Raw genomic sequence first — 72,089 nt, forward strand, 5'->3', positions numbered from 1 at the left:
TGATGTATTTTTAATTCACTTTTCTAATATTTAGTTGAGTATTTTTACATCTACGTTCATCAGGGATATTGCTCTGTAGTTTTCTTTTTTGGTGGGGTCTTTGCTGGTTTTGGTATTAGGGTGATGTTAGCTTCATAGAATGAGTTTAGTAGTATCCCCTACTCTTCTATTTTTTGGAGAACTTTAAGGAGAATGGGTATTATGTCTTCTCCATATGTCTGATAAAATTCCGAGGTGAATCCATCTGGCCCGGGGGTTTTGTTCTTTGGTAGTTTTTTGATTACCGCTTCAATTTCGTTGCTGGTAATTGGTCTGTTTAGATTTTCTGATTCTGGGTCAGTCTTGGAAGGTTGTATTTTTCTAGGAAGTTGTCCATTTCTCCTAGGTTTCCCACCTTGTTAGCATATAGGTTTTCAAAGTACTCTCTAATAATTCTTTGTATTTCTGTGGGGTCCGCCATGATTTTTCCTTCCTCTTTTCTGATTCTGTTGATTTGTGTTGACTCTCTTTTCCTCTTAACAAGTCTGGCTAGTGGCTTATCTATTTTGTTTATTTTCTCTAAGAACCAGCTCTTGGTTTCATTGAGTTTTGCTGCTGTTTTATTCTTCTCGATTTTATTTATTTCTTCTCTCATCTTTATTATGTCCTTCCTTCTGCTGACCTAATGCCTCATTTGTTCTTCTTTTTCCAATTTTGATAATTGTGATGTTAGAACATTCATTTGGGGTTGTTCTTCCTTTTTTAAATATGCCTGGATTGCTACATACTTTCCTCTTAAGACTGCTTTTGCTGTGTCCCACAGTAGTTGGGGCTTTCTGTTGTTGTTGTCATTTGTTTCCATATATTGCTGGATCTCCATTTTGATTTGGTCACTGATCCACTGATTTTTTCGGAACGTGTTGTTAAGCCTCCATGTGTTTGTGAGCCTTTTTGCTTTCTTTGTACAGTTTATTTCTAGTTTTCTGCCTTTCTGGTCTGAAAAGTTGGTTGGTAGGACTTCAATCTTTTGGAACTTACTGAGGCTCTTTTTGTGGCCTAGTATGTGGTCTATTCTGGAGAATGTTCCATGTGCACGTTACAAGAATGTGTATCCTGTTGCTTTTGGATGTAGAGTTCTGTAGATGTCTCTTAGGTCCATCTGTTCTAGTGTGTTGTTCAGTGCCTCTGTGTCTTTACTTATTTTCTGTCTGGTGGATCTGTCCTTTGGAGTGTGTGGTGTGTTGAAGTCTCCTAGAATGAATGCATTGAATTGTATTTCCTCCTTTAATTCTATTAGTATTTGTTTCAGATATGTTGGTGCTCCTGTATTCTGTGCATATATATTTATAATGGTTATATCCTCTTGTTGGACTGAGCCCTTTATCATTATGTAATGTCCTTCTTTATCTTTTGTTACTTTCTTTATTTTGAAGTCTGTCTTGTCTGATACCAGAATTGCAACACCTGCTTTCTTCTCTCTGTTGTTTGCATGAAATATCTTTTTCCATCCCTTGACTTTAAGTCTGTGCATGTCTTTGGGTTTGTGGTGAGTGTCTTGTAAGCAGCATATGGATGGATCTTGCTTTTTTATCCATTGTATTACTCTGTGTCTTTTGAATGGTGCATTCAGTCCATTTACATTTAGGGTGATTATTGAGAGGTATGTATGTATTTGCCATTGCAGGCTTTACATTTGTGGTTACCAAAGGTTCAAGGTTAGCTTCTTTAGTATCTTAATGCCTAACTTAGCTTGCTTATTGAGCTGTTACATACACTGTCTGGAGATTATTTCTTCTCTCCTTTCTTATTCCTCCTCGTCCATTCTTCATATGTTGTGTGTTTTGTTCTGTGCTCTTTTTAGGAGTGCTCCCATCTAGAGCAGTCCCTGTAAGATGCCCTGTAGAGGTGGTTTGTGGGAGGCAAATCCCCTCAACTTTTGCTTGCCTGGGAATTGTTTAATCCCTCCTTCATATTTAAATGATAATCATGCTGGATACAGTAGTCTTGGTTCGAGGCCCTTCTGTTTCATTTCAATAAGTATATCATGCCATTCTCTTCTGGCCTGGAGGGTCTCTGTTGAGAAGTCTGATGATAGCCTGGTAGGTTTTCCTTTGTATTTGACATTTTTTTTCTCTCTGTCTGCCTTTAATACATTGTCCTTGTCTATGATCTTTGCCATTTTAATTATTATGTGTCTTGTTGTTGCCCTCATTGGACCCCTTGTCATGGGCATTCTGTGTACCTCTGTGGTCTGAGAGGCCATTTCCTCCCCTAGTTTGGGGAATTTTTGGCAATTCCTTCTTCAAAGACACTTTCTATCCCTTTTTCTCTTTCTTCTTCATTTGGTATCCCTATAATGCGGTTATTGTTCCATTTCAATTGGTCACTCAGATCTCTTAGAATTCTTTCATTCCTGCAGATCCTTTTATCTCTCTCTGCATCAGCTTCTCTGCATTCCTGTTCTCTGTTTTCTAGTCCATTAATGGTCTCTTGCATCTCGGCCATTCTGTTTTGAAGTCCTTGCAGAGCTTGTTTTATTTCTGTATTCTCCTTCCTTAGTTCTTGCATATTTCTCTGCAAGTCCAGCAGCATGGTTATGACTTTTGTTTTGAATTCTTTTTCAGGAAGACTGGTTAAATCTATTTCCCCAGGTTCCCTCTCAGGGGAAGATATAACAGATGCCGCAGCTGTCTGGGTTAGTCTTGTCTGGATCATATTTTTTTTGCCTTTTCATGTTGATAGGTGCTATTGACTGTCACCTGGGAAGGCCAAACTTTTCACTTGCTACTGGCCTTTCTTTACTGGGGCGACTGCGACTCCTAGTGGCTTGTGTTGGCCAATTGTGTAGACTAGGTCTTTATTTCTTTCCTGGCCAGTATGGAGGAAGTGCCCCAGAGGGGTAATGGACAGGGAGGGGTGCTGTTTGGCTGTTTACCTCCATGAGGGGTCTCAGAGCTGTTGCCCAGAGGGTTAGCGCACCCGGTTTTCCCTGTAATTTCCAGCCACTTGGCTGTGACCTATGTTGTTTCTACCCAGCTGTAATGTCCCTGTCCCTTTAAGACTTTCAAAAAGCTCTCACTTTTCTTTGTTACAGGGGCATCGGCTTCAGAACCCGCTCAGAGGTCTTGCTGCCCTGTTTCCCTAATTCCAGCCCTCTACACATGCACTGTGTCTGCGCTCTGGTGCAGGTGGTTGGGCCTGGGTGTTTAGCAGTCCTGGGATCCCTCTCCCTCCCTGAGCTCCAATACCTCTCCTCCTGCCGGGAGCTGGTGGGAGGCATGATCTAGTCCCGCTGGGCAGGGGCTTGTATCTTACCCCTTTCACCAGGCACTGGGCTCTCTCATGTGTGGATGTAGTCTGGCTGTTATTCTGTGTCTTCTGGTCTCTCTTTTAGGATTAGTTGTATTTGTTGTATTTTCAAAAATATATATATTTTTGGGAGGAGATTCCCACTGTCTTACTCACGCCACTATGCTGGCTCCTCCACCCTCTTTTAAAAATATTTTATTAAATCATTTTTATTGAAGTATAAATGACATACTATATTTTATTCATTTCAAGTACCCAATATAGTGATTCAACAGCTCGACATAGTATTAAATGCTCACCCAACTAGTGAATTTATTATGTCATCATAAGATGTTAGAGCTACTGACTACATTACATATGATGCACTTTCATTTCCATGACTTAAGTTATAATTGAGATTTTGTGCCTCTTTACCCACTTCACCTATTTCACTGACCCACCCTGACCCCTCTCCCACAATAACCACCAGTCACCTCTGTGTCTATGAGACTGTTCTGCTCATTTATTTTTTAGATTCCACATATTAGTGAAATCCTGTGTAATTTGTCTTTCTCTGCCTTACTAATTTCACTTAGAATAATACCCTCAAGGTCTTTCCATGTCCTAAATATAGCAGGCATTCTTTCTGTTTTTATGGCTGAGTAATATTCCACTGTGTTTATGGGCTGCATCATCATTATCCATTCATGTATTGATGGACACTGATTGTTTCCATATCTTGGCTACTGCAGTTAATCTGGAAATAAACATAGGAGTGCATATATTTTTGATGCAGAGGCTTGTTTTCTTCAGATAAATTCCCAAAAGTAGAAATAAGGGCTCATAGAGTACTTCTATTTTTAGTGTTTTGAGGAACCTCCATACAGCTTTCCACCATATCTGTACCAATTTACACTCCCACCTAAAGTGCAGGAGGGTTTCCATTTATGCACATCCTTGCAAACACTTGTTATTTCTTGTCTTTTGGAGAGTGACTATTCTGACTGGTGTGAGGCAATAACTCATTGCGTATTTGATTTGCATGAACAGACATTTTCAAAGAAGAAATGCAGATGGCTAACAGGCACATGAAAATACACTCCAATTTGATAACCATCAAAATTTTATGCTCTTTGAAAGGCAATGGTAGGAGCATGAAATGAGTAGCTACCAAATGTATAAAACAGTTGCAAAACATGTAGTCAACAGAGTATTTTAGAATAAATATCTAAACTCAATAATAAAGCAAAAATAAAAATTCAATTAAATCATAAGAAAAATAGATGAAGACTTATTTCACTGAAGATGTAGGCATGGCAAGAAGCAATTGATAAAAAAATTTTAATTTTATTACCCAATAAAGAAATGCAAATTAGAATCACAATGTGTTGATTTCAGGGCTTCTCAGCCATAGTGCTATTGATATTTTGGTTGTATAATTCTTCACTGTGGAGGGCATGTCCAGTATATTCTAGGATGTTTAACACCATTCCATCCTATACCTACTAGATTCTAGTGTCCCTCCTCTCCCTTCAGTCACGATAATGAAAAATCTCTTCTGATCTTGTGAAATGTACCCTGGGGATAAAATTATCCCCTAAAGCTATCATGGAGACCCACTGATGTAGATCCTATTACTGTAAATGACCAATGAAATAATCATATATGCCACAAGTAGGTATTAAGAAGAAGAGATATTAAGTCCCCAGACAATTAATAACCCTCCATATGAAGTACCAAAGGAGGCATTTAAAACAACTTTAGTTTTCTGCTCATTAAGTTAAATTTATAGCTTATTGAAGAAGAGCTGCACTTGTAAGTCACAATCTGTGATCACAGCAAAGACCTGAATACATAGAGATCACATGGCAGCCTCATATCCAAGATGGCAGTTTATCGAAGCAGAAACTTTTAAAGGATCAGTTGACCCTTAGTGATAAAAATATATTTTCATGGACTGCTTATTGGCTGTGTTTGTTCAATCAGCGTATTGCACATGCAGTCTGATTTTATAGTGTCCCCAAAGTTACTTGCACTTTTTAAAATTCAAATAGTTTTATATGAATGGCATTACTAAACTGTTTATTGTTTTACCCAATATACAAAAATGTTACAGAATTTCCATCTGTGATCACTTTAATGTCAAAACTGCATATGAACCCCATTCTTATTTTGAATTCAAATAATTATCATTTCTTCTTTATTTTTGCTGTCGACCATTTTATGAATTGCCTATTGTACTAAAATAATTAAATGAAACTACAACATGATATCACTAATCATCTATCAGACTGGTGAAAATAAAAAGAATGTCAACCCCAAATACTGGCAATGCTTCAGAGTTACCAAGTTACTCACATGTTGCTGATGTGAAAATAAATGGGACAGTCAACCTGGAGAGTAGTTTGGCATATCCCTTAAAATAAACAGGCAACTATCACACAATACAGCAATTTCACCTGGGACATTTAGCCCAGAGAAATACATTTGTTCACAGAAAAATCTCTTCAAGAAGACTTACAGGAGCTTTATTCATAACAGCCAAAACCTGGGAAGAGCTCGTTTGCCCTGGTACAGGTAAATAATTAAAATAAAATGCAATGATTTATGAATAATATGAAATACTCCACAATACAAAACAAGAAACTGTCTATACATGCAATAACTTGGTTGATCAGGGGCATTATGCTGAGTAGAGAAAGGCCAGTCTCAAAAGTTTATATATTATATGATCCCATTAATAAAATGTTCTTAAAATGACAAAATTGTAGGTATATAGAAGATGTTAGTGTTGGCCAGGATTTAGGTGGTGGTGTAGCTATTAAATGGTAACATGAAGAATCCTTGTGGCTTGGGAATGTTCTGCATCTTCAATGTCAATATCTTGGGTGTGACACTTCACTACAGTTTTGTTAAATGTTATTTGATGTGGAAAAAGGGTATGTGGTATTACATAAATCTACAAATTCATGTGAATCTACAACCGTAAAATTTTTTTAACAAATTAAATAGAAAAATTATCAGAATAGGTGATTTCATTATCCATCCCTTGTATCTTAGATACTATTTAACTGCCTTTCAAATATGTTATATCAGTTTAGCATTCAAACTGTAGCCATGAGTCTAGCTTTAGACAGATACTTGGGATGGTTATTATCAGTCCTTTAAATTGTTAGGCTGAGTGAAAACCTATTTGTTTGCTTTGAAATTAATTAATTGTAACTAAAAAAATTACTTATGTTTTGTATATGTAAAGTTGATTCAGAAAAGTTAAAAATCCCTCAATTTGATTTCAAGTATTGTTAAAAATCTTCCATTTTCAGCTCTGTCTTTGAGCTCTCGGTTTTACACTTTATGCTCATGGTTCTACCCTCTGGACTCTGGGCTCCACCAAGATTCATCTTATTTTTTCTGAAATGTTGGTAAACAACTGAAAATGAGTATTTCTACCATCCTGCTTATAGAGAGCATAATTTGCATATGTATAAATTTCATGTCCCTGCAGGATACTCTTTCTCTCTTTCAGTTCAAGTTCAGCATGCAGTTTTTCCTGATTCAAAATTGTCAGGAATAAAGTGAAAATTGCATAAATTTCATGGATATTCACTCCAATGCACAAAAGCCAAATTGATATAAAATTGATACACAAAGAATTTCTACAATTCCTTCTCTATTTTTGGCTTTTGTTGAAATGGCTGAGGAACAGACTCTTAAATACCCTACATGGCCTCTAATTTGAAAAGATTTGTGAGTAGTATCCTTCCTCTCTTGTGAATAAATAGTCTATTTCTATCTTCCCAAGTTTCAGAAGAATGTAGTAAAGCCACCCACTAAGTCTTTTTTCTGTGCAATGCTTTCAGCAGACATTTCAGAATTTTTGCTTCTTTTTTTTTTTTTTTTTGTCTAGGTATAGTACAGCATGACCATTTTTCATGTAATCAAATTCTAATTCTTTTATTAAACATTAATTCTCTCATTTTATGACTTTCCCAGTTTATTATAAGCAAAGAGGATCCTAGGTGCAGGTCCGACACATTGCTTGGAAATATCCTCAGCGAATATTCAAGTTCACATGTCTGAGTCCTGCTTCCCACAAAACTGTAGAACACAATTTAACTAAGAGTTTTGTGACCGCATACCATGGAGCCCACTAACTCCAGGACCCAATAACATATTCCACTTCCACCTAAACTCACCTAGAAGCAGTCTCACAGTTGGATTTCTGGTATCAGTCTGCCAACATTACATTTATTAGGTTTTCTGCAAGGTGATTTAGGAGTTTTCTATAATGCTGTCCCTTCTTTCTCTTAAAAACAAGACAACAGGCCCTGCGTGGAGTTGCGTATGCTAAGTCCCACATCACTAACTTGAGATTTAATTACAGTTTTGGTTTCACCAAGAATGAAATCCTAAAGGAGTCACAGAAATCTCCTGATTGTTATTAATTAGGTAATTTGCCTAATAGATATCATCTATCCTGTAAGGAAAGTATCCTTTAAATATCTAATCTGCTCTTTTTCCCACTAGTTTCTTCATTCCTTCCCCCTTATGCATATAAAATATCTTGCAGTCTATAAAACTCTTCAAAGTCCCTTTGAATGTGCTAGATTAAATGCTGACTCATGAATCACTGAATAGAGCCAATAATACCTTTAAAATTTATTCAGTTGACTTTTGTTTAACATTACTCAGCTCTCACCAGTGGCATATTGAATGTCTGTATTTCAACTAACAGCCTGATTCAGGAAAGCTACGTTTGCTCCATCTACACCAGATTATATCCACTCCATCAACTTGTATTATATTGAATAACATTTAATGGCTATTTCTGCTTGATAAAAATAGTCACATAACACCAATTGTATGTTTTGTTCTAATGTTTACACATGATATGATATTGTGAAAGCACAATTCATAGTATTACATTTTGTTAATTCCTTAAAATTCATGACCATCTCATAATTTTATCCCCACCAGCTCATGATAGTAATTTCAGAATATTTTATGACTCCAAGAAAAATCTTGTTTCGTGTTTATTTGGATTTCATTGATTTATTTGGGAAGGAATGAAATCTCCAAAACATTCCATTAGACAAAAGAATATACATCATCCCTTTTGTAAAGTCAAATTATATTCTGTTGCTTAGTTTTGATTCATTTTTTCTTATATATGAGTTACAGATTTTTAAAAACAAAACCATTATTCACTTACTTCATCATTATGAAAACAAGTTAAGGTTGTTGACTTTTATACCTTATCCTATTTGGGGTTTAAATCCATATATTCATTGTGTCCTACAGGGCACATGAGACTCATTGAATACATGAGTTATTACTTATACTTTATTCTAGCTACAAGCACAGTGAGATGTGGAAGATTTTCTATAATAAAGAAGGTCCAAGAATTAAGGAAATACACTGTTAATCATTTTTATCAGAGCACAAATCTCACTCATTTTGTCCACTACAGAAACAAATTTCAAAGTGTTGCCAGAACCCTCTTTTGAGAGAAGCTAATTACATCAGGATTTTTCTAATAGTTTAAGTGTTAAATTTTTTAGTGTAGCCATTTTATTTTTACCAATTTTCTCAAGCATGGCTAACCCTTCATTCCACTCCCATTTTTCTTATACCCTCTCATTTTACTAGAACCTTCGTTAGAAACAATTAAGGCTTCATCCATTCACAAGAGAATACTGACAGACAAAGCCCTTAATGGGCTGTAGTCTTTTGTTATATACAGTCTTGGAGTTTTGCTCTTACAAATACCTATAAAAATAACTCTTCTATAGTGGAGGCTGTCACTGGTGAGGAAATAACTTTTTCTGACCATAATTTTCATTATGATTTTATCTGCTGATTTGACATGTAAAGGAATAAAACCGATCATATTTTTTGTTAAGGTTATACGCAAATAGAAATTTTCATGGCTGTAGAAAACATATTAAGAACAAAAATATCAAAAAGATTTATTGACAACCCACCCGTTACAAATAAATGATACACTGTGAAAAAGAGCTTCGGCGAAGCGCAGCATTTTTCTATGTACGCCACGGTTTTTATGTGTGAGTGAAGATGCAGTGGAAAGCAGCAGCTCTTCCAACAGCAGGACTTTATAGAGATTATGCCCCTGGGATGGCTGACAAGCATTTTTGTTGCTCTGGAAGCTTTCGTTCCTCCATTAAGAACACAGAATGAGCAATAGCCTTCCATTTTCTTCTGGAATTGCCGCCAGCCCACTCAGCTCTTCAGGGAACGTATCACATTCCTAGACTCCCCTCCAAGCACCACCATAAATCTGCTCACATTAAAGACTGAATGCCCCCTACCCGACAGGACTTCTCTGGCATCTGAAATGATGCTACTCGCCTTGTTTGAAGGAGTGACATGATCAGTATCCTCCTCTACACAACAGCAAGGTGCCCTGGACCCCAACGGGCAGGGAGCGCGAGGCGCGGCTCTGCCTCTCGGGAGCCCCCGGCAGGAGAAACGCCGCCGCCTCCCCCACCGACTCGCCAGAGCCTTGTTTCTGGCTGCGCGGTAGGCTCCAATGTACTTCCTCCCCTCTCCATCCTGTTTTGGTCTCCAATCCTGGAAACAGCGATCATGGGATTCAGATTTGGAGGCATCACAGTATAGAAGACAGAAAATACAACACCCACCAGTGATGAGATATCTGACGTGGACACCAAATAGGGAGTAGTGCCAGTTGAGAAAAATAAGATTATGACAAAGAGGTGAGGTAGGCAGGTGGAGAAGGACTTTGATCTGCCCTTTGCTGAAGGGATTCTCAGTACAGTATGAAATATGTAAGTGTAGGATACTATGATGGAAGTAAAGCACCCCAAAGCCAAGAAAAAAATTATGGCAGTTATGACATTCTTTGCAATATTTGTACCAATGCATGAGATCTTCAGTAAGGAAGGAACATCACAGAAAAATTGTTGTATGAGGAAGCTGCAGAAGGTTAATTAGAAGGTGCTAGAAGTGTACAAGGCCCCACCTATGCCCCCACTGAACCAAGAAGCTGTTGCTAGGTACACACAGACCTTCCTGTTCATGATGGCTTCATAGTGTAAGGGACGGCAAATGGCCACATAGCGGTCATAGGCCATCACTGTGAGTAAGACCAGCTCCGAAAATGCCAGGTAGAGGACGAAAAACAGCTGTGTGGCACAGCCTAGGAAAGAGATGGTCCTGGTGTGTGTTAATGAATTGATGATAGATTTGGGTACAGTGACTGAGATGAATAAATAATCTAAGAGGGAGAGGTGCTTCAGGAAAAAGTACATAGGAGTAGAAAGGCGCTGGTCCACCGAGGTGAGGGTGATGATGAGGATATTACCCAGGAGAGCGGTCATGTAGACCAGTAAGAATAGAATAGCATGTAAGGTTTGAATCTCATGAATCTCTGAGAACCCCGTGAGGATGCAGTCTGTCATACGAGTGAGGTTGGCCATTTCCTATGTGTAGGTTCCTCCAGCTGGTGAAAGAAAGGTCAGTGTTAGGAAAGAGAAACATGATTCTAGGAAGGTAAGCCAACATCTCACTTATGGTATCAATTATATATAATCTTAATTACACAGATGTGTTTGCTTTAACAACCAGTAATTTCACATTTATTCTTACATATCTTTCTATTGTTAGATAAACATGTTTTATGTGTTTATTGAGAAAATAAAAGACACCCTTATACAGAATCATCAATGACATATTTAGATAACTCAAAATTTAAATGTGCTTTCATTAGTCCTTGCAAAGAAAGGTCATATATTACACGCAATACCTATCATATCCCCACTTATATATTTTAATCTTTCTGCAATTCTGCTCTTGTGAATGTACATGTAGATGGAAAACCTTTGTATACTGTGCAAAACATCTATTCAGAAATATCTAAATAATCAACTTGGAATGTATACTTTTACATTCTTTTTACTTGGATTCAGCTGTTTGCCTTACATTTCCTTGTACTTAATTACAGTGAGCAAGAATGATAACCAGTTTATTTACAAATATGATCAAAGACAGACAGTCAGGGTGGTATACGGATCTCAGGTAGTAAGCCACTGGTTCTGCTCTGTGAGTTTTGCTGAATTAGGACAGTAAATTCACTAAGATCAAAGTCCTAATAAAACAAAGAGCCCAGAGGAACAGTCCTTTGGAGTCTGATCACCATATTTATTTTACCTATTTAGGCTTAATTTAAGGGTACTGCATTTCTAAATAAGGCTAATTTCTTTTTTGCATAATATATAACTCACATAATGACATGGAAATAGGTACCATGATGACAAATATTTTTTTTCCTGTCTTTTTTGCTCAATAGTTACTTTTAAAAATTTATTTATATACATGTTTTTGAAGGTAAGATGCTGGGACCATTAGAATTCAATATATGTTGAGAATATGACATAAGCAATGAGAATGAACTAAACGCTGTGAATGAACAATGTCATAAAATATGCAACAAGATTATAAAAACAATCTTGGGCCACATTAAAATAATGTCAGTGTTACCATCTGAACTCTAGTTCTGGATCAATTCTCTATATAATGAGTATAAGGTAGAGCAACAGAATAAGTCAAAATGAAGCCATCATTTATAGGCAGCCTGAAATATCAAAGAGGTAACAAGGATGAATATGAGCAAAAAAGTGAGTTTTTTCTAAAGCAAACTTAGTTCAATTTCTATAAAATAACCGAGATATTTCAATATGGGATATATCTACTCTTCTTAGAATATTTAATTAATTTCACGAACATTCAAATTAATATCTAGCAAAACATAGGAAGTCAACTCTTATAGATAGAAAAATGGGAAATGGGAATAATTTGAGAGTATAATAGCATTATGTTTCTGTTATTGCTGCAATAAATCATGCTTTAATCAAGTTCTGTCATTAACGTATTCTGGAATCTTAAAACATTTCCCTTTCCAGGAGTTGCCATGTTCACAATTACCTCTAGAAAGCCTGATAATACAGCTTATCTCTGCCATTAAGTGACTGTTACTTACTACGTCAAGTCTAAATTTCTTCATTTTACTTTTTAGTATGGGGTGTTCTAAACCTTCCACATCCTTATTCATTTCTCAGAAATTCCAACATGAAAATTTTCTTGAACTCTGACACATTTCAAATTCTTTAGAATATCTTACTTTCCATTACGCCTTCACTATATCATTCTCCCTTTCATATAAGCAGATAGACATAAGGCACACTGAGGGTATTTTTCCAAAACTAAACAATCTTACACTTTTTATTGTCAATACTAAAATTAGCATTTATTAATAGTATGTCAAAATAGTAATTTTCTATAAAATGTATCATCACCATGTTTTCCTGTAAATAAGTGGTCTTACTCAATGTCTATGGTACTTTATCCCTGAAATTGTTTCAAGCTTGTTAATTCAGGAATATGAGTATTACCTCAAATGTCAATATAGTAAATTTAACTAACACTCAATGTTATAATAAATTCTCAGAGGACTTAGAGTGAATAACTTGCAACTTGGTAGGCTTGTGATTTGTTCTGGCTATTTTCTTCAAGACTATACTTTTACTTGACAAAAGGATAAACTCACTTGATAAACTTGCCCAGCAATTTTGGTTAAACTACTACATGAATGAAGAAATCCACTGTTGGCTGAAAAGAAATTCAATTCCAAAGACATATATTTTCCTCTTTTCTTCTGGATAGTATGTCCAAAGTAATGTATTAGATCACCTCTTTGTTCCTTCAGCAGCTTTTAAAGGTTTGCCAGCTCCCTCCCTTACCAGAGTAGGCACGGGCCTCACCCAGGAAAGCAGATTATGTCAGATGAAAACAAGTGCTCCAGAGATTTACTCCCAAGAAATTCAAAAAATCAGCAATTATGATTAATTGTCTGGTTTGGAGCATTTATGAATCATGATCCGAAAGGATCACTTTTTCTTGTGAATAACTTTATTGATATTGTCTGAATTACAAAACATACTCATAAACTGAATTTCAAACAGTTACTAGGATGCTTATATTTTATTAGCATTTTGATAAGCATGCTTCATTCCATTCTTCCCTTCCCCTATCCCTCCCACAATTATTAATTTCATTACTGCTATGTTATGCAGTAAAAAGTCTGAGGAATGGTATTCTAAGCAGAGAGAAAAGCAAGCTCGAAATCTTGGATTTTTTGTGATGTCTGGGCACTGCAATTAGGATCCTGTACCTTAAATACTGTGAGTGATAGGACAAGGGAAAAGTGCAAGGTGATTATTCATTGGTAGCCAAAACCCAAATAATCATGTCAAAGTGTTCACTCTCTGTGATTTATTTCCAGACTTGGAGGTTTTGTTAAATATTAGTAGGAATTTGCCATCTTATTGAAATAAGTTTTGGGAAAACCCCTGTAAGTACTGGACTGGTGTGAGGGATCAAAGTGCTAGATTATTGCATTTAGCATCCTTCCACCACTCAAAAGCTCACCATTCTTCTTAAGGTAGTCAGCTTTTTAAAGAAATTGGAATACATTATGTTATTTTTAATTTTCTATTTTCTATTCATTGTAAGGAATGGTAAACTATGAGAAAAATATTCACATTTGGAAATTGAGGTTCTATAATTAAAATAGGGAAGTATCTGTTATATACTAAATCTGTATTATAAATTGATATTGAATACTACATAGTACAGCCTTATATGTATTAGTGTGATCAAATGTAATTTATTCCTATCAAGTATATTTATGCATATTAATTGTATTTCTATTATTACTTAATGTTTTTTATGAGAAGAAAAGCAGCAAAGGTAACTAAATTAGAAAATTCTTAAGAAGTAAAAGGTTCAGATTTGTTGTGGGCAAACAGTGGGCATTGTAAGTGAACTTTAGCGTAAGTACTGTAGCTACATGAATCCAAAAGATGTAGAGCAGTCAAGACAAAAAAAAAGGCAAAGTAATCCATATTGAAGGGAAGGAGAAGAACATCCTCTATTTGAGGACATAGATGATGTTGATTTGAGATCTTTCGTCTTGACGTAGGCATTGACAGCTCTGTATTTCCCACTGAAGACTGCCTTCACTGTGTCCTGTAAGTTTTGAGATGCTCTGTTTTCATTTATTCACCCCCAAATATCTCATAATTTCCCTTGTGTTTCTTTTTTTTACAACACGGTTTTTTAGAATGTGTTGTTAAATTGCCATGGATTTGTGTATTTTCTGGTTTCCTTTTGTTTTTAATTTCCATCTTCATTCCTTTGTGGCTGGAGAAAGTATTAATGTAGTGCCAGAAAATTTTCAATATATCGAGGCTTGTTTTGTGTTTACCACATAGTTTTCCTAGGGAATATTCCATGTGAACTAGAGAAGAATATGAATTATATCACTGTTGCTAGACTGCACTATATATGCTTATAAGGTATCTGTTTTATTGTGCTATACAAGTCCTCTAATTTTTTCTATGGTTAGATGTTCTATATATTATTGAAAATGAAATATTGAATTTACCAAATATACTATAAAACTTTCTCAATTCTGGCAAAAGTTGCATTATACGTTTTGGGGTTCTGTCGTGTAGTGCAAATATTTATATAATTGCTACATCTTCGTGAATTAATACTCTATCAAAACATAGAGATGTTTTGTACTTTTTAAACTTTTTTGTCTTATAAGCTTATTTTTTCCAAGGTTAGTTTAGTAAACCTAACTCCATGTTGGTTACAATTTGCATTAAATATATTTTTCTGTCCTTTCATTTTCAGTCAATTGTATCTAAAACAAGTATCCAATGGACGACCCATAACAGGATCACATTGTTTCACTTATTCTACTAATTTTGACATTTGATTAGTTTACTACTTATACTTTTAGTGATTATTGATAAAGGACTTAGGTCTGACAATTGCTATTCTTTTTGTATGTCTTTTTTACTTTTTATATCCTCCATCACTGATTCCATTTCTATTTGCCTTTGTAATGAATTGTTTTATTTTCCTTTGCTATATCCTTTTTTGTATATTTTAATACATATTTACTGTTACATTGAAGTTTATTTTTCCCATTATGAATTTACAGCAATCAAATTTGAACTTATGAGAACTTAATTTCAATAACATAAAGCTGTTTATATGCTCTGTTTCTGTGTTATTGTTGTTGCAAATTACATCTTTTTAAGTTGTGAGGCCATTGACATTAATTTAGCATTTGTTTTTGAAATTATGTAGAAAATTACAATGCAATTACTCTCTAAAGAAACAATAATTCTGAATTTACATTTTTCCCAAATATTTAACACTATCAAATCTTTAATTTCTTCACAGGGCATTGATTTATTCTCTAGTTTCCTTTCATTTCAGTTGGAATTATTTACTTTAGCATTTCTTATAGGGCAAGCCAACAAGTGACATCTCTCATGTTTTATTTTTCTGTGAATGGCTTATTTTCTCCTCATGTTTAAAGAACAGTGTTACTGGATATAAAATTCTAGTTTGACAGGATTTTTTTTCCTTCAGCATTTTGAAAATATCATCCACCTTCCATCCAGTCTGTCTGCTTTCTGATGAGCAACTGAGTGCAGTCCACAGAGGGTGTCCGGTCTGTGAGGATCTCTGTGGTACTGGCTGCTTCTAGAATCAGCCTTTGTCCTGGGGTCTCTGTTTTAGACACCAGCCCCTTTCTTGTAGTCTCAGTTGTCAATCTCTTTAAGTTTTTCCTATTCAAAGTTATTTGAGCTTCATGAGTAAAGTTGTGTCTTTCATCAAATATAGGGAATTTTGTGCAATATTCATTAAAACATTGTCACATTCTCTTTTCTTCTTAGAACCTTGCACTCTGTGTACTGGCTTCCTTGATGGCAGAGTATCCTTAGGCTCTAGTCATTTTTCTTCATTTTTTTTTCTTTCTTGTCATGAGATTCAGTAATTTCAATGGTTGTATATTCAAGTTTGTTTGCTCTTTTATTTCTCTGCTTATATCTATTGTTAAACTTTCCTACTAAAGTTTTCACTGATTGTGTTTTTCAGCTATAGAATTTTGTTTGGTTCATTTCCATACTTTAAATAATTTCATTAATAATATTTTGTTAACACATCATTTTTCCTGTTTTTCTTTATTTTTGGTCTAGAGCTTCTTTTAGCAAGTTGAGCATATTTTTGCCTCTGTTGTAAATCTCTCTTCAGTCGTTTTAAATACTGAGCTTCATCAGCAATGATATTTGTTATTTATTTTATTCCTTTGGACATAGTTTCCTATTATTTTTGTATAGTTCCTAGGTTTGTGTGTGTGTATGTCTGTGTTTATATGACTATTGGACATTTTCTTGTTATGATGTGGTAACTCTGGAAGTCATATTCTTCCACTTTCCCTCAAAAATGGCTGATTTAAAAAAAATTGTTGAAGTCTCTAATAGTTCATTTTTTTAGGAACCATTCCAATCTATTTTTAAACAATTTTCCCTGTGTGAAGTCACTGAAGTCTGCCCTGTAATATACTTTCTTTTGTGTATATACTGCCCTGAAATATACTTTAGCACATATTTTAACAGACATTCTGTTGAATTCCAGGAAGAAGAGAAAAAGAGAAGAAAAGCACAACACACAGCTGCACACTGCTGGTCTATGCACACTGGCTTTCTATTGGACACATCCTCCACTCCGGGCCAGCATTGCACTGCTCACTGGTACCAGCCTATGTTAACAGCTTTACATCTTCTCCAATCTTTTCTCAACACATGTTGCCATGACCATTCATACGGATTTCTATAGTACCCTGTATGCATGACTATTTGTGAATGTCCAAGATTTCCAGTGAATTTCCAGAGCTTTCTTGCCTGAGCCTTCAGTAGTTAATTCTGTTTTACCAGTAATATTTTCCTGGTTTTCTATGGACTATCAGTGTTCATTGCAATATTTTTGAGTAACATTTACCAGTCTTCCAGTCTGCATTCCATGTTAGACAAAACAGGTAAGCCCCTTATGGTACACTTTCAGATAGTTCCCATGCTGGTTTGAATACACACACACACACAGATAATATGTGAGTTGGAGCTGCTCTGTTCCTTCCCGAACCAGTGATTAGGGAACTATTGGGAATGTGGTCTGTCACCACTTTGGACTGTTGGTGATTTAATAATTCACAACTGTACCATGTAGGAGGCTGGGATAAGGGAATTTTAAAATAACCTCCATAATCCTACTCTGTGCAAGTTGCCTTTTTTTTAATTTCAGCATTTCTTAGGTTACTGGGAAATGCTGGACATTTTTCTGGAGTTATGATCACATTTGATCTGAGAGTTTCTACTCAATTTTCAATATTTCTTAAAGGAAAAAACTCTTGGAGATGCTTAATCTGCCACCTTGCTGACATCACACTTTAGGTTTTTTGTAGCTTTAAATATGTGATTGTAAAATTTTAGTTTTTAACTTCTAATGTTTTCTCTCTTTAGAATTGAATTTTATACTTTATAAACTCCATAAATTTTAGTGTATTTTTGTTTCTTCAACAGTTAATATAATCAATAATGATGGCTTATTTTTAAAAGTTACACCAGTGTTTCATTTTTAGATATTATAACACATACTTTGTCTTTGTTTAATTAATGGCTGGTTTGAGTGTTTTGTCAGTGTTACTGAACATAGTGTCATATAATTTTAATTTTTGTTTTTCTGCTGAACTTGTATGTTAACCCTGTGAAAGTTTTTAAAAGGGGTGCCTCTTGTTTTATAACCAATAAAACGTTACAGGTGATAAAGTTACTTTTTAAATACACTTACTAAGATATTCTGAAGTGATCACCAATTAAAAATAAATTAATGTTAAACTACTTATGCTATGAAACAATCTGAAAAAATAAGAAAAAATAGAAAAATGTATAGTTTAAGTATTGTGACACTGAAATCTCAGTCATAAGTATGGTTAGAAGAAAAAAATTGAAGACTTGAAATAAGGAATCCTCTATATTTACCCAGTTTACATTCATAAACATTATTTTTTCAGTGTTTTTTTTCAGTACGTATAAGCCAAAACAAACATTCAGTAAGTGCAAATGACAAACTGTGCTGCATTTTCTGTGGTATAATTGAATCAAATCAGAGATCATAAGAGAAATGTATGTTGAAAAATCTTCAAATATTTTGAAAAATTTTAAAATGAATAAAGATGAAGAAATGACAGACACATAATAAATATTTTGTACTTTTTGTCAAATGTATTATCAAAAGAGAAACACAGTTTTAAATGCTGACACAGGGAAATGAAATTTATAAGATGAATCTTCTACTTTAGGAACTAGAGAAATAAGGACAGATCAAGGCAGAGTAGGGTAATATAAAGAAATAATTATAAGAACAGAAATCAGTGAAATACAAAGGAGAAACATAGAGAATGTCAATGAAATAAAAAATTGGTACTAAAAATATTAAAATAAAAATATGGTAGTCTCTTTCCTAGCTAATCAAGAAAAAAAAAACACTTTCAGTATCAGGAATTAAGGAATATATATCAGGCAGTAAAAAGATAAAAATATTACAGTATGCTCTGCCAATAATTGCAACAACATAAATGACATTTACAAGTATCTTAACAGACACAAATCATGACAAGTTCCTCTATAAGAAATACCAAACCTGATCAGTCATATTTTGGAAATACACTGAATAATAAAATATCCTTCCAAATCATTTTATTGAGCAGACTGTCATGTGAATTTATCAAAAATAAATAATATAGAACCCTTCATTAATAACTTTTGTGAAGAAATAATACCCTCATGGACACATAAGCATATCAAATACTCCAAAGTATTCAAAGATAACACAACATGACCAGATGAAATATATTCAAGAAATGTGAAGCTGGTTTAACATTTGAAAACAGACAATGCTACTTTCCATATGAAAATAAGTGTTAAAAATGATAAGAATGTCTCAATAGAAAGAAGCATTATAGGATATGAAAATTTCAGCAATGTTTTGATTTTCAATAACAACAGTCACAGCAAAAACACTGTCAGCAAACTATAACAGAAATAGGTTTTGATAATCCTTTAAAGAGCTTCTATTAAAAAAAACACCCTGTACCTAACATCTTAGCTAATAGTGGAAAACTGAAATCCTTCTTTCAAGAGTAGGCACAACGTATGTCCAAACTCAGTATTTCCACTAGAGACCCTCACAATAAGGCAAGATGAATGATGAAGGCACAGGTAAAAGTCAGCATATTGAGTTGAGAGAATGAAGAAAACTTTATTTGTAAATAAAATTATTGTGTATATATGAAATCACACAGACTATGTTTTAAAAATTTACTAGAAGCAGCAAATTAATTTATACAAATCACAGATTACAAGGTCATTATACAAAATCAAATGTATTTTTACATTCAAACAACAAAAAGTAGAAACTGATATTTGGAAAATACTTTTAATAACAATAAAATATTAAATGTAAAGGATAATTTTTAAAAAGCATGAGGAATACCTTACAAAATATTGCTAAAATAAATTAAAGAAGGTCAAATAAATGGTAAAATATGCCATGTTCATATTCAGAAGACTCAAAACTCCAGAAGATTTTTTTTTGTGTGTGTGTGTTTAAATTGATAAGCTTCTTGTGAAATATTTATGGAAATCTATTTGTTTAAATAGGGCAGAACAATTTTTTAAAAGTAAATCAGACTTGGAGAAAAATGGTGGAATTGAGGTCAACTCAATCGCCTGTTATACCTGTACACCATGGAAGAAACCACATTGACTATAACCCTGAAAATGACCTGCAGACGTCATAATAAACCATCTATAACTGGCAAGGAAGGGAAGACCGCACTGAGAAGGGTCAGGGGGCGTAGCCATTATCATTTGCGACCCAAGCCATCCCCTTATAAAAGTCGACAATCAGGAAGGAGAGAAATGGAATAAAGAGGCTTAACCAATCAGGAATGTGACATACATGGCCCTGGAGATAAGCTCCACGAAGAAGGTTACACATTGAATTGGGGCTTGATGATCAGCAGGACCAGATGTCAGGGAGAGCGGGAGCTCTGGGAGGGAGAGCAAGGCTCCTCTCACTTGTGGAGGACCAGTGTGCTCTGTCAGTCCTGCTGGGACCCAAAACAGAGGAGGCAACCTGAAAGATATGCTAGATGTTGGAAGTGTGTTACAGTGGCAGGGTCTGAGGGAGCAATCTCTAGAGAGAGGAATACATTCCCAGCTGCCCTCAGACCAATGGACAGATGTTTTCAGAAACCAGTTCTGATATTCTACACCTGCCCCTCTGGTTCATCTGCAGCTTTCCCCTGGAGACCTGCCCCACCTACAACTCTAGGCCCAGTAGAGGTCTGTCATTAATAACAGGCATTCCCAAAAGAAATCCCTCACTTCAGACAAAGGACAAGAAGAGGCTAGTTGTGGATCCACCATTACTGGCAGAGAAGTTGAAAGGCAAGCCCCATCCACAGACCTTCAATGGCAGACTTTCCTGGCCACAAATCAACCACAGCAGAAAACTGGTCTCTGTCTAGCAGAGCATTTGAGTTTCTGGGCACCACAGGCCACCCACTGCACACAGCCACTATGTCCAACATCAGGCAGCATTGCTGATCTATCTGACACAAAGGAAGAAAAAAAACCTAGACAAAATTAGGGCTCAGTGGAATATGTCTCAAACAAAAGACAAGATAGACACATGTACGTGCAACAAAGATAAACAATCTTCTTGATAAAGAATTAAAAGTAGCAGCCATAGGGATATGCAGCTGAATAGGGACAAGAATTGAGGATCTCAATGAAAATTTCAATGAGATAGAAAATATGAAAAAGACCCATTCAGAGATAAAAAATGCAATAACTGTAATGAAAAATACACTAGAGGGAATGAATAGCAAACAGCAGCAGCTGAGGAAAGCATCCGTGAGGTAGAAATTGGCAAGTGCAGAGTAACCAAGCTGAGGAACAGTGGAAATTACAATATTTAAAAATGAGAAGATGCTAAGAAAGCTCTGCAACAATTTCAAATGAAACTATATTTTCCCCAGGAGGATATTAAATATCCTTCTCCCAGAAGAAGAAGAGAGAGAGACAAAGGGATAGAAAATCTATTGGAATAAATAATAGCTGAAAACTTCCACAGTCTGGGGAATAAAATAGGCATCCTGGTCCTAGAATGCAGAGAGCCCTTAATACAATGAACATCAGGAAGATAACACAAAGAAGAACAGTACCTGAAATGGCAAAGATTGAAGATAAAGAGAGAATCTTAAAAGCCTCAGGAGAAAGGAAGACAGTTACTTACAAGGGGAACTTCATAAAGCTATCAGATTTATTAGCAGAAAGTTTACAAACCAGAAGGGTGTGGTATGAACTATTCAAACTACTGAAAGGGAAAAATCTACAACCAAGTATCCTCTACCCAGCAAGGCTGTCATTTAGAACTGAAGGAGAGATTAAAAGTTTCCCAGATAAACAGAGGTTAAAAGAATTCATGACTATTAAAACAGCCTTAGGGGATATGTTAAAGGAACATTAGATGGAAATATTTTGTCAAAATATTTTTCGTCAATGAAAACAAACTTACAGTAAAAGTAGTATACCAATTACTTACAAAACAAGTATGAAGTTCAAAACACAAAAGTAGGAAAAGCTACTATAATGAAATTAAAAAAATGCAGGATATAACATATACATAAACTGTGGAGGAGGAATAAGAATAAAAAAGTACTATGTTTGGCGTATGTTTGAAATCAAGCGACTACCAACTTATTATAGACTGTTATATATTTAATAAACTGTCTATGAATCATATGGTAACCACAAACCTAAAACCTATAATAGATAAACAAAAAATGAGAAGAAAGGAATCCAAGCAAAACACTAAAAATCATCAAATCACAAGGGAAGCATGTAACAGAGGAAGGATGCAAATATAACACAAAGAAGAAAGGCAGAGACAGGAATTACAAAAACAACCAAAAATAATTAACGAAGTGCCATAAATACATACCTATCAGTAATTATGTTAAATGTGAATGGACTAAATGCACCAATCAAAAACAGATAAAGAAACAAGACCCATTTAAATGCTAGTAAAAGATATTAATATCAACATAAAGACATACATAGACTGAAAGTGAAGGGATGAAGAAAGATATCCCATACAAATAGAAGAGAGAAAAAAAGGAGTAGCATTACTTATATCATGAAAAATGGGTTTCAAAACAACAAAATGAACAGTACGTAAGAAGAGACATAAAATTATAAATAGATCAGTCCAAGAAGAATATATGACAAATATAAGTATCTCTGCACCCCAATAAAGGATCAGCTAAATATCAAAACAAATACTAACAGACCTATAGTGAAAAATAAACAACACAAAAATAACAGGGGATTGTAACACCCCATTTATATCAATGGAAAGAACTTTCAGAAAGAAACTAAATGAACAGTGACACTGAATGCCACATTACTATCGATGGATTTAATGGACATATAAAGAATATTCCATCCCAAAGCAGCACAGTTCACACTCCTCTCAAGTTCATATGGAACATCCTCAAAAACAGATCACATATTGGGACACAAAATAGCACAATAAACTCAAGATTAAAACTGTATTAAGCATCTTTTCATTACAATGCTATGAAAGATTAAACTAATTTCATGAAGAAAAACAAAACTAATTACATGAATATATATATATATATATATATATATGAAGACTAAACAACATGCTTCAAAATAATCAATGAACAAATCAAAGAGAAAATAAAGCAATAAATACCTGGAGACAAATGAAAACAGAAAAAAAAATAGTTTAGTATGGGATATGCAGCAAAAATGGTTCTAAGATGGAAAAACAGTAATACAGGCCTAACTCAAAAAACCAGAATAATCCCAAATAAATAATATGACCTCAAAACTAAAGGAACTGAAAAAAAGAAAACGAACAACAAAGTTAGTAGATGGAGGGACATAATAAATATCATGCCATAAATAAATAAAATGGAAAATAAGAGAACAATAGAAAAATAATCAGTGAAACTAAGAGCTGGTTCTTTGCAAAGATAGGCAAAGTAGACAAACACCCAGCCATACTTTTCAAAAACAACATAAGATAAAAATAAACAAAATCAGAAACACAAAAATATTATTTATCATTTTCCTTTTTATTCCTACTATTGAGAAAAATGTTAAATGTCTGTGTTTTCTAAAAAAGTCCCAGTTCTGCCATATTCATAATTAAATTAATATCCATAATTAAGAGCAATACCTGGCTCATATGTGTTCAGTAAATGTTTATTGAGTGAATTATTTTGAGGTACAGAGAAATACTATTGTAAGAGCCCTTGTCCCACATGGCCTAACACTGTTCCATTTAACAGTCTCGATTTTTGGCCTAGGGCAACTATTGAGTTGTAAATTATGAAAACATTTAACTGAAATACTATATGGGATTGAACCAGCCCATTTTCTGATTGGGAATACCTTGTAGGCAATAAATAATCTTATGCTATCATTTTCTCACTATATGTTGTATGAAAAGATTCTTAAAAACAAAATTATACATTGTAAAATATCTATTTTAGTATAATTCAATGCAAATATGTACAGTTCAGAGGGACATTCATATCAGGTGGTATCAATTACATAATATAATTTTCAATACTTACTATTTCCAAATGTGGTATGAGAATCCATTCTAAATTGCTTCATAGAGTTAGTTCCTCAAGTCTTATGTTATGCTTCTGCCCAAGAAGAACCTCTTTTGTGCTACAACTTAGATGAAAGCTATCTTCACATCTTTGATTGTCAGGGTGTATATGAGAGGATTTACCAATGGCATGACCATGCAGTAGAACACGGAGACCACTTTACCAATGGTGAAGTTGTAATTGGCTGGAGGCAAACATTGGCAAAGATGATGGTGCCATAGTAGATGGTGACCACAGTGAGGTTGGAGGCACAGGTGAAGAAAGCTTTCTTCGAGCCTCCAAGGAAGACAGTCTGGTTATTTTTACCACAATGTGTTCATAGGAGGACATGGTGAGAAGAAAAGAAGTGAGAATCACAACAGACCTACATGTGTAGCCGAAGGCCTCCCCCTAGAATGTGTCTGAGCAAAAGAGTTTAAATATGGGATCTGAGTCACAAAAGAAATGGTTGATCTTCTGTGGACCTCAAAAGTTTAAATGGAAAACGAGTATGGTAGACACGAGAGGTGATGAAGCCGCCAATCCAAGATCTAGCAGAGAACTGCAGGCACACTGGGATCCTCATGAGCACTGAGTATCATAGAGGGTTGCAGATGGCCAGGTACCGGTCATAGGCCATCACTGCCAGGAGGATGCACTCGGTAGCTCCCAAGGAGAAAAAGAAGTAGTACTGGGCTATACAGGCAGACACAGAGATGGTGACACCCAATGACAGGCAGGTGGCCAGCAGTTTGGGTAATGTGGCTGTGGTGTACCAGATCTCCAGGAAGGACAGATTTCCTAAGAAAATGGACATGGGCATCTGGAGTGTGGGCTCCATCACAACAGTGAATATGATGAGGGTGTTTGCCACGAGGGACAGCAGATACACAGTGAGGAACATCACAAACAATGCGAGTTGCAGGTAGAGAAATCAGGAAACCCAAGAAAAAAGAACTTGGTCACTGTCACCTCCGTAGCTCATCCTCTCTGATCTGGAACCAACAAAGCCCAGATGATGGATGAGCAAGAATGGGATATTTTAATATTCATTCACTTCATGATGATAAAGGACCTCTAAACATATTAAAATTAATAGCTTCCAAAAACATAATTGGTGTCTTTATAAACATTTTTACATGGAATAGGTCATTTAATTTAAAAAATTAATTTTGAAGGTTAATAGTAAATACTTGACCAACATGAATATTTTACCAATGAAGATACTAAGGAAAGACATTATTTTCCCTCAGTTACATCACTTTATATGGTGGGGCACATTGTACTCAGGTGGGGCGTTTTAGAATACTACAGTGCAAATTAATTCATAAAATTAGTGGCTGTTGCAAGAACATGACATTGTTCCATCAGCAAGTATGTCTCATTCCAGACATTTAAAATGGTGAAGAAATCAGCACCATGAATATCAAAGGCCAGTGACCATGGCTGGATCTCAGATGGAGCTCCTGGGCCACACCTATTGCCTTAGGAACCCAAGGCATTGCTGCAGTATGGACATTATGGCCCCTATCCCACGTCATCTCTCAGGGCGGGGTGCAAGACAGGAACTGGAGGAAATGCCATCACCAATAAACAATGCAGAAAGTAAGATTCAACATCTAAACAAAAGTGATTTTTTCATAAATATTTTTCTAAATTCTATTCTTGGCTTGTTTTGTTTCAGAATCAGTTCAACCACCAATTTTTCTACACTGGTTGGGAACAGTCAATCAAATAACTTTAAAGTCAAAATTCTATTGTATCTTCAAAAGACATATGTTTTTTTTCTATAGCTTGGCTATTATGAAGGAATATTTAATATGAGATATATCCATTTATGAATTTTTAAATATATGATACAGATTTTATAACTATACTTAAGTGTTCTTTCTAAAATAAAAAAAATACAGAAATCCTTTTTGTAGGGAAACAGTTTTCCAATGAATGTAATGTACACATGTTCTTTAGCTCCAAATAATCCACATGATGCAGGGAGCCAAGATGGTGGCATGAGTAGGACAGTGGGAATCCCCTCCCAAAACATATATATATTTTTGAAAATACAACAAATACAACTATCCCTAAAAGACAGACCAGAAGACACAGGACAACAGCCAGACTACATCCACACCTGCAAGAACCCAGCACCTGGTGAAAGGGGTAAGATACAATCCTCAGCAGGGTGGGACCTGAGTGCCCCTCACCCCCAGCTCCCAGTGGGAGGAGAGGAGTCGGAGCAGGGAGGGAGAGGGAGCCCAGGACTGCTGAACAACCAGCCCCAGCCATCCGCACCAAAGCCCAGACGTACAGTGCATGCGTGGGGTACTGGAAACTAGGGAAGCAGGACAGTAAGAACTGTGAGCAGGTCCTACAGCCGGCGCCCCTGGGACAAAGAAAAGCGAGTGATTTTTGAAAGTCTTAAAGGGACAGGGACCCCACAGCTGGACGGAAGCATCCCGGGTCACAGTACAACAGCTGGAAATTCCAGGGAACTCCAGGCACACTAACCCCCTGGGCAACAGCTCTGAGACCCCTCACAGAGGTAAACAGCCAAACAGCCCCCCTTCCATTACCCCTCTGGGGCCCCGCCATAGCAGTGCAACTGCCTGAGTCTGGCTACACCCACAGCAAGGGAGCTTCCTCCACACTGGCCGGGCAAGATACAGAGACCCAGTCTACATGCAGTTGCCCAACACAAGCCACTAGGGTTGCAGTTGCCCCAGTAAAGAAAGGCCAGTAGCAAGTGGAAAGAGTCTTACCTCTCCCAGCTGACAGACAAGTCAATAGCATACCACTGCTCCTATCAACATGAAAAGGCAAAAAATTTGATCCAGACAAGACTAACCCAGACAGCTTTGAGATCTTCTCCATCTTTCCCTGAGAAGGAACCTGGAGAGATAGATTTAACAAATCTTCCTGAAAAATAATTCAAAACAAAAGTCATAACTATGCTGATGGACTTGCAGAGAAATATGCAAGAACTAAGGAGGGAGAATACAGAAATAAAACAATCTCTGGAAGGAATTCAAAGCAGAATGGATGAGATGCAAGAGACCATTAATGGACTAGAAAACAGAGAACAGGAATGCAGAGAAGCTGATGCAGAGAGAGAGATAAAAGGATCTCCAGGAATGAAAGAATATTAAGAGAACTGTGTGACCAATCAAACCGGAACAATATCCTCATTATAGGGGTACCAGAAGAAAAAGAGAGAGAAAAAAGGGATAGAAAGTCTCTTTGAAGAAATAATTGCTGAAAACTTCCCCAAACTAGGGGAGGAAATGGCCTGTCAGACCAAATAATCCACATGATAAGTGTACAGTAGAAAAAATTATTTGTTTCTATAGTAAGAACTTTGTGGTATATATACAATTTTTACTATTTTTAAAATTCCTTGCCATAAAGGTGCAGACTTGATAGCTCCTATATCACAGTGAAAAGATCAGGAAAATGAAACATGATGGCAATTATGTTCATGTCTACACATTTCTGTGTTAAACACTTAGGAAACTCCCAATCATAAAACTTTATTGAAAGATGTGAAAGGCTTTATGCCACACCATTACTGTTTCCTATTGTGCACTATTGATGTATTATAATATATAAAATTACATATAAAGTGGAACTATAGCTTATAAGGTATAGTCATATAACATAAGCTATAGTTCATATGTAAGTTAGTTATGCATTTTACATGACAAAGGAATGTCTGAGAAAGAACAGTGCCTCAGATTACAGAATATCCAAAATTATAAATGTTCTGTTATGTAAATCCATTACTCTCTTGGAAAGTAAAAAATGGCATTGTTTATGTGTCCCCAGGTATACTCACAAGACTTTATTCCATTTGGTTATTTTCAGAAATGGAATATTATGGGAAAATTTTGTTTAAACTCTCCTTTTCACCAAGCTCTGTAGTAGAGCACACTACTTTCAATTTGTTCATAAGGGAAGAAAGCTAATTAATTATGCCCTGCTGCATCATTGGCTGTGTCACCCCATCTATGGTATAAATGAACACCAAATTCCTCAGTTTTTTTTTCTGAATTGTCCTCTCTCTGGCCAAGATGCCCAGAAAAGCCTGCTCTGAGATCTCCCCCTGTGGGGATGAATGGGGTCACATCAGCTTTGAGCCTCAGAAGTTTGCCCTGCACCTTGAGACATTCGTATAGATTCCCAGAGGACTTTCCTTTGAAGACGGTCAGTGTCCTCTTCCTTAGGGACCAAAGGAAGAAGAAAGTCTGGAAACTATTAAAAATGACTTCGCAGGAACTGAAGGAATAACATCCTACGTGGTTTCTTTAGCTCCCATTACCCATCTTATCCACCCTTCATTTTTGATTGCAGAATTGTATTCCTCAATATTTCAGACACCATAAACACAGCCAGAAAATCATATTATCTAGCTACAAAGCTAATTAAGAGATTAGCCTGGATATCTCATTTTACAGTAATACAGTGCAAAAAACAACCCTGGCTTGCATCTCTACAGCAAATGATTCAATGGAGAAAGCATTAATCAGATGCTTGGGAAAATTATGCTTCCTACTAGAGTAGATACCAAGATTGAGCCACTTCATGAGACATTTATGTATGAGAGCACAGTGCCTATATGCAAATGGTAAAAAAAAAACCTGATGAAATGTGTTAGCAGAAGAGAACACCAACCTAGAAGACTGAACAGAATAAGTCTAGATGATATTCACATATGTATAGTGATAAGGGAATTTACAGTATAACTTTAAGCTTGCTTAAATAGTTCAAGAAAAAGAATATGTTGTTTAGCATGTTTTGTGAGCATTGGTTAGCCCATATATAAAATCAAATAAAAATTCAATTCTTAGTCATAAATGCCAAGTACATCAAACATTTACCCATTAGGGAAAGAAATTGTAAACCAGTGGTTATAAATGAGGCAGTGGAAGTCACCACGAAATACTTGAAAATGTGTGGAACAATCTGTTTGCAGTGATATGGAATGTTGGTGGCATGTATGGGTATGGGCATGAGTAATTATAATTATTTAAGGAGCCAAATTCTACACCCAAGGGTAAATGTTTGAATAGTGCGTATTGTACTGTTGTTGGGTGGGATTTCTATACATACATCTGTTAAGTTTATTTGGTCTAAAGTGTGGCTTCATTTCAATGTTTCCTTTTCTGATTTTCTTTCTGATCGGTCTGTAGCTGAGAGTGTGGTCTCCCCTTACTATTTATTGTTGCCTTATTCTACCCTCAGATGTTAGTACTTGCTTAATATCATTTGGTGCTCCAAAGTTGGGTATGTGTATAATTAAAAAAAATTTTTTGAATATAGTTGACCTACAATATCATATTGGTTTCAAGTACTCAGCAGTTATATATGTTATTAAATCCTCACCCCAATTAACATAGTTCCTGTCAACATATAAAGATGTTACAGAACTGATTATATTCCTTATGCTGTACTTTCAGCCCCATGACTAATTTGTATTTTGTTTTGAGATTTTGTGCCTCTTTATCCCCTTCATCTGATTCACCCACCCACCCCAACCCATCCCCTATGGTAACCAATGGCTACATCTCAATGTCTATGACTCTACTGCTCTTCTGCTCATTTTCTTTTGTTTTATTTTTAGATTCCACAAACAAATGAAATCACCAGTTATTTGTCTTTTTCTGCCTGGCTTATTTCACTCAGCATAATACCCTGTAAGTCCATCCATGTTGTCACAAATGGCAGGATTTCTTTCTGTTTTATGGCTGAACAATATACCATTGCATATATGAGCCAGATCTTCCTTATTTATAGCCAATAGATGTATTGACAGACACTTTGGTTGCCCCCATATCTTGGCTATTGTAAATAATGTGACAAACATATGGGTGTATACATCTTTTTAAATCAGAGATGCTGTTTTCTTTGGGTAAACTCCTAGAAGTGGAAATACTGAGTGGTAAGGTATTTCTCTTTTAAATTTTCGAGGAATCTCCATATTGTAGCTGCACCAATTTACATTCCCACCAACAGTGTAGGAGGGTTCCCATTTCTCCACATCCTCACCAACACTTGTTATTTCTGATCTTTTGGATAGTGGCCATTCTAGACAGTACTTTTTAAAACTCTTTCTAATCATTTAGAATATTGAGCTCTGTCAGGAATATCTGCCAATTAATTTTTTTCCTTTAAGATACCCTTTGCTATTTTTCTGTATGCCTCATTATTTTTTGTGAATTATGGGCATTTTCTTTTTATAACATGTTAATACCAGACGTTGTATTGCCCTTTCCCATATTTTTCTGATTGTTTTAATTGATGATGGTTCTACTTGTCCATTTATTTAGGTACCACTCAAGTTTAAATACTTTTGCTTTATGTTTTACTGCTTCTTTGTGCTTTAGTTCACTTTAGTTTGGGTTTAGCTAACTTTTTTATATATTTTTATTAAAGTGTAGTTGACATACAATATCATATTGGTTTCAAATATAAAACATAGTGCATCAATAGTCACACACATTATCAAATCCTCATCCCAACTAGTGTAGATACAGTCAACATAGAAAGATGTTACAGAACCCTTGACTATATTCCCTATGCTGTACTTTCATCCCCATGAGCAATTTATTTCTTGATCGAGATTTTGTGCCTTTTTATCTATTCCCTTCACCTACCCACTCCAGCCCCTCCCCCATGGTAACCGGCAGTTACGTCTCAGTATCTAATTTCAGCAATATAACGGAAACGTTAAAATCTCTTGAAAGACACAAATTATGGCAATTTCCTCTATAAAAACATGCAAAACCGGATTAGTCATATTTTGTAACTATATTCTGTAATTAAATATCCTCCCAAATAGTATCACTGGGCAGGCATTTATGTGAATAAAAACAAGAGGAATATCTTCATTAATATGCCATCAAATATCCTCATTAAAACACAATAAAATAATATCTAGCAATATATTAAGGATCATAAATCATTGCCAAAAGGAATGTAAGCAAGAAATGTGAAGGGGGTTTAACATAGAAATAACACACATAGAAATAATAAATCTTAAGAATGATATAAATATCTCAATAGAAGCATTTGTTGCATTTGAAAAATTCAAACCTCTTGTGTTTTAACAGCAAAAAGCACACTTATCAAACTATAATAAAAATGGTTTTCATGAATTTAAGAAAGACATCCTATTTGTTAAAAAAGAAACAAAACACCTGTACCTAATACAATAATTAATAGTTGACCACTAAATCCCTTCTTTTCTGATTAAGGACAAGAGAGCAATATCTAATCCCAATATTTTACTATAGGCCCTGGGAAGTATAATATGGCAAGTTAATTTAATATACCCATTCTTATAAGTAGGAATATTGATTGGAAAGAAAGAAGATAGGCTTATTTGTGAATAATATTGCTTACATATAAAATCATAAGTAATGTATTTAAAAGCTACCAGAACTAGAAAATGGATTTAGTTAGATCAAAGATAATAAGGACATTAAACAAAAATCAACTGTATTTTTATAACAAAAATTAGAAAGTGAAATTTGAAAAACACTACTTTAATCGAACTCATTTAGCAAAGTGTATAGAAGGTCTTTAATTTTAAATATATATGGAGGAGCTTTGTGCTTACAGGTATAAAATAGTGCTAAGAGAAATTCAAACAGCCAAATAAATGGTAAGATATACCATATTCATGCATCAGATCACTCAAAATTCTAGTGTGTGTGTGTGTGTGTGTGTGTGTGTGTGTGTGTGTGTGTAATTTATGAGATGTTTCTGAAATGTTTAGACTAGAAAAACTATTTTGAGAACATAAAGTTGTAGGATTTTTACTATCTGATTTCCAGATGAAATATAAAGTGCTGTTAGTAAACACTGCTATTTGCATAAATATAACCAAATGCTTCATATAGAGTCATGAAATAGACCCACTGTTTCATAATTTTCCAAAAAAAAGCAAAAATTCAGTGAATAAAGTATTGTACTTGTTAAAATAGCATAGAAAATCCATTCTGGAAATATAAAATCTGAAATTTCCCTTTATGCCATGCACAAAATTCACTAGAAAAGACTCATTACCTAAATGTAAGATTTGAAATTACAATTTTCTAGAAGAAATATCAAAAACATCATAAACTTGTAGTAGTATAAGTCATATATGACCCACACCACCAAGAATAAATCATAAAAGATAAAAATGGTAATATTGACTTCATGAAAATTAAAACTTTGCTCTTTAGGAAACATTGCCAAGGAAATGAGAAAGCAAAATAAAAACTGAAAGAAAAATATACACAAACACATCACACAAATATACCTATAAATGGAACTAGAACGATTAAATTATGGGGTAAAATAATCAATTATAACTGCCCACATTTGGGCACTTGACAAAATTTCATAATAAATGGCCAGTGAACACCTGAAAAGATGTATCATTAGTCATCAGAAATGAAAAGTGAGAAATGAGATACACTGCACACACACTAGAACAGCTAAAATTTAAATGGGGCAATATCAAGGGTGGGTGAGAATATGGAAATGTAAAATTTTGCAACAATTTTGGAAAAGCCATGGTAATTTCTTAGTAAGAAAAATAGGCACTTACCACACCTCAGCAGTGGCACTCCTAGCTATTTAATCAAATGGAAGGGTGAATGACTGTGACAAGGATTTGCACATGAAAATTCAGTGGCTTTTTTCTTATTAATCCCACATTGGAAGCAGTCTAAATATCTACCAAAAGGTAAACAGATGCTTAAATTATTGTGTGCTTGTTCAAAGGGATGCAACTCAGCAATTGAACAGACTTACAAAACACCTCAGCATGGAAAAATCTCTAAATTATGATGTTGCAGGAAGCGTGACACAAAAGAATACATGATCTATGCTTCTGTATGTGTGAAAATCTGGAGTAAGCAGGGCTCAGCTATAGTAACAAAAATGAGAGCCTTGGTTGGTTGGGCCTAATGGGAAAATTGAATGAGTGCATGAGGCATGAGGAGACTTTCTGGAATGAATAAGAATGTATCTTTCTTGATTGCAGTTGTAATTACATAAATTTGCCAAAAATCATCAAACCTATATGTGTAATAGGTATATTTTATCATATGCCAATTACAGCTCTAAAAGTTCATTTAAAAATTATCCTCTATACCCTTAGCACAGTGATTCTTAGTGGGATCTCTATTAATACCTTCAGAGGGCTTTTGGTATTTTCAGGACAATTTTCTTCATGCCCATGCCAATACATGAAACTGACATTCCATGTTATTGCAAACACACCACCTCAACACATTTTCAAATATCTCCTGGTGACTTACACTTCCTGACAGCCACTAGTTGATACTTTCTTTAATAGACATATAGATATCATCTAGATTTGTTTTATTCAGTCTTATAGGTAGGTGTTTTGTTCTCTTCTAATACCAAGATTTTTCAGACGTTTATACCCTCTGCACATATTCACTAAGGCCCTAGAACATAACTGTTACATGAAATGACGCCATCTGCTAGAGTGGGTGACAGTTTCCACATTCAGTCAGCAAGTGCTTTTTAGTTTAGTTATTTGTTATAAAGAGATGTCAAGCAACGAGAGACGTTTTTGCTTGTCTAGTTTTGATTTTGTTTTGTGGCTTTATTATTGGAAAATAAGACTATTTCTGATGTACGTTGTACTTTGGATGTTGGAGAATGCTATATTCTGGTCATGACTTGTGGTGACTGAAACACTGAGAGATGCCATTCTACAATCATATTTTGAAGGGTTAATACCAGACGCAGTGGCGTCTAATGCCGCCAGTTGGGAAGACATTCTTTTCACTCCCATAAAGGCATTTCTAATGGTTCCCAAAGTTGCTTTATTCTTCCTTTGATCCTAAGGGGAAAGTTCTCTGACCCTCACCAGATGAAAATCTTCAGGGAATCTATGCGAATGTCCCAAAAGAGAGCAGATTTATGAAACTCAAGATTGATGAAATCCTAGTTCTTCTCACAATGGGATCTGAGGCAATGCCTTTCTTTGCAGCTTAACCGCAGAGGAAAAAAAAAGAAAGAAAATAAATTTGGTGTTTATCTAGAGCACAGATGGTGCCCCACAGCCAAAGGCACAGCAGGGAGGAGCTTCCACGGCTCATTCCGCTGAGACCCAGTTGAGCGTGGTGGACTCTGATGTACAGCCATGGTGAAAGGGAGGGTTTAAAAGAAATTTAACTAATAACTTCCCAGTCCTGAAAAATATTTCAAACAGAATATATGCTGTGAGTATATCTGTGAGGGTTGATCTGAGTTATTCCTCATTTGCCTAGAGTAATAGAGTTCTGTAGCAATTCTTTTATAACTTTCATAATGTGTAATCTGAGGCAATATACTTTCTCAGGCATTCATTTAGCATGTAGGATGAGTGACTATAGTTTAAAAATTAAAATACCAAATAAATAAAAATTATATGTAAGATACTTTTTATAAGTAAAAGTTATTTAATTTTTACAAAACTGTTTATTTTTTTTAAATTAAATGTCCCCATCATCCAGTTTCCTCCTAAGGTTCTATATAGATAGAGAGTGTATAACCCTAATTTTTGCTGTAGGCAGAGTTAGATAACCATCACATCTTTTACAAAAGAAAATAGATTTTTGATGATGTCCCCTTGATTCTGTTCTAAATCTCTACTTATATAATTTCCAAATAGTTAATAAGTGATTAAAGGTAGGAGAAGAAGAGTTATGTAATATCCTTTTCATAATAGCAGTAAGAAATACTTTGGAATCTTGATGGTAAATTAATAATATAACTGCTAATAATTTTCAAATGGAACCAGAAACAAAATCAGGGAAAGGTTTTTAAGAAATAAGTCTAAGTTCTTTCCTTGAAATTTTCTTGAATTTAAAATTCTAGGTTGGTTGCCAGTCATAATACTTTGCAAAGATTTTGAATAGTGGTATAGCCTGCAAGAAACAAAATTTTAGTTTTACAAAAAAGTCAGGATTTTTATAGTATTAAGATCTACAGATTGGGTTTCTGAGACAAAATATCCCTTGGCCATACTAGTATAATTTAAATTTTAACCAGATGTATCTAAAATATTTATAATGTATATTTTGAAAACTTCTATGGTGTCAACAGGGCACCCCAGAGACCATTATTATTATTGCATAAAATCTGTACACATTTTTCAATAGTATTTTTAGATTCAAAATCTCCATAAAAGTTTAATCCAGAAATATGTGAATATGAATCCAATAGTCTTCACATTTTTTCAGCCAGTTTTTCATTATGATATGAGATAGTAAGTCTGTATCTTTATTATAGGAATTTAAAAAATGGTAAAAAATATATATTATTGTTACATGGAAGAAACAGATATGAGCTGGTGGAGAGAAAATAGGCCAGTAAAGCCCACTAAAAGGGACTCAAAGAGTTAACAAGATAAAACTAGAGAGCCAGAAAAGATAGAGTTAATCCCTGTAATAAAAAATTATTATATACAAAAATCCCTATGATAAATCTGTCTTCATCTACCTTGACTCTAGTCTGCTCCTCCTTGGGACTGTATTCAAATAAAACTTCTCTGCTTCACTGCTGCGTCTCTGCCCTTCAGTTCTCTGTTGCCGTGGGAACAAGAACCGAGGAGAGCAAACTCAAGCCCCCTAACATTGTTATATTGCATATGAAGTATTTTATATATGAAAGTAATACATATATATATAAAAGTTTTTATTATTGCTACTAATATGTTACCACTATACTTTACAGCTATCATCTGGATGTTTTGGCCCTAAAGCACATGTATCCATTGGAAAAATTGTTTTTATGAAACTGATACTTATCTATTTTTTATTTTGATAAAAATGCAACATAATTATAACTAGTATATTGTATTCTTATATTTGGTATGACTCTATGTCTCATATAAAGTGTTCTTATGCTATGGAAAGAAACTCTATGTCCACTAAAGGATTAATGGACTTTTGAATTTAAAATTATTAGCTTGGAGTTTGTACCTCTTTATCCCCTTCACCTTTATCACCCACTCCTTCATCCTCTTCCACACAAACTTCAAATTATAAAATAAAGTAGTCATAGGAATGGAAGCACAGCGTAGATAATATAACTAATAATACTGAAATATTTTGGTGTCGTAGCAGGGTATAACTATATTTAGCATGGTGAGCATTTGGTAATGTACATTTGTCACTATGTTGTACATGAGAAACAAATATGGTATTGAAGTTTCCAATTTAAAAAAAGAAAATTTTATGGTTGATTGTTTCTAACCAGTGTAGAAAAACTGGTGGATACACTGACTTAAAAAACAAGTATCTAAGAATAGTAAGCTTTTAAAAAAATATTTTTATTTTATTTTCTTACATGCACATAATTATACATATATATATGTATATGTATATATATACATATATTTATATATATATTTTTTTATTTTGGTATCATTAATATACAATTACATGAAAGACATTATGTTTACTAGGCTCACTCCTTCACCAAGTCCCCCCCCACATACCTCTTCACAGTCATTATCCATCAGCATAGTAAGATGCTGTAAAATCACTACTTGTCTTCTCTGTGTTGCACAGCCCTCCCTGTGCCCACCCACACTATACATGCTAATCATAATGCCCCTTTCTTTTTCCCCGCCCTTATCCCTCCCTTCCCATCCATCCTCTCCAGTCCCTTTCCCTTTGGTAACTGTTAGTCCATTCTTGGGTTCTGTGATTCTGCTGCTATTTTGTTCCTTCAGTTTTCCTTTTTTCTTATACTCCACATATGAGTGAAATCATTTGGTACTTGTCTTTCTCCACCTGGCTTATTTCACTGAGCATAATACGCTCTAGCTCCATCCATGTTGTTGCAAATGGTAGGATATGTATTTTTCTTATAGCTGAGTAATATTCCATTGTGTATATTCTCGCGACCCTTCAGGGACCGAAGCAACACGCCCAAGGTCTGGGTTCTTCTCTAGGCTTTATTGTCTAATCTCTCACGGCGGTTACAGCAGTTGTCAGGAAGCTCCTCTCCCTCCCGGCGGGCTCCCTTATATTCAGTCACCCAACCAATCTGGGACAGTATCATGCGTGACCTTTAAGCAGATAGGTGTCACGCGCCACTCTAAGCGGGCAGCACGAGCTGTGCACGGGTACAAAAGTCTGCTGGGCCAATCCCCAACAGGGAAGAGGGGAAAGGGTGGTGAGCAGGAAGCAGGCGCCATCTTTAGGGCGTTGTCCAGCTAGAGTGGGGCTCAGCCTCGGCCGTAGGCCGGGCCCCCACATATATGTACCACATCTTCTTTATCCATTCATCTACTGGCAGACACTTAGGTTGCTTCCATTTCTTGGCTATTGTAAACAGTGCAGCTATAAACATAGGGGTGCATCAGTCTTTTTCAAACTGGAGTGCTGCATTCTTAAGGTATATTCCTAGGAGTGGAATTCCTGGGTCACATGGTAAGTCTATTTTGAGCATTCTGAGGAACCTCCATACTGCTTTCCACAATGGTTGAACTAATTTACATTTCCACCACCAGTGTAGGACGGTTCCCCTTTCTCCACAACCTCTCCAACATTTGTTGTTGTTTGTCTTTTGAATGGTAGCCATCCTTACCGGTGTGAGGTGATATCTAATTGTGGTTTTAATTTGCATTTCTCTGAGGACAAGCGATGTGGAGAATCTTTTCATGTGTCTGTTGGCCATCTGAATTTCTTCGTTAGAGAACTGTCTATTCAGCTCCTCTGCCCATTTTTTAATTGGATTATTTGCTTTTGTTTGCTGAGGTGCGTGAGCTCTTTATATATTTTGGATGTCAACCCTTTATCAGATCTGTCATTTATGAATATATTCTCCCATACTGTAAGATACCTTTTTGTTCTATTCATGGTGTACTTTGCTATACAGAAGTTTTTCAGCTTGATAAAGTCCCACTTGTTCATTTTTGCCTTTGTTTCCCTTGCCTGGGGAGATATGTTCAAGAAGAGGTCACCCATGTTTATGTCTAAGAGATTTTTGGCTATGTTTTTTTCAAGAATTTTATGGTTTCATGACTTACATTCAGGTCTTTGATCTATTTGGAGTTAACTTTTGTGTATGGGGTTAGACAGTGATCCAGTTTCATTCTCTTACATGTAGCTGTCCAGTTTTGCCAGCACAATCTGTTGAAGAGACTGTCATTTCCCCATTGTATGTCCATGGCTCCTTTTTCGAATATTAGTTGACCATATATGTTTGGGTTAATGTTTGGGGTCTCTATTCTGTTCAATTGGTCTGTGGCTCTGTTCTTGTGCCAGTACCAAATTGTCTTGATTACTGTGGCTTTGTAGTAGAGCTTGAAGTTGGGGAGTATGATCCCCCCACTTTATTCTTCTTTCTCAAGATTGCTTTGGCTATTCAGGGTCTTTGGTGTTTCCATATGAATTTTTGAACTATTTGTTTTCCTGATTTCTCTTTCTATTGGTTCATTGTTAGTGTATAGGAAAGCCACAGATTTCTGTGTGTTAATTTTGTATCCTGCAACTTTGCTGAATTTTGATATTTGTTCTAGTAATTTTGGAGTGGAGTCTTCAGGGTTTTTTATGTACAATATCATGTCATCTGCAAATAGTGACAATTTAACTTCTTCTTTACCAATCTGGATTCCTTGTATTTCTTTTTAACAAAATATTTTTCATGTACATGTTGACTACTATTCTGTTTACTAGATATACAGCTTATTCATGTATAAATTTCCCCCTAAGTTCTGAACGATGGCATATAATGAGGGTCACAATGTTAAAACCAAAGCAGCCCTCTGTCTTCATGAGGAAACCGGCATGGCTTAGGAGCTCTATTCTGAAGCCCTCTTTCCCAGATCTACAGGTCTCTGACTAGCATTGCTGTGGATGTATTCAGCATCTAATGTCTAGGGTGTGTGTTCCTCTGGGATGGAGAATGCCATGTTCTTCTAGTAGCCACATTTCTGCAAGGACTAGCTCAGATTGTGAATGTTCATATTCCCCTACGTGGATACAAATTCTACCCCAACACTTAAAGTGATGTAACTGAGGGAAAACTGCTTCCTCCCTTAATATCTTCATTTGCAGAGTAAATTATTAGGTTATTTACCCTGGAGATGTATTATTTAAATTAAATGAGCTAATTCATGCAAACTGTTTATAAAGACAGCAATTATGTTTTTGGAAGCCATTAATTATAATATGTTTGGCGGTCCTTTATCATCATGAAGTAAATGAATATTAAAATATCCCATTCTCGCTCATCTATAATCCAGACTTTGTTCGTTCCAGTTCAGAGAGGATGAGCTATGGAGGTGACAGACCAGACCAAAGTGACCAAGTTCATTTTTCTTGGGTTTCCTGGTATTTTCTATCTGAGATTCACATTGTTTGTGATGTTTCTCACATTGTATCTGCTGTCCCTTCTGGCAAACACTGTCATCATACTCACTTGTGATGGAGCCCACACTCCAGATGCCGATGTACATTTTCTTAGGAAATCTGTCCTTCCTGGAGATCTGGTACACCACATTCACAGTACCCAAACTGCTGGCCACCTGCCTGTCACGAGGTGTCACCATCTCTGTGTCTGGCTGTATAGCCCAGTACTACTTCTTTTTCTCCATGGGAGCTACTGAGTGCATCCTCCTGGTAGTGACGGCCTATGAGCGGTACCCGGCCATTTGCAACCCTCTACGATACTCACTGCTCACGAGGATCCCAGTGTGCCTGCAGTTCTCTGCTTGGTCTTGGATTGGGGGCTTCATTGCCCCTCTTCTATCTACCATACTAATCTCTCATCTGAACTTCTGTGGCCCCCAGAAGGTCAACCATTTCTTTTGTGACTCAGACCCCATCTATAAACTCTCTTGCTCAGACACATGCTAGGTGGAGGCCTTGGGCTACACATGTAGCTCTGTTGTGATTCTCAGTTCTTTTCTTCTCACCATGTCATCCTATGAACACATGGTGGTAACAATACTCAGACTGTCTTCCTTGGAGGCTCAGAAGAAAGCTGTCTCCACCTGTGCCTCCCACCTCACTGTGGTCACCATCTACTATGGCACCATCATCTTTGCCAATGTCTGCCTCCAGCCAAGTACAACTTCACCGTTGGTAAAGTGGTCTCCATGTTCTACTGTGTGGTCACCCTGTTGGTAAATCTTCTCATATACACCCTGAAAAACAAAGATGTGAAGAAAGCTTTCAGCAAAGTTGTAGCACAAAAAAGGTTCCTCTTGGTCAGAAACATACATAAGATGTGAGGGATCAACTCTATGAAGCAATTTAGAATGGATTCTCATGCCACATTTGGAAACAGTAAATATTGAAAATTATGAGATTGATACCACCTGATACGGACATCTCTCTGCACTTTACATTTTGGTTTGAATTATTTTAAAGTAGATTTTCTATAAATATCTTGTTTCAACGTTATCGTAGTGTGATGGCTCAGTGATAAAGATGTAGATACAACAAGCTCACTGCCCTTCAGCAGTCCCCAGTCAGAAATAGACTGGCTTAATCTCATACAATGTTTCCGTTGAATGTTTTAATATTTTAACCTTATCAGTAATCATGGGACAAAAATTATTTCTGCTAAATGGAGCAGAGTCATGGAATCTGGTAGTTGACTATTAACATATATAAAACAGTTTTATATAATTGATTAAATAAACATTTTGTTTTTCAAAGTTTATTCAATAAAAGTATTAAATGTATATGATCAGCCATGTGTTCTATACATGTATGTGTTTAATAGTGAATATTAACATAAATGGAGATTTTCTTACAAAATAGTAGGAAAGTATTAGATAATTAGGATTTTTTTCTGGATAATATAACTGATTTTCAACATATATAGATTTTAAGAACCAGAAGTTAAATTCAAAGTTAAATACTTTGAATATTCATAAAGGGAGACCAAAAGGAAAAACTTAGAACAAACAGTACAAAAATGTTCAAGCACTCTTTTCAATTTACCAATGGAGAATAAATATGAAAGAAAAGGAAATGCTTTTTCCATTGCTATGTTCACTTTCTATGTTAATTAACAACCAATAATTTTCAGGTTTTCAGCACAGTGTGTAACAAAAACAGATGACAAGGGTGCTGGAAGAAAAAACTCCTATCCAAGCTTTTTAGGATGAATGTTCTCCACTCGATTGCCTCTTGAAATCTTGCTATTCAAAGCATAAGCAGTGTTCTAGAAGCATCAGAGTAATGTGGAGCTTGTTAGAAATGCATATCGACACCCAGACATCCTGAAGGATACTAAACATGGCAGCAAGATCCCCAGTTGCCTCGCAGGCAGATTAAGTCACTAAAAGCACCATTTTAGACAACCAAAGCTTTAAATTGCCTACTGTAATTGCAAACGGACATAATGAAATCAGGAGTTTCTTGCACATGCCAATACTTGAAATTTTCTTAGTTTAACTTCATCACATCATTTTCTAGGATAAATTAAATCTAAATTTCTCTCAAATGTCCAATTAGTTTTTTTTAATTGTACACATCATGGAAATTATCATAAAAATACCTGTACATCTGAATGGAAAACATACTGCACCTTAACTTTTTTTCCAATCCTTCCTTTTCCATCAGAATATCAAAAGCCATATGCAAACTCTCACAATAACAGGGAAAAATTCTGTGTCCTCACACAGGAATTTCTGTGTGCCATCCCCGTGTAGGGGAGGCCAAATTGCTTCTACTGTCTTAGGTTGTATGCCTCAGTTAGGTATTGGACAAACATAAGACAGATTAACAGGAGAAAAGCACGCACATTTTATTTTATTTTGTATGTGCCCGTAGGTGGCTTCAAAAGGAAAATGAACATGAAGAAGCTGTTATAACCATAATCTTATATACTTTTAACAAAGAATAATAAGCTGTGCGTGTGTAATAAGTTAAGGGGCTTGAGATCAGGGTGGGAAATTATAGGAAAGTACCTAAGAAATAGAAAAATATAAAGAGAAAATTAAATAAAAAGATAAGATAAGTTGTACTGGCCCATTTTGGCATCAACTCCCAGTTTGCAATGATAAGATTCGCAGGGAGAGCACTTTCCAATAACAAGTGTTATGATCTGCTTTTGGACAGACCTGGGCAGGTCAGGGGGTCCTGACTGCATGCACTTTTTCTCAAGTGCCTTCAGCTCAAAATATTCAGTGTGCCAAAGCAGAATATTTTATGTTCCATGTTCTTAACCACTCACAACTAAGGAGAGACTTATCTCAGTAATGGTGGTGTCATTCAAGTCCAATTCCTTGGCAGAATGTACATATAATTCTTCCTCCTTTAATTATTCCACTTATTCCAAAATTATAAATGGGATTTTTTCTAGGGCAAGTCAGAAACAGTGCATGATGTTGAAATATTCATAAAGGAGAGAGTATGCTGTCTACACCAAGTACAATTTAAAGACATACTAAAGAAGCCTGCTTGATTCATGTATTCATTTTTATATCATTCTTATATTTTTGTCAAGTCTGGTCTTACTTTCAAAAGCTTCAATAATGGTTTCACTGGAAATAAGAGAACTTGGAAGGAAAGTAAGTATGACTTTATAGAAGGATGCATTAAATCAGACTATTATGAAATTTCAGAATCTGTTTTGGTAATGGTCTTCATAAAGCATGGTAACAGCATAAAACAAATTGCGAACATGAATCAATATAAGAAATCCCAATAAAAAATATTTAATTCAAATAGTATTTAATTTTATTTTGATTATAACACTAGAAGGGTAGTTGATGAAATTAGAACATGAAGAATATTTTTTATAGAGAATAATACATACTTGTAAGTTGTTTTCTAAATTTTGACAGTGTATTTATAGACATCATTTTATGAATGGGAATGACAATGTATATAAGGTAATCTGTATAAGTAAGCCACTTCCTGACTTAGAAAATTGTAAACATATTATTTATTTGACTGTACCTTTTCCTATGGCTTAAATTTGCTAAAAAATGTTTATAAAAACCATTTATACTTTGAATATTAAGTTTATACTCATGTGTTCCCTTGAAATGGAGGCGTACTGAATTGCACATAAAATATCTCTGCTTCATATTTCCTTGTTAATAGAGGGTTGAATTATGGATTATCTTTAAACGTAGAACACTGAAGTCAGATCTATGGCACTATCCTCAAGGAAAAAATAAAACAGCTACATTGTGTAGTGGCCCCTCATTATTTTTATCAGAAACCTGGCACCTCAGCATTTTCCCTGCCATCCCCTGTTTCATAACTATTCATAGTTAATCATCACAAATTTGTACTTTTGTTGCCAAGTTATTTTCATATGCACTAACATATTTTGATTTCCTTAGACACTAGCAGAATCTGCACTAGATATGTCTTTGTTTGAACACAGCAGCGTTCTCTTCACGGGTCTGACACTTGCCTTTAAGGATGTCATCCAACATAACCTGCATGTGAACACATTTACTTCCTTATAAGATGGATAAATATCTTTGTCCTGCTCTAACAATATAAACTAAATCATTCACCCTGAACTGAAAGTCCTATATGGCTTTCTTATAAGTCCTATATGGCTTTCTTATTTCTTTCCTCATTTCCTCACTCATCTTGCCAAAGATAAACAGTTAGAAAAACGGTTATCACCTCTGCCTCCATACTGTACCTCTCTTTGTTTCTTTAACCACTGAGCCAGAATAAAAAGCAAATGGAAAGGGCTTCTGGCCCTACTCACTCCTGCAGAACCACATGTAGGCTTGGAATCATCATGCCAGTCAGACTATGCTCAACTGTATTTTCACATAATCCACAGTTATAAGATCATGGGATATAATTCATCTTATTTCATTTCCCTTCTAAGTTGTCATTTGTTTAAAAAAATAAAAGCTATATGAATGATAAATATTCAGAAATCATAATGCTTCATTTTATTTTAACTCTGGAGGAAACCTGTTCCCAACACAGGGCAAATTACCTGTGAAACCAAAAATCAGTGAAAGGGAGAAATAAAGGGGGAGAAACCATTTATTGCCATTTATGGGCAGCAGTCATCCACTTCTGCTCGCCCATGTCTCTCATGACCCAGCTGCCAAAAGAGGCCCCATTCAACCTCTCTGGTCCAGATATGTCCTCATTCCACCAAGTAATCACCTACTCATATGGAGATGAACTACTTCTCTCCCTCTGGAAACACCTATTGATATGGAGATGCAATAAGGCCAAGTGAGAGATTCTGGAAATACTGACATTTTACCTATACTTTTCTATCCTGTTCTTATTTGTTTACATGGACAAAACTTCAAAGTGTTTTCTTTTATATAGGTCATTTTTACCTGACATTCTTCTCAATTTTATCTTGGGTAGGTCAGGGGTACAGTCATATAAAATAAAAATGAATTTACAATACCTCCTACACAAAGATCAAATATAGTATATACATTGTTTTTTGGCTTAATTGTTTTTATTTAATTGTGTTTGATGCCAGGGCAAAGAGATGTTTTTATTTGTCTGTCTATGTTGATGAATTATTGCATATAATTTCAATTCCTCTAGTATTGGACATTGTTTCTAGCCCTTATACATTATGGCATTTCCCTAATCAGCATTACATGAATATTCCATTAAAGGTCAACAATCTGTGTATGAAATTCTTGGAATCCTAGAGTAATTTCCGGTTCCCAAGAATTTTGCCCAGTTTTTATGGAATTAAAAGGGTGTATCACCTATTTATCTGCCCTGCACCATGTACACAATGGTGAAATTTACAAGTGGATAACCTCCAAACTTTATTGGAACTTGTAATCAGTTTTCTTATTTGGGGAGAACAAATAACAGCAAAATATAATATTTATAAATACAAATACCATATTATTGAATACACAAAATACCAAATTCCACCACTCTTCAGAAATATAATCCATATTAAGCAGGAAACATTTAAAATGCAGGTAAAGGAAATTAGATTAACTAAATTAAAATAAATTCTTAAGAAAGAATAAGATGCACCTGAGAGAAAACAGCACACTTTCTAAAAGAGCCATTGTATATAAAATAAAAGGTTAGGGACTATTTAAAATGTTAATAGTAGTCTCTCCAATATGAAGAAGATCACACTCATCAGAGAAAATTAACCACTGGGTTATTTACTTACTGAACATGTTAAATTTTCCAAAATAACACTTAAACTTACATTGTAGTCAGAGAAACAAAACATACATGAAGACAAATGACACAATACAAAATATCAGGCATCAAATTGGCCTCTAAAATCTGACTTTACAAACATCATCAGTAAAGCTGCTGGTAAGACAGAATTGAATCTATTGCCAAGAGCCATAGATCCTAGATTAAACCAATAGGCCAAATATCATCCCTAATCTGAACAGACCATGTGATCAGATATGTTGTTATTAGCCAAATTATCCAAATGTATGTGTTCTTGGACTATGACCTAGATACTTTTGAAAAACTGAAGAGAACTGATATAAGTATAACATTCTTTTCCTAAAATAGCACATATTTCCTCTCCAAGAGCCACTCACATCCAAAGGAGCTATCCCTGGACACAACTACCGAGTTCTATGATACTCTCAGGAAAGAAGGTCTTGGTCTTCATGACATTATCTAAATATACTTCTATTTCATCAACCACACTATGCAGGATTCATCCTATTTTATGGGCTTCTTTTAAAGTATGAAATTAACAGGTCACAGAAGAGAGAATAAATACCAGATTTACACTAGCATAGTTAAAACTTCAGTCCTTGAAACAGGAAACAGTTGTTTTCTAACTTTCAACATTGGATTGATCCTTTGGACAGTAAGGAATCATTAGACTTGAATTATAGTTTAGACCAAACAGACCTAACAGACATCATATAGAACATGCCATTCAACAGCCCCTTAATATACATTCTTCCTAAGCACACACAGAACACGCCCCAGTGTAAAACTATCATACATGTGTAACAAAAGTGAGTCTTAGCATATGTAAGAATATTGAAATAAAACCAAACTTCTTTTGGTAAGTATCTTCCTCAGTATTTCATTTTTTTTTTGCATTGTGAATGGGATTATTTTCTAATTTTTGATAGTTTATTGTTTATTATAGAAACATACCATATTGTGTATGTTGATTTTGTGTTCAGCAACATTAGTGAATTTATTAGTACTCTTTTCTAAATTGAGTTTCTTGGTGTTACATATTTATATATGATACATCATCTGAAAAAACACACAATTTATTTTCTTCTTTTTCCTATTTGGATGTCTATTATTTATTTTTCTTGTCTAACTGCTGTGTTGGACTTTCACTATTATTCAGAAAAGAAGTGGTGAGAGTTGGCAACATTGTCTGCACCAGATCTTATAGGGGAAACTTTCTATTGTCCCTCTTAATTGTGGTTTGAGCTTTAGTATCCTCATAGGTGGCCTTAATTGCACTGAGATAAGATCCTTTTAATTTTTTGAGAATTCTTATGATAAATATATGTTGTCCTTTGTCAAATGCTGTTACTGTGTCTATTGAGATGGCCATATGTTAAATTTTCCAGCTTTATTGGTATATAATTCACAAATATTATATATATTTAAGGTGCACAATTTGGTAATTTGATATCATTATATTCTGTGAAATGACTGCCACAATCAAGATAATTATCACACCCATCATCTTACACAGTTACCACTATTTTGTGCATTCACTTAGCAAATTTCAGTATACACTGTATTGTTAACTAAAATCACAAAGCTGTACATTGGATGCCCCAATTTTTTCACCTTATAAATGAATGTTTTCACCCTTTGTGTATCATCTCCCCATTTTCCTCATCCCATAGGCCCTGGCAGTCACCATTCTAACTGCTTCCATTAGCTAGACATTTTGAGATTCCTCTTATCAGTAAAATCATACAGTATTTATCATACTGTGTCTGAATTAACAGCCATAATGTCCTCCAGATTCATACATGTTGTCCCAATGGCAAAATTTCTTTTAGTCCCTGAATAGTCCCTGTATATGTGTGTGTGTGTGTGTGTGTGTGTGTGTGTGTGTGTGTGTGTGTGTGTGTGTATGTGTGTGTGTGGACATCTATATCCCATTTCCTTTTTCTCCTTATAGAATATTGGACAAGTAGGTTTTTTCATGTCTTGGACATTGTGAATGATGCTACAATAAACAAGGGAGAGTGGATATATTATTTTTAGATATATACTTAGGAGAGGAGTTGATGTATCATATGGTAGTTGTTTTTATTTTTTGAGGAACTTAAATACAATTTTCAATAAATACTGCACCAATTTACATTTCTGACAGCATACAAGAAATCCCTAATCTCCAGATCCTTGACAACTGTTATCTTTTGTTGTTTTGTTAATAATCATCCTATTATTTCATTGCTGTTTGGTTTTTATATCTATGATGATTACTGATATTGACCTTTTTTTCATATACCTGCTGGCCTTTTGTATATCTTCACTGAAAAAATTTCTACTCAGGTTTACTGCCCATTTTTAAATCAAGTTTTGTGAGGTATTTTTGCCCCTGAGTTATAGGACTTCCTTCTATATTCTAGATTTAACACCTTATCAGATATGTGATTTGTATATATAATGTTCCCTTCCTTAATTTTCCACTATAGTTTTTTTTATTCATTCCTTTTATGTGCAGAGTATTTTTAGTTTGCTTTAGTCTCAATGTTTATTTTTGGTTTTTTTCTTCAGCACATTTGCTGTCATATTCAAAAATCCTTGCCCATGTCAATATAAGTTTTCCCAATATTTTACTTGAAGTGTTTTCTATTTTCAGGTCTTGCATTTAAGTCTTTCTTTCACTTTTAGTTACTTCTTATGTAAGAATAGATTATGTCAAATTTCATTCTTTTGCATTTGACTATCCAGCTTTCTCTGTACAATTTATTGAAGAGATTTTCTCTATTGTTTTCTCTTTGAGTCCTTGTCAAAGATTAGTTGTTAACACATGCAACACTTTATTCTTTTCCATCTGTCCATAACTCTTAATTCCATGACCATACCGTTTTGATTACAGTAGGTTTATAATATATATATTGGATTCTTTGGGAGAGGTTGCTCTTTTTTACGTCCAATTTTCAACCAAAATCACAAGTTATGCAAGGAATCAAAATTATGTATTATGATAGGAATAACAGCTGAACCTAGATAGGAATAACAGCTGAACCTGCCCATGAAGGAACACAGGCAGTAGATGTAAGACAATGATTTTTTAAATTGCCTTACATATGTTAAAAACCTAAGGGAAAGACACGGAAAATCAACTGAAGGAAAATAATATGGACAAAGAATATTAACAAAGACATAATAATTGTACAAAAGAGCTAAACAGAATTTTCTCTAATATTAAATATTAACTGTGTTGAAACAAAATCAGTAAAGGTTTCCAACAGCATACATTCATTAATGTTAGGGTCCGGGCTTCTGAGGCCTCTCCAGAGAACAAACTACACAGGCATAGAGATGTAAATTCAAGCAAAGTCTTTATTCAGCCAGCTAGCTGGGGTCCAATGTCAGCCCGACGCAGTGGGTCTCAACAAGGACCCCGAGCACTCAAAGCTAAGGGTTTATATAGCATTTTCAAAACACTTAACTCATAGTAATTTTCCACAGCTGCACATTATTCTTGCAAGACATACATCCTGGGGTTAGGCAGGAGCAAGATAAGACCACTCCTCAATTGTCAGGGAGGTTCTGCACGATAAGCTTGGTATGTAGGATTAGCTGACCAAGGTTAGCTGACTAAAGGCCACAGCTGCCCACCATCTGGTGTTCATGATTAGCTTGTTTTTCAGGCCTTACCCAGTTCCAGTTTTTCTTTCTAAGTCACATACTCAGAAAATGGCTTCTAGGCCTTTAAGATGGCTATGCTTATGCTAACCTATTTCTATTCTTACAATTAACAGGCAGGAAAAATAATTGAACGCATTTGCAGATAAGACATTTGAACTTTTGAGGCTGAGGAAAAAAAACACAAGAACGAGAAAAGTGAACAGAGCCTAAGGAAAATTTTGGAGAACACCCAGCGGAAAAAATGCATGTGGTATGGGAATCCCAGAAATAAAAGAGAAAGAAAAGGCCACAAAGATTATTTGAAGAAATAATAACTGAAATCTTCCCAGAATCGAGGAAATACTTAAATTTGCAAATCCAGCAATGTCAATGAACTTCACATAGGCACCCACTGAGATGCTTTATAATCAAACTGTTGAAAGACAAAAGAAACAGTCCTGCAAGCAGCAAGAGTAGAGTGACATTTGAAGGGAGCCCACACAGAAAAGACTATGAAGGAATCTGTTAGCAGAAAACCTATAGAACAGTAGGCAGCCAAATTACATATTTAAGGTGCCCCAATGAAAAAAAAAAAGCCGCCAACTGAGAGCTATATCTGAAAACTATCCTTCAAACATGAAGGAAAAATTAAAACAGCCCCAGAAAATCAACATTGAGAGACTCATTACTTCAAAACATCCCCTAAAGCAATGTTAAACTGAGTTTTTTGTTGTGAAATGAAAAGACACTAGAAAGTAATTATATGCTTTACAAAGTTATTAAGTTCCAGGAAATGGAAATAAGTGGACAAATGCAAAAATGAGTATTATTACAAATGAGGGTTATTGCCAAAGATTTGCTCAATACAGGTTTGCCTTCACTTTGGAACAAACGCAATTAGCTATGTATTTCAGTAAAGTGAAACACAATAAAATGAATATTTCCATTTAACCTAGTGGGAATTCCCTTGTATGTGAGAAGCCTCTTTTTCGTAGCTGTTTTAAAAACTATTATTCTTTAACTTTTGACTGTTGATTACAAAGTGCCTCCATGAAGTCTTCAATTTGAACTTGTAGGGGGCATTTATCCATCATGTATACAGATGTCTATCTCTCTCCCCAGAGTTTGGAAGTTTTCAGTCATTATATTTTTTAAGTAAGTTTTTCTACCTTTTTTCTGCATGTTTTCCTTCTTGGACACCCATAAAGCATTTATTAACTCCTCTGATGAAGCTCCATAAATGCAGAAGGCTGCTTTCTTCATTTGCTTTTGGGTTGTTAAATTTCTTCTGTCTGGATTTACAAAGATCTTCTCTTTGAGTAAGCAGATTCTTTCTTGAACTTGAATAACTTTATTTTCTTGAAGAAAAAGAAACTTGTTTTCTCAAAGAACTTTCTTTTGAGTTCAAATTTCAAGAACTTCTTAAACTAACCTTATATTATTTTCTGAATATTGTTAAACAGTTTGTATTTACTAAGCTTTTTTCCAAAAATCTCACAAGAGTTTTAAAACTGACTCTGGAATTTAACACATCATAGTAATGTGCATTTGCATTGCACTCAGTCTCAAGGAATTTGTGTACATGACGGCCTATCAATTACTGAACATTCTCTAAATGTGAGCTAATTTATTATGTAGTCAATGCTAAGTATAAGTAAATTAATTGTTGGTTAAATTATCTTTCATATGCCCCACTGCCTGTATAGACTGGATGTTTTTGAGTTTGTGATATTGATTGATATCTGTAGACACCCTAGCAGTTAACCTTGCTGTAATTTGGTTTCTGCTTAAACTTAATCTATAGCCGAAACTAATCTAAGAGAAAGAGCGATATGATTTGTATCCGAAACTAATCTAAGAGAGAAGAACAATAGGTGGTGTGTCTTGGAATCTGGTGCGAGTCATGAGCGGTGTGACGAGGACTGCAAACAGTTCTCGGGATCCTTTCCGAGGCAAACCCAGATGAGGATCACACCGTGAGGCTCACGTGGCCGGATGACTTGATGAGACATAAGAGAAACTTTAATAAATAATTAGCTTGCAATTGTTTAGCTTGATGAAAAAACTCATCCTATAATCATTAATCGATGCCTGTCTTTTCGCTTGCTGTAACAATAAAAGTGCAGGGGAGCGCTGACTTGGTGCTTAGTCTCCAGAAGAAGTCTAAGCCCTCTGCTTAAAACGTCATTCTGACTCGGTTTCTCATATTCGCTGTCCCCTACTGCTACTGATATCAACCTTTGAAATCACTTATTTGTCAGCCCAGATCTCTACAATATGAATGGACACTCCAACATTACAAGTGGAAATATGACTTTGTGATTTCAATATACTAAGTTAATAAAAGTGTAATTGTACTGGGAGTAAGATGACCAGCACCTGGAAAAGTGCCAGGTATGTGGCTCTTCTCCATAAGAGCTCACTGGGTGTCTGGGTAAATATATTTCTTCAGTGCCTTCTTACCAATTATGGAGATTCTTGACTGCATGCCAACATAGGAAGTGACTCATTAATTAAGGAAAGGCCATTGTGCTACTTTATTTTCACAGGTTGCATAGTGCCAAGATTTGTCTCATAACAGTGAGGGACAGATCATGTAAGTCAATTACAATGAAAGTGGCATCATTTCTCTTTGGAATATTCCAGAGTTCAAGCCTTTGGGAGATGGAAAACTGATATCATCGTCATACTCGTTCTGACTGCTCTTTATAAAAACTGTGCTAAAGTTGAGACATCAAGAATCAAAGTGACTTTCAGGAAAGGAGTTTCTCAATTCTTGAAAGTCAGAATTAGTGATGTCCTTCTGGATTAATCATCGGTAATACTTTCACCAGCAACAATACTCAAAGCTTGCTGATGTCTTGAATCTTCTACAGAACAGACACTTTAGTGAGTTTATTTTCTTTTAATCTGGTTGTTGATAATGATTTCAGCCAGAAAAGCATAGACCTGCTAGGAAATTCTTAAATTCTTCAAAAGTAAAAGTTTCTTGGGTTATTACATGTTAATTTTAAGATTTCTAAACTATGGGTTTGCTAACAGGCCACAGGAAAACTATATGTATATACTTACTTATGTTGCAAAACATCAGCTCATATACCAAATGCATATTAGACTTTGAAACAGTTATTTACAGGACTATTTAAAGCATAAAAGGATGCTGAGTTCACTGGAATCAATAAAAATTGGTTAAGATATTAGGTACATTTTATTTCAGTTATAAACAGAAAGTAATGAAGAATGAAGTAAAATAATGATGTGAAATAATTAAAATATAGCTAATTTGGAAATAAATACCACTAAAATATATAGAATATAACTTGGATCATAAGCTAGTGTCTTAATAAACATTGCTTAATTTTGATTCATATGAAATGGGAAGGTGCCTTAAATTATGGGTTAGATAAGAAAAATAATTTTAAAATTCCAAGCATTTGATTATGTGTGACATAGATTCTTGTATAATTCAGTTATAAATCTCTTCTCCACTATTAAATCTGATAATCTGTAGTGAATATAATTTTGAAATTGTTGGTTTTAAGTGGTTTTCTTCTAGTAAAGGATGAGAGCAGATATATTGTGTTTCAAATATCCAATTGCAATCATTATTTATTTATGTATTTATTATTTATGTATATTACTCAAAGTATAAAACAGGATGCACACACACATACAGTGCCTAAAACTTGTGTGTATGTGTGTTTATTTATGTATGTGCAGAGAGAAGTGTAGAGGGAGAGAACACATAACATTAGTGGGATAATAAAATAAGAAGAAGCCTGGACCAAAACTAGTAAATAAAAAGATACATTAATAGTATTATGAGAGTTAAGTGAAGGAGTATTTTAATAAAACTTGTGCACTGAAGAAAATGACAAATACCTGCTTGAAATGATTGCTATTGTTTACTCCTGTTATTTAAAAAAATCAGAGGTCTTTTGGAGGGAGCCAATCTTTCTATCATCTTTCTAGGCATATAGATATCAAAAATGTATAAAATGACCTTAGAGAATGCCCATTGTTTTGTGAAGTTCATATTTAAGATGAAAATGAGAACAATTAATTTTAGTCAAATAATCCATTGACTAAAAGTCAAAAATTGTAAAGCACAAGGATAAAGGACATGGCATGCAATGTTTGCATTTTTCATATCTATCCCTTCACTTCTTTTCACATGTAAATTAAGACTTTTCTCCATGACGGATAGATAGCATGGTGCAGTGAATATGGTAAACAATTTGTACATATGCTTCCATTGCATTATAACACTTAGACACCTAGAGAAACAGAAACTTTGAAAAGAAAGGTACATGTACAATGACTAATTAATTGGATATGTTGTTGGAGAAAATATACTCTTAAAACTGTTTCTCACTTTGTCTTTCAGACAAACACAAATACACATGGACACACACACATTCAAGTGACAAACATTAAATAGGAACACAGTTTTTCTTTAGCTGTACTGAAGTAAACTTAAGTAGGTGTAGGATTTTGACCACTTTAACCATACCTTTTCTTTTTTTAAATGCAGAACGTTTCATCAAGAATGAAGAATATCTCAGTGGTGGCAGAATTTCTTCTTTTGGGTTTTTCTGGCCCATCGAGGCTTCAGTTTTTACAATCTGGGATCTTTGTAGTCATCTACCTGTTGGCCCTAGTGGGGAATGGCCTCATTGTCACCATAGCATCCTTGGATCCCTGCCTGTGCACTCCCATGTACTTCTTAAAGAATCTGTCCCTTTCTGATGTTTGCCTCATGTCTTCCACTGTGCCCAAAACTGTTGCCAACTCCTTGACCCACATCAATTCCATCTCATTCTCTGGCTGTGTCATGCAGGTCTTCCTGGTGCCTTTTGCGGCAGTGGCAGAGCTGTTCCTGCTCACAGCGATGTCCATTGACCGCTATACTGCCATCTGCCATCCTCTGCACTATGAGCTCATCATGAACAGGGGCCAGTGTGTGCATATGGTGACTCTGTCCTGGCTCAGCAGTGGCTTGATATCCATTATACATACAGCAGGAACCTTTTCCCTAACTTACTGTGGGCCCAATGAAATCCAGCAATTCTTTTGTGACATTCCCCAGTTGTTAGCTATTACTTGCTCAGAGAATGTAACTGCAGAAATCGTGCTCATTCTTATTAATGCAGTCTTGGACTTATGTTGCTTTATCTGCATCATAATCTCATACATATACATCTTCTCCACTGTCAGAAAGATTCCATCCACAGAAGGACGGTCAAAAGCCTATTCCACTTGCCTCCCACACCTGGTAGTGGTTGTACTTTTTCTCTCAACTGCTTTTATTGCTTATCTGAAACCTATCTTAGGGTCTACATCGGTCACCGATCATGTTCTATTATCTTTCTATATTTTGTTGCCGCCTTCCCTTAATCCCATCATATACAGCCTAAGAAACAAAGCCATGAGAGCTGGTTTGGAGAAGCTGATCACTAAGAAGCTCTGGGTGAGGGAATATCATTTTTCTCCAAGAATAAAGGCACTTTATTCTTAAGATTTGTGTAAGTAAAGTTTAATTTAGCTGCTCAGTTGCAAATCTGTGCTTATCTCCAGGGTTATGTGGAACCCTGGTGGTGATTCTGCAGCAAATTGGAATAAAGTATACTAATGGAAAAGAATGAAGTTGTCCTCAGGTCTGACAGTTACAGCTTTCAAGCATTGGTAGAAAAAATGTGCACATTCATATTTGTACCCGGTTTCTGTTAGGCTGTCTTGATTTTTGTTTATTGATCATGCATTCTGCTTTTGGGTACTTGAGTAGATAGTCAGAAAAGTCTCATACTTGAAAGGGAATGTGGATTCTCAGGTGTTCTGGTTTGCAATCCGGAGGAAACATGTCCTCTGTGACTAAGAATGGTCCCTGGAAACAGCCTGGGTGTTCTGAATCTCCTTAATATTGCATTAAATGTCTGTGTTCTTCCTGCACTATACTGTTTAACAAATCTTTCCTTAGCATGCACTGGCGGATTACAGTGGTTCTTTTGTATTATCTAAATCTAAAACCTGGAACAGTGGCAAATAAAACATTTGCTTCTATCTCAAAAGCAATTCATAAAGAGAATAAAAGAGGAGGGACACTTCTTCCTGGGAGATTCACTTCTCCATAGACAGGCAGTTCTTCTACCTCTCCACAAACTTTGTATTCACTACACCCATGTGTATACATCATTTCAACAACTTTGGATTGTATAACATATGGAAAAAACTAAGAATGTATTAATAATTTGTGGTCTAATTGCAGAATTAGTTGTTTTATTTATTTAAAAAATTTCACTTTACAATCTACTTCTTATACAACATTTTAAAAATGGTATTAATCTTCCATCATAACTGACCAGGACACAAATATAAATGATATGGGATTCCTTGATGTGTGTTTTATTAGAGTTCATTTTAGGCACTGCCAATTCAACCTCTGTATCAAATAACTACAGGAATTAAAATCTGCTAAAGAACAAACTCAAATTTCTCAGATAATATTGCTGAAATATACATATGTATATATATATACACACATATGTGCATAAGTTTCTATACTTTTCTGGCTCATGATCTCAGCTAATGTGCATCAAATAAATCTTTACATGAAAAGAAGTGTTAGAATTTACTGGGGAAAAGTGAGAGCTAATGATGTGAGCCTTGTCTGTTTATGCTTTTATTACATTCCCAAATCTTCATCTTTTGAAATGATTGACTTAGTTTTTGACATTGAGTATAATATTTTTCAACACTAGTATAATTGGTACATATTTGTGTTTTAGAAGAAAAGTTTAGCATATTACAATCATGTCTTCAAAAATGTACAAGGGTTAATAAATTTATGACTTCAATACTGGTTACTTAATTTGAATTTCACATTATACTTTACACTTACTTATAATTACAAATATACAGATATGTACTCATTTTATTTGAATCTATATTTTAAAGTGAATACAGTATGTTGTTTATACTTATATTTAGCTCTAATATTTTCTCCTTTCAATAGTGAGATGTATGTCAATATTGTATATATGATGGGAAGTAATCGAACTTCGTCATCTTGTTTTCTTCTGTTGATTACCCATTTTGCTCTCTCTCTATCTAGAAGTGCAAGGAAGTGTGATTTAAGCCTCAGCATTCAGCAAATATGCTTCAGTTGGATTCAGCTTTATATCCATCATGTGTATAGCTAATAGCTTCCTGTTTTAATGTCACTGATATTCTGGAGCATTTGCATGATGTATGAGCAATGGATAATTTAACACTTATTTATTTTTATAATTTTAATGGGTTATAATTTATTGTTCATATAATTATGTGTTAAAGAATAATACATGAAAATACATATATGTGTATACATACACACATTGATCTAAAAAAATAAATATTCAAGTGGTCCATTCATTCCAGTAGTTGACTCATAAGATTAATATATGCCATATCTTTTAAAACTAAAAAAATTAAAAAGAATAAAACAAAGTGTGAATAATTTTTGACTGTAAAGATTTGAAAAAACTTACTAGAACTAACATAAATGGAAACAGATTATTATTTAAATTAAAAATTAAATGAAAGCTTAAAGATTAAAACAAGATAATGAACTCAACATGAAGATGAGCCAGAACATTTTACAGAGAAGGAAATAACATTTTACAAGCACCCACCCATACACAGACTTACACATGAGTAAAAATATAAAGTTATATAGAGAATAAAGAAGGACAAAATGAAGAGACACTTTGTTTTAGTGTGGGCAACATAGTTTACTGGACATGCCTCTTCATGAATGTAGGCAGGCATTTCTGCTGGAATCCCACGGGATGGACGAGCTGGCTGAGAGGGCTTCCCAGAGGAAAGCTGATACGCAGTTTCGCCCAGAGTTGAACTGAGTTGACAGAAGTGTCTACCCAGAGCTGAGACCTTCGTCTTTCAGACCACAATACCCCATATGGAAACCTTCAGCTAAGGTTCCAAAGGAATAGTTGGTAGTGTGCACAGGATGACTTTTTCTTGGTTGTTTAATAGATGTGGTTTAGTCTTCATGTGTTTGCACTTCATTCAATTTTCCTTTTTGTAATTGATTTCTTGATGTACACCACTGTGTTCAGAAAGTTGCTTCATATTATGTCAGTCCTCTTAAATTTACTGAGACTTTTTTGGGGCCTAACATTGATCTACTCTGGACAATGTTCCACATCCACTTGGAAAGGATGTGCATTTTGCTGCTTGAATACAATGTTCTCTGTGTGTGTGTGTGTGTGTGTGTGTGTGTGTGTGTGTGTGTGTGTGTACGTATATAGTGAAGTTCCTCTGTTCTCATGTGTCATGAAAGGTCAAAGTTTCCTTACTGATTTTTCTGTCCGGGTGATCTATCTATTGATGTGAGTAGGTGTTGCAGTCCCCTACTATTATCACGTTGCTTTTGCTTCTCCTTATCCCTTTATATCTCAGTAGTTGCTTTATAGCATTAGGTGCTCTTAGTTTGGCTGCGTAGATATTCATAATTGTTATAACTATTTTGTTACGATAGTTGTTTTGAAGTCTATTTTGACTGATATGAGTCCAGCCTCCTTTGGTACCATTTGCATGGTAACTCTTCCATCCTTTCACTTTAGGTCTGTGAGTGTCCTTAGGATTTAAGTAAGTCTGTTGCAGGTGGTATATAGAAGGGCCTCTTTTTTTCCCTCCATTCAGCCACCTATGTCTTCAATTGGAGAATTTAGCCATTTATTGGCAAATGAATTATTGGCACGCATGTACTTTCTGCCATTTTGTTAATTGCTTTTCTCACTTTTTTTGTAGTTTCTCTCAGTTCCTTTCTTCTTTCTTGTTTCCCTTGTTATTTGAGCATTTTCATAGTGTCATGTTTAGATTCCTTTCTCTTTTTCATTTGTGTATTTACTATAGGCTTTATCTTTGTGTTTTCTGTGAGGATCACATATAACATCTTATGTATATCACAGTCTCTGTTAAGTTGATAGTAACATAATTTTAAACATATTCCCAAGCATTACATTTTTACTCACTGCCGCATGTGTTATATTTTGGATGACACATCTGATATTTTATTTTATGTATCCCTTAACTATTGTATTTTTTATTTATAATTTTGTTCTTTTATCTTTCATACTTGATTTGTGATTAATCAACTACCTTTATTATTTACTTTAACCAGTTAGATATTTACTTTTGTATGTCTTGTTATTTTTAACTAGTTCCACTTATTAGCTCAGAAAATTCCTTTTTATACTTCCTGCAAGGCCAGTTTAGTGGTGACAAACCCCTTTAGCTTTTTTTAATCTGGAAAACTCTTATTCTCTTCATCAATCTGAATGATAACCTTGCCAGTTATAGAATTCTTTGTTGTTAATCTTTCATCCCTTTCATTATTTTAATTATGCCATGTCTCCCTTCTGACTTGTTATGTTCTGGCTATTAAATCTGCTTACTGTATTATGTGGTTTCCCTTATAGGTAATATGCTGGTTTTCTCTTCTGCATTTATGATTCCTTTCTTTTTATCCCTAACTTTTACTATTTTAATTATAATTTTTCTCCATGTGTTTCTCTTTTAGTTCCTGGCATTTGGAACTCTTGTTATTCCTGTACCTGGATGTCTGTTCCTTTCTCCATATAACAGAAGTTTTCCACCATTATTTATTCATGCAGTTTCCCTGGCCCTTTCTTTCTCTCTTCTCCTCCTGGGGCCCCTCTAATGAAAATGCTGTTCTCAATGTGTCTCAAAGGTTCCTAACGGTGGCCTCACTTTTTAGAATTCCTTTGTCCTTGTGCTCCTCTGCCTGGGTATTTCCCTTTGCTTTGGCTTCCAAATCACGGATTTGTGTTTGAGTTCATCCATTCTGCTGGTGAACCCTTTTAGAACATTTTTCATTTCAGTTATAACTTTTCTTTGGTACTTTCTTATTTTTTTCTCTCCCTTTATTGAAATTATCATTATGTTCTCCCATTCTTCTGAGTTGGGTGAGCATCTGCATGACCATTGGTTTGAACTGTCAGATTGTTTATCTGTTCATTAATGTTTTTTTCTGTGGATTTGACTTGTTCTTTGATATTGCACATATTTCTCTGTCTCCTCATGTTTCCTCTCTGTGGTTGTCTTTGTATATTAGGGGAAGTGGCAACCTCTTTCAGTTTTGAAGAAGTGGTCTTTGTAGAAGCTTTGTTTGGTGGCCCAGAGCTCATTCTACCCTGGACACCAGAGCCAGGAACCCTGTGGGAGTCTCTTGTGTGCCTGGGAGAGTCAGCTGGTTCTGATATGGCTGCAGCTGCTGTGTGTGCAGGGCAGGGCTTGCTGCACTGGCCACCTGATTGCAGCTTGGCCACTGAAAAGGAAGAGTGAGGTTTGGGCTGCTTTCTCACCCCAGTTGCAGTAGTGTCTCTGCATAAGTTGGCCAGAGCTCAGGGTGCTCTTCCTTCTGGGGGCAACTTGCTGCCTGTACAGTGAAGATGATGCTCACGGTGACTGCCAATCCAGTTGGGGTCCAGGCAGTATATGGGGAAAATGGGCTTGGTGCACTGATGTGGCCTGTTTATACCTTCACTGCTGATTCAGGAGTATGGTCCTCAGGACCAATGTTCTGGCTGTGTCTCTGCATGGTGTGGGGCCTGCGCTGGTGCTGGCCTGCCCTGCTGAAGCTTGAGTTATGCATAGGGTGGGTGGGGCAGTAGCCTAACCCAGTTACCGCACAAGGTGGGCAGAACACTTTCTGGGTCTTGCAGGCCAGAAGGAGGGCACCAGAAATGGATTCTATCAGCTCCATCCCCACAAGTTAGGATGAGACTGTAAAAATGTCCACCAGGGCTTCTCTCCTTGAGGGTAGTCCCTGCAATTCCTGCCTCTAGAGCAGTCACTGTAAAATTATGACCATTTGGTAAACTCCCCATAAGTCTATGGTTCTCCGTTACATTCTATTGATCTTCAAACTTGACATTTTGGTGCCACATCTGTATGGCCTGGAAGTGCAGTCTGTCCCTCTCACAAGAGGCAGACACCCTTTTGGTGTCTCTTTATGGTTGGCAATGCCCGCTGGTGGAGATAAAGCTGCGGCTGCCATGTGGTGATGGTCTGGACACTGCATAGTCCAGGTGTCTGATGTGGGCAGTCCCTTCACTCTGAGAATTCAATATTTTGGGATCCCTCTTGATTGCCAGTTTCTAAGAGAAGCTGCGTCTCTGCCTCTTTTAAACTTCTCAATGTGTCTCTTGTCTTTTCTTGTAGAGGTGCTATTCATTTAGTTCTCAGGTATTTTTGAGGATAATTATTCCATATTTAGGCATAAATTTGCTGTGTCTATGGGAGGTGAGTTCAGGGTCCTCCTGCTCTGTCTTCTTGAACCCTAATCTGGGAGGTTATACTTTGTGCTTTACAATTTGGCGTATGATCCATGTTGAGTAAATTTTATCGCTCTTTTCTTTTTATGTGAGAAATCTAGCATTTAATGAGTTTTCAAAAATATGTGCAGATGGTCATTCCAAGTCCATATCAGAAGATAAGAAGTGACTTCAAAAAAGATTCCTGGTGCCCCACTCAGCCACCTACACATTTATCACTACATAAGCAAAAACCATGGGGTTTTTTCCAGAATAGGTTAGTTTATTCTGATCTTTTATAAATGGAGTGAACCCAAGGGGATCACACTGATACTATGTACTTATGCACATATCAGGAGAGTTTTCTCTTTTAATGTCATAAAATACTAAGAGAGTGAGCAAATCTACCAGAAATTTTGGTTTTTCAGTTTTCTGATACTTCGACCTAAAATTTGAGGCTTTTATCAATAGCATTTCATGACTATTCTATTAAAGCCTGATTCTAAAAGTAGGACTAAGGAATGGATAAATGAGGTTCATTTTTATTAAAATAATCAGTATATACTTTTCTATTACAACAATGCACATCTGTGCATTTTACTCAGTGGAAACACAAGAGATGCAAACACTGTTATTCCAGGGCGTCCCACTTACCAGGAAAGAGTTGGAAGAATGTGTATGGGCTTAAGGTCTCGCACTGGAATTTGCAAGTATCATGAGAATGTAGAATTATTTGTTTTAAGCAAAATGAGCTTTTCACTAATGGATGTGGGCCACTGATCTTTGCCCTCCACATAAGGCTGATTTGTATCCATAAACATGGAGTTGTAGAGTGTATGAAGGTGCATGGTCTCTAAAGCCAACATATCAAAAAAAGCCATGCACTAACACCATAGCCACTTTACTTTTTAACATTAGGCTAGAGATTTCAGGTTGAAAATTTACATAAATACAAGATGGGTATTTTAATAGTTAAAATTTGTCTCCTTTACTTGGACATTCTTAACATGGAAAATAGCTCCTTGATTTCATAATAACAGATATGAAAATATTGTATATATTTTGTGTAGATTTAGATGGTTTGTGTGCATCTTCTGTGTGTTTGTGTGTTTCTAACAGGCATTTCCAACAATGAAGGAAAGAGAGATTTGGAGAAAATGCCCAAATATATATCACCTTGTGCCCACAGAGCCATCAAAAAATATATAAGCTTATGTCATTTTTGAAGCTTTTCTTAGAGTGACAGTGCTTGGATACTTGTTTTCTGATATTTTTGTGGTATTTTTCAAAATTAATAAAATTTTAAGTACCATCATTACTTTTTAGGTTATAGTTATTGCTCCTTGTTTTGTAGAAGTAATCTTTCCTAACTGCAAGGTCATAAAGTTGTTTTCCTATGTATGGCTCTTGGGGGAAGGGTGTTCCAGCTTGGGGTGAATTCCCCATGAGACTGGTAAAACGGAAAAAATTCAAGGGACAGTGTAGGATGGGAGAAGCCATTTTTCTTGCTAACAGCCTCCTAGCCCTGTCTGGTGCCTCTGGCTGCTGCTTTCACTCTACCCTCATGGTAGAACTGTTTTATTAAATAAAACTATTATTAATATTCTCTTATGCTGGCTTTTCAAGTAGGAATTCTAGATTACTTTGAATTATCTTTATTAATATTGCTAAATAAATTTTGTAGCCACTACCCAAAACATACCAGAATAGTTGTGTTCCACTGATCTCTCCGGGCATTATTTCCATGTGTCTGAAGAACATTCCAGAGTGGCTAAAATACTACAATAATTTTAAGATACATTCCCATTATTTAAATGGTAAAATTAGAAAATGCTGTATCTCAGAACTATGGAGGGACCTCTCTCTAAAGCAATCAAATATATTTAATTTACCTTAAATTCTACAATTCCAAGGACTTTCCCCATAGTCGATTTTATGTCCTTGTTTCTAAGGCTGTAAATCATGGGATTCAGTGATGGAGGTACCACTGTGTAAAAGACTGATAGAGCGATATCTAGGTCTGACTTTAATTCAGAGGTTGGCTTCAGGTAGGCCACGGCACCTGTTGTAAGAAACATAGTCACAATGATCACATGAGGGAGGCAGGTGGACAGGGCTTTGGACCTGCCTTCCAGGGAGGAGATCCTGAAGACAGCAGAGAAGATGTGCACATAGGAATATAAGATAGAGATGAAACAAACCAGTGCAATACTTGCACCAAATGCAGTCACTGCTACTTCATTTATATTCATTTTGGTTTCTGAAATCAAAATAATCTGAGGGATGTCACAGAAGAAATGATGGATCCTATTGGACCTAAAAGTTGTGGAAAAAGTCGCGGCAGTGTGCATGGCTCCATAGACCCCCACAGTGATGTATGATGCCACCACCATCTGCCCACAGGCCCCCTTGGTCATAATGGTCTCGTAGTGCAGCGGACGGCAGACGGCCATGTAGCGGTCATAGGACATCACTGTGAGGATGGCAAATTCAGCAGCAGCAAAAGTCACAAAGAACAACACCTGGAAAACACATCCAAGGAAGGATATTTCATTCCGTTTCATCAGGGAGTTGACAGCAAATTTAGGAACAGTGTCAGAAATGTAGCAGAGATCTATGAGTGACAGGTTCTTCAGGAAGAAGTACATGGGTGTGTGAAGCTGAGGATCCACAGTAATGAGCGTGATAATGAGTCCATTTCCTAACAGGGCTGCCAGGTAAGCCATGAGGAACAGGACACCATGGAGGGTTTGCCTCATCGGGTCCTCAGAGAATCCCAGGAGGAGGAACTCAGTGATACCTGTGTGGTTGCTCATTTCATGCAACGCCATGTTTCCAGGAGTTAACTGTTTTCTGTAATGAAAATCATAGAAATAAAGGGAAATGGTACCTAATTGTGCTAATGGATATATTAATTATCTTCTCTTTGGTTATTATTTAACAATATTTGTTCAAGAATTTACATAGCACATATGTGTATCTCCATATCAGTTATACACATTAATTGAATATATATATTATTTGCCACTTAATGTCAAAAAGGTGGAAAATAAAAGGAATATTGTCAAGGAAAAATTAAAATGTTAGGGTTGTAATTTTAGCTGTGTAATTAACTTTAGTGATTCCAAGTTGCAGGGATTCATTGATTTTCTATTGTGATGATGGGTGCACAGCTGTTTTATGAGTAGCTGGGATGGATGGATGAGGTGACCATTTACTGTTTGTCCTGTCCAGTCGGGTCATCACCATCATGGTTGTGCTAGCTTTCCAATGGGTCACAACTAACAGGAGGGAATAAATTCTGGAAATTCCTGTCCAAGCTGTTGCAGGAAACTCCAGCTAATCATTATAAAAAAGATACAAGAAACTCAAGGAAGAGGCAAAACCAAGGTCTTCCTGGAAACTTATTTAAATATTATCATTATGTGCATATATAACAATGCATTAACATGTTTTCTTGGTTTTATTATCTTTAAACATGAGTTAGTCTCGAGTACATATGGTCATTAAAATAATCCAGTTGCAAAATGACAAATACAGTGTGATTTTATGTACATGGTTTCTCTGGAATAATCGTCCATAGACAGAGACTAGTGGTGATGGGAAGGGCTGGGGAGATGAAGTACCTTGGGGTCATTGTTTAATGAATAGAGTTTCAGTTTTGCAAGAAGAGACAGTTCTGTAAGTGGGTGGTGGAGATGGTTGTCCAACTGTGTGAATAGAGTTACTACGACTTGACTGTATACTTAATAATGGTTAAAATGGAAAAATTATTACCTATATTTTACTACAACTAAAAGTAATTTAGCACTGATGGACCAAAGTTTCTAAGACTCAGAAAAGATTACTGTGATATGAATGTTTGAAGAAAGGAAATATGAGTTCTTACTGTAAAGTCACAGCAGAAAAAAACATGCTCTATTCTCAACATTTCTCAGATTTTTTGGAACATTTCTTATTTGTGCAGAAGGTATAAAATAATTCATTCCGTTTCTGAATTTTAGTCAGCTTATTTTGGGAAAAAGAATTCTCTACAGGTTTATAGAAGGACTCTGAGATTCTTTTAATAAAGGAGAAAGGACAGATCAGCGATTAGAAAAATTCTTGTTTTCAGTCTGAACCTGTCATTCAGCGGATGAATTACCTTGTGGTATTTGCTTAACATTATATGTGACCAAGTTTTACAACAGTTAGCAAAAGATTATATGTGGAATCCCATGAGAGATTAATAAAAGGAATAGGCATGTTTTTATATCACATCTAGAATTAAGTAAACATCAATGTCTGTAAGCAGCTGGTAAATAAGACAGTTTAAATAAGAATTTTTATTAGACATTTATTATTTATTATTATAATTTATTATAAGATTTGATTATAGACATTTACTTAGAATTTATTTCACATCAGGTAAAGTTAAATGTAGTGGCTTCAAAGCAAAGCTACCAGAATTTTTCATGTATTCCTTATTGTTGTTCCTCACTAGTTACAGACATTTGACGAGTTACTTGAACCCTCTGTGCCTAAGTCATGAATTTGATACAGGACTGTTTTACGTACTAAAACAGCACATATTTAGAAGTCTCTGAAGCACTTTACTAACAAAATGATTTTGGCAGCGGTGATGGTCATCATCACTATGAACTGCTGAAGATGTTGAAGTTGTTATTTTTTAAAAATTTTAGTCCACACAGTGAACAAGAGACTAAGGTACCAATACTACTGTCATATCACCACTGAGGATAGTAAGACTTGGAGAGGGTGACTGTTCCCCCACCTCCGGCCCCAGTGTAAAGGGACATAACCAGTAAATGGCAGAGATGGGAGAGGATGGTTTCTCACTGACTTCTATGCCTCCCTGTTCTCTGAGGAGACACACAGCATAGGGAGATCGTGGTAGGCTGGAGGCCATAGATGTAGTTTAGAAAACAATAGAAGATAAGTTTAATTTTACCCCAACATGAATGTTAAAGTATAGAAAACTAGAACCAGGCCATTTAATTGGTGCCAACAATTTCGTCTCAGTAGATCCTGCCGTTCTACCTGATGGAAAGGGTGCTTAAGTACGTATGCAGCTACTGCACTTAAGTATTTTGTATAAAGGGCAGGAAAAGAGAAAATTGTCTCAATTTGAGGTATGTTTAAGTCATTCCAGTTCTGGCTTTTAATAAGAATTAAATATGCATCACATACTACTTGTGTTTACACTTTCAGGATATATTCTTTCCAGTTTATTTGGTTATTTCACCCTGGGTATAGGTGATAGGATCCTCCACCTGTAATTTCAGCTTTTTCCAATTTATAAGAAATTTCCTGAATTCAATATGAAGAATGGCAAAACTTTTAACTCAAAATTCCAGGACTCAACAAAAATTACATTTCCTCCTCCTCTGGCCATGGCCTTAAATATCATTGCCTATTATTGAAAACAATGTCCTTGACTTGTCTCTGACTTTTGTTCAGTGTCTCTGTCTTAATTATCTCAGATAAAATACAGCAATCTTTCCTCATCCTAAAGCGGCTTTATAAAGTCCAAATGACAAAGTATTCATCCATGAAATGGTGTCCATGAAGAAAGTGATGGAAACATTTCTGATAATGTCTGAGTACATTTATAGATTTCCAAGTCCCATTTGAACCTGGACTGCATGTGTATATGAATCAGCAAATGTAACTCCGTCCCCTAGGGTGTGTCAGCACCAGGTATTGCTGTGGCTTAGAACACTGTGCTGTGTCCGGGGTCCGGATCATGACTGTGCAGTGATGCAGAATTTGTCACAGATTGTGGGGAGGCTCATTCACAGGTCGAGCCGCTCCCAGGCTATGTGGACTCTGGGGTCAGATATTTCTTTTCAAATCTATTTTAAAGAGAGACTTGGAAAAAGAAATAATCACAGAGAAACTATTTTTCCTGTATTATAATTTTGATAAATGTTTGTAATCATTGTTTAATGTTGACTAGCAAGAGCTCATGAGTCATTTTCCTTTCTGGCTTACTGTAGGGTTAATTTTTATGTAAATAAAAACATACTTATCAGAATAAATTTTGAATATGTAACAAAAATTTAAAATGTTTACTATCTTTCTCATAAATACAAAAAATTGTCAGAATTTATTTTCAAAATGAAATTGGAAGGTGGTTTTAAGAATAAATAGGGAAATGTACCAAAAACTACAGATTCTTACAGGTTATGAAAGGTATGTTGATTTTCAACTTTATGACTTTTTGTTGTATTTGGGAACTCATTGGGACAGAAAAAAATACTACTTACTGTATTTCTGTGTATTTTTTGACAAATGACTTTATCCATACCACATTCCTATTTATACTTTCCAATTTATGCATGCATGAGTGTGCTTTAGCATGCATGCATGTGTATATGTGTGTGCCTGCTTTTACTTATGCTCACAACTATCATTTTTTTTTTGATTCTAGGATATTTCTCCTTTAACTCTGTCTGCGACCAAATAATAAAAATTTTCAATAAAACTCATGATCATTATATAGGTTTTGAATCAGGGTTTAAAAATCTACAGGTGAAAGGATTACACCTATCCTTTCAATTGGATCATATGTTAGAAAAATAATCCTTTCTATATACAAGGAGTATTTTATCGTATCCAAAAGTGCCAAATAAAGGTTACTTACATTTTGACCATGCATTAATTTCTGAAAAACTTTGCTGTAAAAGAGATTGTTTCCTTATTATAGCAATTTTGCATGTGACTTGAACTCTCCAATCTTCAAACATTCCCTTCAGGAAAATTTGTTCCAAACTATTGTAACAGGAAATAGTATGAGGCTTGTATCTCAACTGGAACTGTGGGGAACTCAGTAATCCTCTCACTGAGAGATCACTTCCTGGCTGCCTAAGAAAAGGCACATGGTTGCAGCTCTGAGGCTCTGGGGTCTCCCCTGAGTCCTTCAGAAACTCCCAGGAGTGGAGGAGGAAGGAGCAGACCAGGAGGGGCAGCTGCCAGTCAGGGAGCTGGGGAATCAGACCAGAGAGTAAACCCACAGATCTGCTTCAGGGAAAAGTGTGTCTTTTGTGACACTGGTTGGGTGGAAAAAGACCAGCTTAGCAAAGCAATTCAGCATTAAGCTAGGAAGCCTCTAAGAGAGTTAAAATCCCTAGTGCTGATCTACCAACTTCCCAATTTTTCAATACCTAGAAATGCAAAACCTTTTCTGTTGTCTAGAATAAGAATTTTCATAATTAAAAGTTAAATATTAAGTCTTTAAAATGTCTCTATATCTTACACAACATATATATACATTGAGCTAATTTCTGTCTTCATTGTGCATGTTTCTTTGGTTTTATATTAAAAATTATATCACCTAGGTTTTTCTATAATATTACTTATATTCCAAACAGATGTTTATGTTTTAAAATAAGGATCTAGTGTTAGTTTTTATGAAGGGATGATTAATTTGATGTAATTATTATTTTCTCCTGCTGAAATAGATGTGATTGTTATTGTACATGTTATCTTCTGTGTTTATTGTTTAATATGATAAGAAACAAGAGTAGTAATTGCAAACATGGAATGAGTAGGAATGCCTTTAAAACTGCCTGAACCACATAAAGAACATAAAATTCAAATCCAGAGAAAACTGTCTGAGGAGGGGATGCACTGCTTAGAAATCTAGAAGTAGCTTCCCAAAATGTGTAGATATGTGATGCACTTTTCGGATATGTAATATTTACAAGAAGGCTGAAATCATGAACAAAGAATTAGAAAGAACCCCTTCTCTCTATCAAAAAGAGATTCTCTTCTGTAAGAAATTCTCAAGTTGTTTGGCACCTCTGTCCACTGAGAGGAAGTTCAAGGAGCTGAAAAAAAGAAATGATCAGGGAAATACTTGCTAATGTCAAGTTCAAGTTCAGCCTTTCCCATGGGGCCCTTTTGTTCCTACTGTTCCATGCCCAGCTCACAGGTACCAGAATTATCATAGAATTCTCTGGGCCTTGAGGTCCCCAAGTAAAGAGCCCAGTCATATTTTCAGGGCTCAGAAATCTGGAGTCCCCTCCAGATTGGACCTGGCTTTTACAGAAACTCATACCTGAACACCCACAGTTACAAGATATTAACATTTATAAGTCTCTTCCCTCTTCATACTTCATAATATTTTCATTAGTTTAATTGTAAATTCCTTGAATAACTAAGGGAATTAAGAATTTCAACCTTTTGTTTCATGTTTTGTCATTTTTTAAACCTTTGTTGTTTTGTGTAAGATATCTGTCATTTACTGAAATACTCTATAATTTTGTTCAGTCACAACAAATTTTACCATGATGCAAAAAGAAAAAGTAACACATTACAAAACAAACCACAGATTTTTAGAAACTTTTTCCAAGTAATATATTCAAATAAGAGGCTTTAAGATATAAAGAAAAATTGATATGTAATTCCCATCACACAATCACAAGAAAACTTAAAACATTGACAAATAATGTGGTATAGTCCTTCCACATGTAAGTATTTATGCAGGGTAACCAGAAACACCTGGCAGTAAATGTTTTCCAGTAAGTTATTTTTACTAGGCTGAAACTAGAAACAATACATATTCATCAACAGAAAATGGATAAGTGAAGTGTGGTTATGTCCTACATTCCAAAACTACTTTGCAATAAATGAATAAACTGTTGATTCAGAAAATCTCATGGATGATACTCAAAATTATGATCAGTGATGAAGCCACAAAAACAAGCACCTGCTTTATTTATACATAACTAAAGAATTCAAACACACATATAGTCAGAGAAAGCAGATCAGAGATTGGGGGTTTGGGAGTCAGGGAAAGCCAAATGGAGGGATGACCACAGGGCCCAAGGGAACTATAGAGGGTGATGTTTGTGTTTATTTTGACAAAGTAAAGATTTCAAGGGTGTGTACACTTGACTGTGTACATTATTAGTTTGTGCACTGGAAATATATTCAGTTTATTTCAGTCATACTTTAATTAACCTGTTAAAATAAAACAAAAACTATAAAGTGTACTAGGTATTTTTTTTCCTTGGTTTTGGTGTCATATACAAAAGATCATCTTCCAGACCTATGTCCAAGAGTTCACTGCATAAACTTTTTTCCTAAGAGTTTGATGATTTCTGGAATAACATTGACATGTTTATGTCAGTTTGAGTTATTTTTACATAGTGTGCAAGACAGCAATAGTTTTATTCTCTTGCTTGTGGCTGTCCAGTGTTCCCAACCTCATTTATTCAATATCCCATGTGTATATCCCAGGTATATATTCTTGGCTCTTTTGCCATATATTAATCAACTCTACATGTGGGCTTACATCTGGGCTTTCTATTGCCTTCATTGATGTATGTGCTTCCATTTAGGAAAATATTACACTGTTTTGATTATTATAGTCTTACAATATAGTTTGAACCTGGGAACCATGCTATATCCAGGTTTGTTCTTTCTCAATATTTCTATGACAGTCTGGGGTCATTTGTTCCATAAAAATGTAAGGATCATTTGTCCTACTTGGGTGAAATATGCCATTGGAAATTTGACAGGGATTAAATTCAATTTGTAGATACTTTGTGTAGTATGGATGTTTTAACAATATTAATTTTTCTAATCTACGAGCACAGAGTATTGTAAAAATTGTGCTTTTTAAATTTCTTTTCTCAATGTGTTTTAGTTTTTAATAAACAGGTCATTTTCCTCATGGTTAAAATATATTAAAAATTGCATTACTTTTTTTCAGTTGCAAATTATTTCATTTCAGTGACTGTACCTATTTATATTCGCACCATCAGGGTAGAATGGTTATGCTCTTTCCACATCCTTTAAAAATTTTAATATATAAGTTAAACCAGACTATTGTTCCTTAATCATGAGTCAGGTGTATTTATGAGAAAGGCTGTAGAGTATTTGCATTACATCTCATGATATTCTATCTTATCTCTTGATTTGTGAATACTGTGTTATAGGTTTTTACTGTATACCAAATATAACAACATGAACAATTAACAAAAAAATAAAGCATACAGGTTGATAATTTTTATAAACTCACTATGGGACTGAAACAACCAAACAAATAAAGAATAACAATTACTACCATTCCAACAATATAGCTTTGTCAACTTTCAGTCGTTGACCTTTCAAGGTGAAACAATTGAATGACTTCAAACTGTCAATTAGCATGGATGACTTTATGTCTGTTATTAATGGAATCATCCTACAAGGTTTGTTTTTGTCAATCTCCTTTTTATTATGAGTGTGATTGACTCAATATTGTTTTTCTAATGTCACAGTCAGTAAATCATAATGCATCTTTTTAACTGGGTTTCCGCATTGTGTTAGTTTCTAGTCTGTGCAACAGAAATTACAGGACATATCTTTTGGTGAATGTAGGTAGGCATTTCTGCTGGAATCCCACGGGATGGCTGTGTCCTGGGTAAGTGGAGGTCCATGGCAGGCCCCCAATGTCTCCACACCACAGCCACATTCCCATGAGCACCACGGGGGGGAGGAGGAGGGGGCTCCTGACCATGAGGATATGTGCCTTAAGTTTCATGTCACTTTACCTCTGACACTGCCCAGCACATAATCACATGTTCTTAAACAGTTGTAATGGAGGCTTTTTTGTAATGTCCAAGTGTCATGACGAGCACAGGGAAATAGCACTGTTGACATGAGGCACTGACTGAATGTGTATTGTAAACATATTGTGGCAGTGGGACAGTGTGGTGCACAGGTGGTCTCGCCTCCTTGCCCTGCAGAGGGACGTACCTGGGCAGCCTCTTGGCAAGAGAAGGAAGGTAAACATACTAGGAGAGAGTGGGCTTCTCTCTATCCACATACCCCTTTATTTTCTATTTAATTGTGAGCCTAAGAGAGAAAGGAAAACTGCATTTTTCCATTATAAGGATAAATGATCTCTCATTCTGACAGTCTGAAGAGCAAGGGCCATGGCTTCATACTGGGCCAGGCGGTACAATCTGAGGTTCTGGGCACAATAAAAACAGGGTGTGGATCCACATGACATGAAATGATACAGCAGTAAGGGCCCTAAAAATCTAGGAAATGAAAGCAACATATTTGATAAACTGTAGGATCTTTCTTGTGCAGGGCCAGGTATTTTTGAAAAAAAAAGTACATAATATGTTATTACTCATATCCTCCTAAACTGATTTTACAATACGAACTGTAGATTTATTTTTTAAAAAAATATATTGCTAAAGATATTTTGCTAGCCACTGCCCAAAATATACCACAGCAATAGTGCTCCACTGATATCTTTGTTTCTTCCATTTGTCAGAAGAACCTTTTGCACTGACAGCGCTACTGCAGTTCCCAAATGATTGATAGTACATTAATAATATGATACATGAAAGGGATATGTGTTATGACTAAGGACAAAATTCTCTCATAACTACCCAAATATATTTAATTAGACTTAATTACCAAAACTACAAGGAGTTTTCCCAGAGCTACCTTTATGTCCTTGTTTCTAAGGCTGTATATGATGGGGTTTACTGATGGAGGAACCACTGTGTAAAATACAGACAAAACCATGTCTACAACAGACTTCAATTCAGAGGTTGGCTTCAGGTAGGCCAAGGCACCTGTTGAAAGAAACACAGTCACAACAACCAGATGAGGGAGGGAGGTGGACAGGGCTTTGGACCTGCCCTCCAGGGAGGAGATCCTTGAGACAGCACAGAAGATGTGCACATAGGAATATAAAATAAATATGAAACAAACCAGTGCAATACTTGTACTAAATGCACTCACTGCCATTTCATTTATATTCATTTGGTTTCTGAAATCAAAATAACTTGAGGGATATCACAGAAGAAATGATGGATCTTATTGGACCTAAAAGTTGTGGAAAAAGTAGCAGCAGTGTGCGTTGCTCCATATACCCCTACAGTGATGTATGATGCCACCACAATCCGCCCACAGGCCCACTTGTTCATGATGGTCTCATAGTGCAGCGGATGGCAGATGGCCACATAGCAGTCATACGACATCACTGTGAGGATGAATAATTCAGCAGCAGCAAAACTCACAAAGAACAACACCTGAAAA

At 35.6% G+C, this 72,089-nt stretch overlaps 1 protein-coding gene and 3 pseudogenes across 1 annotated transcript; 3 read left to right on the forward strand and 1 right to left on the reverse strand.

Moving 5' to 3' along the window:
- Positions 1–23,967: 23,967 nt before the first annotated feature.
- LOC140846045 (olfactory receptor 6P1-like) lies at positions 23,968–24,857 on the reverse strand (annotated as a pseudogene).
- Positions 24,858–39,221: 14,364 nt separating this feature from the next.
- On the forward strand, positions 39,222–40,178 carry LOC108383707 (olfactory receptor 6F1-like; annotated as a pseudogene).
- Positions 40,179–53,251: 13,073 nt separating this feature from the next.
- On the forward strand, positions 53,252–54,220 carry LOC140846046 (olfactory receptor 14A16-like). The gene has a single exon (XM_073221463.1). The coding sequence runs from the start codon at positions 53,252–53,254 to the stop codon at positions 54,218–54,220; it is 969 nt and encodes a 322-aa protein (XP_073077564.1).
- Positions 54,221–66,195: 11,975 nt separating this feature from the next.
- Positions 66,196–72,089, forward strand: part of LOC140846047 (adrenodoxin, mitochondrial pseudogene) — a 20,715-nt pseudogene continuing 14,821 nt past the window's right edge.

Source organism: Manis javanica, chromosome 14 (assembly GCF_040802235.1).
Source record: "Manis javanica isolate MJ-LG chromosome 14, MJ_LKY, whole genome shotgun sequence".
Classification (NCBI taxonomy): domain Eukaryota; kingdom Metazoa; phylum Chordata; class Mammalia; order Pholidota; family Manidae; genus Manis; species Manis javanica.

What these genes read in the sequence shown, in the direction of transcription:
- LOC140846046 (XM_073221463.1), top strand. Translation starts at nt 53,252, where the DNA reads ATGAAGAATATCTCAGTGGTGGCAGAATTTCTTCTTTTGGGTTTTTCT.